General features: G+C 45.0%; 1 protein-coding gene across 1 annotated transcript; it reads right to left on the bottom strand.

Annotated features, from left to right (window-relative positions):
- Positions 1-27,156: 27,156 nt before the first annotated feature.
- LOC129382443 (uncharacterized) lies at positions 27,157-68,687 on the bottom strand. Its single transcript, XM_055066375.2, has 5 exons — positions 68,498-68,687; positions 34,488-34,639; positions 29,032-29,099; positions 28,630-28,713; positions 27,157-27,397 (listed from the first exon to the last, which is right to left on the bottom strand). The coding sequence occupies exons 1-5, from the start codon at positions 68,624-68,626 to the stop codon at positions 27,267-27,269; spliced, it is 564 nt and encodes a 187-aa protein (XP_054922350.1). The 5' UTR covers positions 68,627-68,687; the 3' UTR covers positions 27,157-27,266.
- Between the last annotated feature and the right edge of the window lie 3,402 nt (positions 68,688-72,089).

Raw genomic sequence — 72,089 nt, 5'->3', positions numbered from 1 at the left:
TTTTTATTCATATATTCAAATTGCTTTGCTATTCACACATGCATACCCCGGTGCCTGCTCATAACTTTCTCAAACACTAACAAAAGCAAAGGTGACTGATCAATTTGAAGTACCTTGATTTACACTAAACATGCGTGCACATGAAACTATATTACAGTGCATAAGTCACCACTACATGGAACCTGGAAAGATAGGCTAGTACCTACAGCACTCTTAAGAGTGTAAATACTTCTGAAAAAACTATACATTTGAATTCAATCAAAACACTCATTGTGGTCTTCACTTGTGACTTAAGTTTACGACTAGAAGGCAACGAGACTTGAAAGGGGCGGCTTAAGCATACGCTTGTAACCAATTTTGAACACATGAACACTTGAAGCTGCTTACATGTGTTAATACACAAACGACATCTGAATACGTTACATTAAAATGTTTCGCATACCAACACATTACAGGAAGAGTCGCGGCTGAGTGTGAGAAGGCAAAATAACAAATAGACTTGAAACAAATGACTTCACGCAAATATATAAAACCTTTAGCACGCGTTTTTCAGCCCGATTAAAACTTTATGAAGTACCAAAGTAGACTTCTGTGAGCTTTTTGTCTTCGAGAACTATATGTTTTCGTGTTGTCCAACTATCTGATAAAATAACATCCCTCAACTTAGCTATTAACTGGCGAGACATCACTTAGAAAGCTGTCGGGCATGTTGAACACTTGACTCACATGTTTCTGACGAGCCAGGTTTGCTTTGTTCATGAAAAAACTTGTAAAGCTTTTGTGTACTCAAGGCAGCTTATCTCCCTGGCACAAGTCAAGAACAAACAGTACACCATTTAATTACGTTAGTTTGGGGCACAGAAAGGTTTGTTGGTGGCATTTCCTCAATTTAGGGAGCTCATTTTCAAGTAATTTTTCTCGACTTGCTTAAAGCTAATGAAGGCACTTTTTGGGGCCTTTTTTGCTATACAAAGCTGCTAAGTGGTACCTCAGTCAATGAAGAGGTAAGGCAAGGCTAATACCTTGAACGATAAGAGAAAAAATAATTATTTAGCACTGAAAATTGGTAGTAACATACAGCTAACACAATTCCAAACAGCCAAATAAATGGTCACCTGCACTTGCAGTATCAAGTACCCCAGAAATAGTCATAAAGGATGAGGAAAGATTCCAATGGCTGGACAGCCAGATTGGTGAGACAGTGAAAAACGCAAATAAATGTGCATACGAAACACCAATTACATCAATTGCGCAAGTAAAATGTTATTAAAATGCTGCCAGAATTTTACTCCATAAGATACATAACAGGTTGCATAAAAATTGGGAGAAAGCTGTAACAAAGACGGAGGAAGATACAGCATCCGTGTTATAAAAAATACAAGGAAAGTGATATACATGCATATTTAAGCTCGAGACAATTTTTTCTCCAATATTTAAAAAAACACCACATGCACTTGTGGCATAAAAAAGGTTCCTGCGCCTGTATAATGCAGCACAGTACAAAGCAGCGTCATGAGAACCAAAAACTAGAGCTTAGTATGTTTAAAAACTGCGAATGCTTGCATAGTTACAAACAGGCATGTGACAGGTCATGGCTTGAATGGATTAAATTCATAAATATTACACACAAATGAACTTACCATCACTTTTATTGGCTTCTTTAGGATACCCCGTAAAGTTTAACGTCAATGTTAAATACAAAGAGAAGATAAGACCTTCATATATCAATTCTATGGATAGTTCGGCAATTCGGTGTACATATGTATTTGACAACCACCCAAAAAAAGACGAGAAGGATGAATTAAGGCAGGAACACACATGAACGCTGACTCAACTAGAAGTTTATTCGTGAAGACAAAGTTTTTAAATACACTGGCCAACTTCACAAAGAAAAAGCCATGGATGCGCAGCAGAAACAGCCCGGCACAACAAAAAAGGACCAAACGACAGGCCCTGTAGAACTAACATGTGCGTCAAAAACTAACAAAATACACATGAAAACTGAAAGGTTTGTCCTGTAAGTGATATTAACGAGAAATACTGCAGAAACTCTTTCGCACTTGGGTCCCAGAAATCTTGCTTATGAATTTTTATTCGTGATCAATAAATAATGCTTCCATAAGTCCTCTTGTGTTCTGGTCTTTCTGATGAAACAGTCGTTCTTTGTGCCCTATACCGTAACACCAGAACAGTTGCAGAAGCAATATTTATTGATCGCAAACAAAACAAATGCATAACCAAGTTATCTGTTGCTCTTAGTGGGAAAGAGTTGCAGTTCTCAAAAGAGAATTTCTTGTTGGGTAGTATCAGTTATCGCACCAATCTTTCGCTTTTTCGAAAGATTTGTCCGAAAGTTCTTGTTTTTCACGCACGTTTATTCTACATGAGATGGCTTTTTTATATCTTTTCTTGTCGCACGTGGCTGTTTCTTCCAGGCATTCACGGCTGTTTACCTTTGTAAAGTTCACCAGTGTCTTTAGTAACTCTGTCTTCAAAAATAAACTTTTAGTTGAGCTTGCACTCGTGTGTGCTCTTGCCTATTTCGTCGTCCGCCTCTGATCACGCTGCTGTTTCCAGTACGCACGTGTCACTTGGTTAAGCTGGTAAACATTCTCACAAGCAAAAGGAAATACCTCCCCTCAAAAGGTAGCCCATCCCTTACTACTAAAAGCCAGAGCAAATCGAAAGTAAGCCTTCACAGCGTCCATGCGGCAGCTAGTACACCACAGAGCAGCACAAAAAATACCTAAATATCCCAATTGATGGAGAGTGGCAACAGTGATGCGAGCTTCCTAGTGAATCAGCCCCATATCAACGGGTGTGTCTTGCACGACGCCAAGCTGATCTAGACGTAGAACACTTTAGTACCTGGGCATTTGCTGCATGCGTTACCTGTGAGAAGGGAATGCGGACAGAAAATGAGATTACGCGGATTAAGAATCTGCCACACAGTGCACATAACTACGCACAAAATAGAAGTACACGCTATACTGGCAAGTAAAAATGTGCGACTCTTTATGAATGCTGTCGAGAAAAGGAAGAAATGGGTTGTTACGGTAAATGTTAGCTAAGACACGCGCAGCGATGTTTTTTTTTTATTATTCTGGCGTTTTACATGCCAAAACCACTTTCTGATTATGAGGCACGCCGCAGTGGAGGACTCCGGAAATTTCGACCACCTGGGGTTCTTTAACGTGCACCTAAATCTACGTACACGGGTGTTTTCTGCATTTCGCCCCCATCGAAATGCGGTCGCCGTGGCCGGGACTCGATGCCGCGACCTCGTGCTCAGCAGCCTAACACCATAGCAGCAATGTTTCATGTTTCACAGCGGGGAAAATTATTTAAAAAAAATTAATTGTGGGGTTTTACGTGCCAAAACCACTATCTTATTATGAGGCACGCCGTAGTGGGGGACTCCGGAAATTTCGACCACCTGGGGCTCTTTAACGTGCACCTAAATCTAAGTACACGGGTGTTTTCGCACTTCGCCCCCATCGAAATGCGGCCGCCGTTGTCGGGATTCGATCCCGCGACCTCGTGCTCAGCAGCCCAACTCCATAGCCACTGAGCAACCATGGCGGGTGGAAAAGTATTCCCGGCTCTCTCGCAGAACCAAAGACCACGCGACAGTACATAGCCGATACCAAGCAGATATCCAATCTTTGGGTAGAAGTCCAGCAGCAGGAATGACCTAAAGATACGCGAAGAGCGATGCGAGCGTGAGCGTGCCTGTACGAGTGAGAACGTGTACCGCTTCTTTGAAGTTTAGTAGCCGCTCCGGCGTTGCTCTGATCATCCCACGCGATTTGTGTGCAGAACGTCGCGTACACGGCCTTGCGCGTTTTGCGCGGTAGCGTCTGCGCAGTGAGCGAGGTTCATGCATGCGTCATTTTTCGCTGCGCAAAAGGTGCTCGAGTGCGACGCTTAGCTCGAGGTGGCAACGCGCCGATTGGCGCTCCTTTTGGTTCTGCAAGCAACGCACATTCGGATCGGTCCAGCACAAAGAGGCAGCAGAGAACGGTGGCATGTTTCCATTATCGCCAATTAAAATTGTACAGTACGCCTTCAACGGCAACGCGCCGCGCTAGATATAGATGCTTACTGCGGTAGTTTTGGCGGTGATAGGCGATAAGGCGAGCCCGCCAGGGGCTGCGTTTTTTGCCGACGTCGTCACCGCACCTCTTTTCATTTGCGCTCTGTATCCGTGTACAGTCACCGCGCGGAAGCTGCGACTTATCGGTTGGCCGTTCTCCGCAAATCTCAAAGAGGCGAAATATATTTTGCGGTGCGCCGCATCATTAGGCGCAACCTAAATCGAGGCGCGCTTAACCGCTACGGCACAAAAGGTGATCACACTAACCGTATGGTATACGATGAGCCACTACGGATTAAAAAAAAATAATTATGATGTCCTACGTGCGAAACCAACGATCTGATTATTAGGCAGGTCGTAGTTGGGGACTCCGTATTAATTTTGACTTCCTGGAAATTTTCCCGTGCATGCAATGCACAATGCACGAACGTTTTTGCATTCCGCTCCTTTGGAATGCGGCCGCTGCAGGGATCGTATCCACGACCTCGAGCCCCAAAATGCCACGGCGGCCGCCATAGTTACGAAATGCGTAAGCGTGAGGGCGACACATCCTTCCGGTACGAGTGTGGTACAAGCGTAGCACAGGTGCACGCCTGCTGCACAATTATTTGTCGCGGTTCTCCTAAGCTCTTAATACCTGCTAAATACCTTGAAAGGCAGCGCGCCTCTCACGTATCGGAACGCGATAGCAAGCGCTTAGATGGCCCACGTGAGCCCCTATGAAAGGTGGCGTGGCCACCGTACAAAAATTTCAATGCGCAGAGAAGCTGATCCTTATGTTCCAAATGTGTTCTCTCATACAAATTAAGGAAACGTTATTAGACAGGAACAAATGAAGCAATGCACTTTTACGCACGTGGGGCGCCGCCGCCTCTTCACCTACCGTTGTTTCAAACGACGTGACGGTGACAGCGAGCGTTAGTATCGCGCCGTTTCGCTGCGGGGCATGCGATTTGCCTGTAGAAAGTGAATGGTGTGCTTAAGAGGAAGCTTTAGCTCGGGCCCAACTCCGACGCGGCCTATTCAAATACATGAAAAACGCAAACACGTTTTTATGAAATGACCCCTGGACCCATTTTAATGAACTGTGTTGCATTTGAAAGAGAAAGGTAAATTGTAGTGACTGCTGGAAGTGGAATATTGATTTAGGGCTTGAATTTTCTTCAAAACATTTTCAAATATTTGACCGTTTCGAAATAATAGAAGCACGAAGTTTACAAATACATAGCTCTGCATCAAAAACTGATATCGCGCTTGTGTGAACGGCACCCATTAGACCATTCAAAGCGGACAACTTCGATATGTTATTTTACATCATACGTGAATTTGTTACGTTGGTTACAAGGGTTCTGCAAAAGTAGTATTTTCCTATTACAATTTTTTTTAAATTCATGTGTAACATATCAGATTTGTCCGCTTTAGGTGTGCTACTAGATGCAGTTGACAGAACTGTATTATTATTTTTCGTTGTTGAGTTAAAGAGTTGTAAACTTGATAGTTTCGTTTTTGAAAGGTTTCGATATTTGCCAATTTTTAATAAAAATTGACGACCTAACTCAAAACCTCGAGACAACCAGTCACTAGATTTTAAGCTTTTCTTTTAAATGCAACAAACCTTGTCAAATTTGGTGCAGTGGTTGCCGAGAAAAACAAATTCTCCTTTTACATGTATTTAGATAGGAGCAGCCGAGCTAAAGCTTCCTCTTAAGATCCCACGTTTGTCAATGTCAAAATAGGAAAAAAAAGGCTACGTGCTCATAAAAACGAGATTACTTACTTATGTGCAGAAGTTCGGCTGCGAATGTTTTAGGGTGCTTTCTCTCCAACAGGCATCATGACCTCATGCGCGGAACTCAACAAAACACCCAGGCTCGCACATCAGTCGAATAAAAGTAGCTGGGTTAGCCAACGACTTCAACGGATAAACGTCCCACTTATCATCGTTAAAGCATTTCACTAAAATGTGCGTCATGATGTCCGAAAAAAAAATACTTTCATCAAAAAGCGCGAGGCCTGAGCCGCTGCACAACTGTAACCAAGTAACTGAGTCCGAAAGCCGTTCACAGCTTCACTGTCGTATTGAGTTATAAAAACCTTTCAAACACAATATAGCCCCACTCAAAAATCGCTAATTATCAGTAATAACTTTTCATTTACTAACCTGTATAAAGTTTTAAGAAAAACCTAATTCGTAGCGTAAATAATAAACACTACGACCAAAAAATGCGACTACGAAGTCAGCGGTAAGCATGTGTACTGTTGCAAAAGTGCGCGCAAAACGAAGCTACGACGGCTACAACGGTGCTGCGCACACACACACAACCGAACGCACCTTGACGTTTGTCACGCTACCTAGAAATAAAAATTATTAGAGATTTCTTTATTTTTACAAAAGTAAGACTACTAAAATAGTTTATCACGCCTTTGCAGATGAGGTGACAAGTAAGGTATGATAAGAGTCCGTTACGCGTATTTCTTTCATTTACCTTTGGTCTTCTTTTATTTAACTGAAGATACGAGAACTGCAGGCTTGGGAGACGAGAGGACGACAGTTCGGCGAGACTCAAATAAATCGCATACTTCTTGAAAGGCTGAGAATCGGGAGCAGCCGCAGATACAGCAATTAGCTGCGATACTGTTGCGGCTGTTGCCTAATCCGAAGCTCTTTGATGTCAATGGTTATATCGGCTGCGTGCTGCGATCTCAAAGTGCGTTCGTTGTTTGATCTCTAGTACGACAGCCATTATATAAAAAACTATATTTGCTTTCCAGACAGAGGGTGCATCGCAGCAAATTCGAAAACCTCTCACTTGTATGTTTGCAGCGCGTGTGCGCTTGCATCCTACGGTTTCCACAGCGCGTCCGATGCTCGAAGGTACCCATGGTAGAGGGTATAAGCGCGACTGGACGAGGACGTAGAAAGAAAGAGATACACAGACACAGCACAGGTACCGTCGTCGCGTGTCGGCGCCTGTCTTATCGCGGGCTGCGCTGCCGCTGTGTCAACTTTTGGGGAACTCTATGCGCGTAGTCACCGTGTTTGCGAGTGAATTTCGCATTCTTCTGCACCCCGCAACGTGCTCATTTTGGATCGTATCAATGGCTATCTCATCTAGTGTATGTTAAAACGACGAGTGCATTTGTATACCGGCGAAGAAATCTTAAATCGATATGAACTTGGGGGCGGTCATGAAGCTAGTATAACGTTGCAGTTTTTTTAGTAGCGAAAATGGCTACGAAAGTGAGGCGGTCCCGGAGATAGGCGTTTCAAACCGCCAGCTGTAGCGACAGCACTAGGAAGTGGCACGCGGCGCACGCGCCAAGCATTTCAGAGCTTACTGGCTTTCGCACTAGAGGATCCGGCGCGCACTCGTGGCGTAATGGTTAGAATACCGGGCTCGACGGCCGACGTTCGACGTTGGATGCCACACCATCGGTCACACGCTATTTTCTTTTAATGAAAGCGAGGTGAAAAAAGAAGCTACCTGACGCAAAGGGACAAGAATGAGGCTGGAACGCTTCGCACTGAATTTTTGGAATGTCTTCATATGCGAGTCCTAATTATTGTATACTGGACTCAACTGCTACACAACAATAAAATACAAAAATAAACAAAAATTACCCAATAAATTATTTATTGAGAACACTCAACGGTAATATTGTTGTGCAAGTGCTGAGCGAACTCAATTGCTTTCGAAAATTTATGAAGTTCGTTGTTGCAGCAATTGCCTAACAATATATAAATGGTTAATCAACTGTCATTTTTGTACGGGCCTTATCTCGTACGCCTGTCATGGTGAAAAGTCCCATAAGAAGGGCGGGAAAACCAGCTCATCGTCAATATCTCCATGTAACGAGGCCACGGTTATCGCAACTATATGAGGGATGCATCCTAACATAATCGCCTCTCGTCTTTCACATTTATTAACGATACTGCGCCTATGTATATTAAAAATCTCAGCTCTTTGCCACTTGTGCCAGGTCAGTTTTAATTGGAAGCATTTTGACGATACCGAATATTTATTTTCATGTTTCGGGCGCCGTCCCAGAAAAACAGTTTGTCTTCAACACGCAGCTTATTATCTTTCAAATTTGCTTTTCTCCGTGCTGTTTTTCTGATTTTGCACTTGCCCATCGAATCCCATCGAATCTTGCTCTTCCTAATGTCATATGTGGTTAAACATTATGCGCCGATATTGCAGTTTTTTTTAGTCTGTAGGCATTCTTTAAAATTAGATGTTCTTCCTTCAAGTCCTGAAAGCAAGAAATTCTTGTCTATGTTTATCTGGTTGACAGAGACGGTGAACTCCGCCAATGGATCTGCATGTAACGCCAAGCTTCCAGAACAACACGTCGTGTGTAGATTTTGATTTTAATACAGAATCAGTCTCATTTGCCACCTCCTTAATAACGAGGACAACCAGGTTTGAACTACTGCTTCTGTACTCAAAACGTGACATCATCGCTTCTAGGAGTTCAACTGTATGTTCCATAACGACAGTGCGTGCAACTCGTTTCTATAGCTCAGAAAATCGAGCGGCCCAATGAGCCATGATCTCTTGCATACTATTGTGCTCTGCGTCAGCGGCTAATTTATTGCGGCCCGACAACAATTCCTGTTGCAAGGCTTCAGTGGTTGTACCGGTGTTTGATTCTATGCTACCATGTATTAAAAGCACACACATAAAGAAAATATCATATACAATTATAACCAACCACTGCGGCCATGGCAAGATCAAAAGACTGGGAGGATCACTTTTATTTATGCTGTAGTAGCCTCTAACCGGCACATGATAGAAGACTGACCTATAAGGCCACATGCACGTCGACTGTTCATCGTGCCCTCTGAATGTGTAAAGTGAAGGTTGTACCTGCCAGTGTCGCGTCTACCGTCAACAATGTCGGCGTGGAAGAAGCTCATTGAAGAGTGGCACATATATACACAGAGCTACATACTTAGTTACCGAAGTTGTTGCAACGGTTGGTTTCGAACGCTGTTCCCTCAGCAGAGTAGCCCGAGGTGCTACCCATTCGACCATGCGCTACCCTGTTACCGAGGTAGAGGGAAAGGGGTGCAAAGATACAGGGCTAGGTGATAAATACGCAGCACCAGGGGCGTAGCCATAGGGAGGGGGGCTGCTTATGGGGTTTCAGCATCCCCTCCCGAAATGTTTTTTTTTTTTTTTTTGTGCTGTCATGCAGCGCCGACCAAACCAGTTCCGGGCGCCGGAAATCATTTTTGATTATGTATAGAATGTTTTTTTTTCACGCTCGAAAATACATAGACATTTGCGCGCGAAGATTGCGAACTGGGGCTGGGTTTCATTGCAGCTCCCATCAACCAGGGCTCACATAACGGAATATCCAAGCACAATGTTTCAAGGGGGTTTTGATGGCTAGCGCGCTCGTCGAGACATCTGGCGGATGCCGCGGAATGTACGTAGCGCCTGGATTTAAATTTCGAAATTTTACCAATATAAAGTTTCAATAATCTTTTCATGTGAAAGGTGCATTGAAATTTCCAAAGTCGTGCTTTAGATTTTCAATTCCGGAGCTTTGTGGGTTTAATGTTCGCGTAAACCCTCTACGCCAAAGGTACTTTGAGATTTCTAAAGTCATACATCGGACCATACACTGAAAGAAGCCAAAATCAACACACTACAAGACAAGTTGACAAAGCACGCAACGAGGTCCGATGATACGACGCCTTGTGGTGGTTAATTTGTGCCGCCATCTCACAGAAAAGAATATTAACATTTTTGCCAAGTATGCAAAGCATCTATATCAAGACACTAAAGCCAGCAAAGGTAACTAAGTTCTCATTTTTTTTTACTTTGACTTTTATTCGCGAGGCACAATTGAGCCTCTTCAATTTTCTTGTTCTCGCTACATGCGGGCTGCCAGAGCCAGCCAGAGCGCATGCGTTTTTTTCGTGTTGCCCGACCGCTGTGCGGCAACTTTGGTGCGCGTTCGCTTTTCTCTGGCAGATTGGATTTTCGCCTGGCAGGGTTTTAGACGCTTTCTGGCTAGCAGACGAGAAAAACAAACAATGGTCGCTCGCCACCATCACTGTGGAGACTCGACGGATTCCAGCGCGCTCCCTTGAGCGCGACCTCTCCGGAAAGTGTTGTCTCCCTGGTGTAGGATACCGAGCAGTATGCGTATTGTTCTGTGTGGAGCAGCCGTCTCACATTTTCTTCGATAATCCTTCGCTAGCCACAATAGGTGCCCAAAGTAGTCATTTGACTGTGGCCAACATGCTTTGCTTCGGGTTTTTTCTTCATTTCGGTGCCCCAACCCCACAAAAAGCAAAATACATTGCTGCGGCGCAGCGAATTGTCGCATAGTGACAGTTCCATTTTGTTGCTTCTTTACGGAAAGTCATGACCCCCGGCACGCTTCAATCGCCGGATAATCTTAATATATTATCGCAACACTGCACACTGAGGCGCATTCCTGCCGTCGCGCTCATGTTCTGTATGAAGTCCGCGGGCGATAACATCATGACTATCCACCGCATGCTGTATGTGCGAGTGGAAGCGTAAGGGGGGGGGGGGGGGGGGAGGTGGCATGGGTGGGCACCACAATTCATGAACATCTCGGTTATCGGCTCTTGTGTGCACAATGGATGCTCAAGATTTTGAACCACCGCCAAAAGACGGAGAGGTTCGGCGCTGCGTTGCCTCATCTTATGTGGCACCAGAATGAGGGTGACGACTAATTCTTGTCTGCAATTATGACCAGGGACGAATCATGATGCCACTACTACGAGCCTGAAACACGATGGCAAAGCTTACAGCGGAAACATTCGAGTTCACCACTCCAATGAAAGCAAAGGGCGTCGTTTCCACCGGAAAGGTGTTGTTGACTTGTTTTCGATCGCCAGGGGTCATTACTGACCGAATTCGCTAAACGTGGAGAAACTATCCATCGTTTCCGATACTGTGAAACGCCAGATCGGCTGCGTGTCGCAATCGAGAACAAATGTCGTGGAAATTGGACGAATCTGGTCATCTTGTTCTTCGACAATGCCCGTCCCCACGTCGTTGATGCGCTTCACACAAAACTGGCAAAGTTCAACTAGGAAACACTGCAACATCAGCCATACAGCCCGGACCTGTCGCCTTGCGACTTCCATATATTGTGGCAATTGAAAAACAGTTCAAGGGAGCCATATTCGTGTGGAACAATGACGTGAACCAGTCAATTAAAGACTTTTTGAAGCAGCAAACCAAGGAATTCTATGAGACCGGAATAGCGCGGCTCGTTAGTCAGTGGACAAATATCTAAATGGTCATGGAGTTTGTCATATATTCGCATTGGCTCACTTTCATTTGACTCGCCCTCGTATATTTTGCAGAACTCCTTCTTTTTATAGGTGCTCTCTGTTCCGACTATATTTTCGGTGCAACTTACTCACAATACACGACCGGTTAGAGCTCGTCCTGCACAAAACACTGTAACAACGAACAGCGTCATTAAGATTTTCTCCTGGCCGCTGCCTTTTTACAAAAATATGAACAAGGTTCTTGAATGACAAAGTTTCATTAAAATGTTTGGCCTCAACTTGTCTATTTTATTGCCTTTGTATTTTTAATATCAGTGGCATGCACTGCTTTGCAGGTTTCGAACTCATATAGTTCTAAAGTTCGTGTGATATTTTGTTTACCTATTAAATAGACAAAAAATAGAAGCATTGATATCAGTTATTTCGGGCAGATTTTTCGGGGCATTTCTTTCATGAAAAGTACATATTTTACTTGTCTTCACAGTGCGTAGCGTTTAAATTCGCTTGCTGCATCTTTGGGAATTGGCAATGCAGGTAATATTCATGTGTTTGATTCCCACGACAAGTTCTATAACGACGTAGCCAGGCTGCAATGTAAGCCCCCTCCACCCCCTCCCCCCCCCCCCCCCGAAGGAAAATTCTGGATACGCCACTAGCCAGCATCAAAAATGTAAGTGCAGTGACCTTAGAATGCTAATGCAAGAAATGCAGCAAATACCTGCCTCGGGTAACGCACCTTGTGGTATAGTGAAGCAGGCAGCAGATACACTAATACGTGGTGCGATACACTTCTAATGTCGTAAATAAGAAATATTGACGCCATCGAAATTGACTTGCATTGCACGAGCGACAAAACTTACAGCTGCTACAAACGTTCAGCCAGCAACGGCATTGCTAGTAAGTAGCACAGATTCTTTCACCATAAACTTACGCAGTATCATTTATTCACTATCGGCCAAATTAATTTGAACAGTGCAGTTGTAAGCACACATGCCTTTTAATGGCACACGCGCATGACTTCATTCATACGCCGAGCGAGGATATACGCCACGTCAATGCACTTCGGTTGTAACAAAGTGCACTAGTGCACTTGTCAAGAATCTCCCATCCAACGATTACACACAATAAAAAAAAGACGACAATTCTAACAGTGTACGTAATATGTATAACATACTTAATAAAATAGACGCAAAAGATTGGCTAAGCTTGTCTCGTTGAAGTTGGCGTGAAAGGTAAAAAATTAAAATTAGTCTGCAGTGGTGCATATACCATATACAAGATGATCATTTTTAAGTTTTTCGGAATTTTTGAAAATCACCTGTTGCCGATAACCCAGTTTTAATCCACGAGCAGGAGTATTCAGAGATGTGGACATGACTTGCATGAGAAATCGAAACACATCCACGAATAATTAAAAATCGTTAACTTCTTCATTATTTAATTTACGGCACATATATGAATTACAAACTGCAGCCTGTGAGCATACTAGGCTTATGAACTTGGAATTAATGGAAGAATCCCGCCAGTTTGGAATTATGCGCCCTCAAACTCGCCGCAAAAATGCGCTGTTCTACTATAAGTGCCAAATCAACTGGACCATCCATGTATTTTGGCCCTCAATTTCGCAAATAATATCTTGAAACTAGTGTGATCCTCTAAATTAATTTCAATGGGATACGCCTTACAAACTCAGTGGCTACAATTCGTAAATTGGAATATGTGCCACATGGTAATACTTTAGAAAGTTAATTAGGGTATTTTTCGTAATGAGTTGAATATCTACTTGTATTTTTCGTGCTAGCAATCTCCGCCTCTACGAATATCAAACTCAATGCTAAGAACTACAATATCTGCTACAGGCAATTTTGAAAAATTTCGGAAAACTTAGAACTAATTACCTCGAGCACTCTGGAAAGCCTAGCCCATGCTCCCTGAAAACCAATATTGAGGAGCTATTCAGGTTGGCTCGCCGATAATAACGTGCGTATTGGAAAAAATATTCAATGTCTATTGAATTGAAATGGTATTGTTAACTTTTCTGTAAAGAAGTACAGCCAAATACAGCACCCTAACCGCTAACCAGGCCCAGGATAGACAGTAGTGCCGGCCGGTGTAGCCATCGTCTACACTGGCCGACAAAGCAGTGCCAGTGCTGGATGCCTGATGCAGTGGTTTTGCCAACACTGGTATTGCGATGGCACCATTGGGCCTACGGAGCCCCAGCCAGTGCCGACTAAAATTAGTGGGTTATCTTGCATCTGCCTGAAGCATGACTTGCGGTATTTATTTATTTGCTTGCATACCTTTAAAGCCGAAGGGCGCTACAGAAAGAAGTGGTGAGTACATATCAAGTCCTTGGCAACTTTCATGAAATTACTGGTCTCACAGATGACATCGAAGGATGCGGGAACGTGGTTCAAGTAGTGGGCAGCCCTTAGTATGAATGAGCAAAAGTAACAGTTGGCGATGCGCTGTGGTATATCCCACCACTTTCGAACAGCACATACTCAGACCGTTAAGGTGGCGCAAGGTATTCACCGAACTAATTGAATTTCTCAAGCTAAAGTACGCGGAAAAATTTTAAGCTGCGAGTTACACGCAACCTACAGTTCCGATAGCTTTGGGATTGTAGGTTGAATATACGAGAAAACACAATTGTGTTACGCGATAACTCGAAGAGACCCCTTTTCCAGCGTTTCTACAAAGCACAGACCGGAGACGGGGTCTGCCAATTGCGCACGGCGGCGCGTAGATGTCGTAGTCCACGGAGCAGCGCGTCCACTTCCTTGAAAGACTGCCAGAAGGCGCTCGCCTGCGCCGCATTGTGGCCCTTGCAACAGGCCCCGTTTCACCAGAAAGCCCGCCTTCGTGCATAGCGTTGGTTGCGAACGGTTTCTAGTAAACATCACTGTAATATATGCGGCAATGCCAAGGAAGCGTGAGAAGCAGTCAGGGATTTATGTGCTACCGACGTTCGACTCGTAAAGGCGAAGCTTAAGCGTCCTCCAACTTTTTAGACTTGTATTAGGGTAGTAAACATTATGAAAGAGGCATAGGTGCATAAGCTTATGACGTAAGAGAAGGTCTGGCAAACCGAGCGCCAGTTCCTTTTATGCGAAGCATATTACTAGAGCTCAACCCAGCTTTTCAGGCGCGGCGGCGGTGTCGCCTTCAATACCACGTGACACCGTGACGTCACGACAGAGGAGAGAGAGAGAGAGATTCTTGCTGAAATCCGAGTGAGGGAGTGTGATTTTCGTGCCGGACCGTACCCACATCCGCAGCAGGTCTCCAAGGTGAACAGCCTCTAACGGGGCTCCAACTCGCGCCGTCGCTCGCGGCGTCGCGAGCGGTATACAAGCAGCTGCGCTTGTTTCTAGGTGGCTTTGGCTCAACTCTTGCAAGATGGGCTGGGTGGGAATCGAACCAGGGTCTCCGGAGTGTGAGACGGAGACGCTACCACTGAGCCACGAGTACGATGCTTCAAAGCGGTACAAATGCGCCTCTAGTGAATGCGGTGTTGCCTTAGAAACGAGCTATTTCTAAGGCTCAGGCGTGCGTCGCTTGCTCAGGCGCACATTTCGTTGCCGCGCCGAACGCTGCGTTGCTCGACGCTCACCGCGTCCAATGCGGGGCGCGTAGTCGCTGCGCCGTAGCCCATTGTCTTACACCCCTTGGCGGGTCGACGGGAACGTTGTCGCGTTCCACTCTTGAAGGCGAAGCAGAGTAACGCATGAGTTGTTTCTTCGTCTAGCCGAACCAAATATAGCCAAGCAGCAGCAGTTCACCAGGCTAAACAGTGGTTCAACAACTAAAATAAAGGCTAGTATGCTTCGCATCCTGGGCTTAACCTTAGCTAAGCCACAGCCATTTTTTTACGTGTGCTTGGAACACGCCCACAATTTCATAAAATGAAGCGGGTGGCCCGGTTCTGAAGTCACTCGGGAAGATACTAGATCCAATATTTAAATGGGTTTATTCAACGACTAATATCTCCGTACAGAAACGAAGCACGAGAGCTGATTTCTCGGGCTATATTGACTTCGGCAACTGGCGGATATGCCAGGCGCCATGGAATGATCGTGTCGCACCCTACTTGAACCCAACAGTTGCCCTTAGCGTTCCTTTAACGTGCTGTGACGGGGCTTCAGAATTAAACGCAGTTCCAAGTGCCACTCAGGTAGAGCAGTTACTGTCCACTTCTGCAAAACCAGGTCCGCTTGGATCTAGCAAAGCCCCTCCGCCTACTCTTCGTCTTCTGATCATGTTATATCGTTGTAATTTATCCGACATTATGCACTGAATATGTGCATAATCCCCGGGCAGTAAGCAGGAGAGACCCTGAGCTGGATCACGTGCGCCGATAACTCGGATATGATTATGTGTTAGTTTTTTTTTTTTTCTGCAAGCCATGTATCCGGGTATAGAAATATTCATTGCATAAAAACATCGTTTGCAGCAGGTTGGTTGCAAGGACACATTTGCACATACATAACTTTGTTAGGAACACGCATTTCCAGACACATAAACTTATTTTTATTTATTTTTTGGGCGTTGCGCGAAATGTTTTCAGGCGTTATCGTGTGGGAGGTGCCAGTGTGCAGGGCTCACTCATTTGCTTCTTTTGCAGATATGCATTTCACGTGTATCTTGCACGAGCAGCAGTGAAATTGGTCTTTAGTGCATGAATTTAAACAAGCACGTAAACTATAAAATCTTGCCTTTCGTGAGATTGACATTGTTCTGCTTTCGAATATGGCAAAAGTATTACTTCTTTGTCCGCAAGCCGGGGCGAAGAAGCACTAGAATAATACTGTAGGAAATTCGATATTGTGGTAGTATCAATATGATAGCTACTTGTCTCATGCTCGACTCTGTTTATGATTTTGAATCTCTATCGGTTGTGGGATAAGGGAACTGTGGCAATGCAGATACATTGTTGAAGGAATAAAAATGTAATGAATGCAGTTTACTATGAAGGATGAATGGAATGGAGTTTTTTTAATAAGCATGCACATAATGAAAGAAAATGTGTGGCCTATACGCGTTATTCTTGTTCACACATATTTCAAATTACCATGAATGTTTCCTCTATTTCCATACAGCGAATTTTATTGAAGAAGTTACGAATTGTTCACGAGTGCTATAAGCTTATGGAGTAGAGTTGGCAAGATCGATGAATGACCAATTGATTAGAAGTGTAACTTCCAAAACGATTATTCGTCATGGATGTGCACCTTTCAATTAGTGAACATGATCGATTAGACATGTTCAATTCATCGTTTTCTAAAGTTTGACAGGAGTGGCATGGAAATTTTGACATCGCACTACAATGGCGCAGCACGATCGATGATTGTGCAACTGTGGTAGAGCAATTGTCGACTGCTTTTGCGGGTCATGAGTGATGCCGAACCGAGTGTTTCCCCTCTCTTGCCCTACAAGGCACCACGCTGCCCGAAGCGGGAGTCTTGAAATGGCCTCCCAATTCATGGCATTCTTTAGAAACCTCGTCGTTATTTGTTGTGCCATCCCCAGTTCACCAAAGACGTGGCACCGCATTCGCACCGGTTTGGATTGTGTATTTGATATAGCGACTGAGTAAATATCGAGGCCAACAAATCTATAGATTCCAACCTCCTATTCTCGCATGTTGGTTGTGTGGTGTCGGTTCCACCCACGAAGGTGTCAGTTTCACCCAAACTTCCAAGCTAACTGACATTCCTCTTCTCCGTAGAAAAAAGCAGATGGCTTATAATAATAAAACCAATAATTTTCATTTCCTCTGTTTCTATTGCGATTTCATATATATTTTCTTTGCACTTCAACTCTTACTTTTCTATTTTTCTTATTTCTTGTTTACCTGCACAGTACAATGATTAACTAGTGCCATGTAACAGGTTTAATTCTGCTTTAATTCCCTTTTTATAACATACAATGTTTATCTTTTGAAAGGCCACTAGTGCCAACACTATTTAATTTTTAGCAAAGTAAAGATTATCCTTTACCCGACTTTATGTACGTCTATTTCTAACTTGCTTTCACATCTCTAACATTAACATAAGTTCCCACAAAAGTAGACAACTGTTTGGAACTTTTAAGGTTTCTTGCAAACACTTGGATTAATCAATTGATCTATGACAAACCCTGCATCGCGAGCGATTAATCGATTAATCGAATAAAGGCTGAAACGATGATGATTCATCGTTAATAGATTAAAAAAGTAATCGAACATCCGTATTATGGAGAGTGCAGAAGCATCTATTCTATTTCTGTCGTTTCCTTTCGTGTAACTTTCTTCAAGCCGCTCAGACATCTCTTTTGAGAATGCTTCCAGTTATCATTGTGAGTGCGCGAAATTGTAGCTTGCAGAATAGCGGAATGCTCTGAACTATTGATCATATTTTATTTTGAAGCCAATAAAATGGCAAGGCTCTTGTAAACTTTCTAATTCAGCACAGACGCGCACATACGTAAATACACACACACACACGAATGCGAAAATCTCACAAACACCAAGGATTTCAAAAAATTGGCAGATGCCATCCAGGATAATGTCAGTCACCAAGAGCTTCCTTTATAGCCTACTGCGTATGCCCATAATATTCCCGAATCACGAAACGTTGTGGAAACATCAGAAGACACAGGAAGCGGCATTCTAGCGGGCAACCACAATACCGAATGATACCACGAAACTGCTTATCTTGCTATCATTGCGACCCCAGTTGAAACTCTATAGTAAGCCCTACTATCCCTAGTAAATTGACTGCAACTTTGTAGGAGTTTGTATTTATTTAGCGGCCGCGTTCGGCACGAAGATGAGTGTTGCTGATTGATCTCTCGCAGCTAGCCCGCGTCCTGCTCACCATTTCCTTTCCGAGTGATGAAGTCATATTCGCACAAGGAATCCAGTCACGTGTTTTGCTCTCCTGCTCCTCCGAACCTACGCTTTCTCTTTCCTCTCTACACACTTCTCCCGGTTCTTATCGGGCCAGCTTGGCCGACATACATCCAAAATGTTTGAAGTAGCTAAAGAAAGTTAAGAACTGTTGCTCTAATATGATTAAGGCTACACAGCCCTTGTGCCCACTTGGCACGTTTATTCAGGGGCACTGCCAAGAATGGCAACATACCTGGCTCTGAACATGATGTACGGATAGATACCCCGTGGCAAACACTCATTGATCCATGACCAGACAGCCGCCAGAAGCAAGTTGTCTTCTTTAACACATAATCAATGACCAAACAAACACGCATTGCCCAAATATGGCTTTTCTTCCGTACCTTTTGTTGCGCGAGACAAGGAGACGTACACCTAAAGAGCACGCAATAACAAAAGAAGCTACAAGTTCAAAACTATAGTGATTTGTAGCGCGTATGCATAGCATAAGCTAAGAATAAAATTGAAACAGCGCTAGCGCTGCTTGAATTTTATTGTTACCATGGAACACCGATTCGCCCAATCCGCTGCCCACAAGCTGAGAAGTGAGGCCTATCAGTCAAAGTTTACCTTTTGGATTCTTGATACCAAGGCACGTCAACTCATCAATGTTTCCCTGTAATAAATTTGCAATTGGCGTCATTATAACTTTCCAAATGTTAATGCCGCACGTTTCGCAGAATGCCTGTAAAATAAATGACCAGACTAACCCAGCATTGGTGTTCATTTCGAATAGCGTACGGTACCAAACGTCAATTCAATACAAGCGCTATTCATGGTGCTGGCAGCAGTGTCTATCTAGACGTGCTTGGTGAGCCCTATGAATAGCAGAATTATTAAATGACCTGAGAAATTGCGTGCGCTAGACACTCGTGATTAAGGTACGTTGAATGAAGAAAAAGCTTAATTTAACATTTATGTTTGAGTAACTGAATTAACACTTGAGCGCGAGCGGCGACTGCCATGATGTTTGAGAATGCTTTTTAACGGATGGAAAAGTCACCCGCCTTAAGCTTGTCAAATACCCTACGTATGACACAGAAGTTGGAATAGCGTATGGACCATGTGCACTAAAGGCAACGCTATTGTTTTGCGCAAGTCAGCCTGTGCTTAGAACTCGATTCAAGTTTTATTTCGCGGGATGAAATCCCAACCACGGGGGGGGATCGAATTTCGATGGCGGCGAAATGCAAAAACGCCTGTGTCCTGTGCACTGGTAGTACATTTAAAGATCCCATGGTGCTCAAAATTATTTCAGGCAGTATGATAATAATAAGGCACTATGGCGTTCTTTATAAGCAAATCGTGGTTTTGGCACGTTAAGCTGGAGAATTTGATTCAAAGCTATGGGCTTCCTGTTAAATACGTAATGATTTCCATGCCTACCAAACGAGGAAACCCGTCCGTTGGTCCATCTGTCACGTAAGGTGAATCACTTAAAAAAAAATGTATAAAATAAAAGAAATTCGAAAGACGAAACGTTGGCCGTGGTTACTTCGGATCTACAACCCCACACTCAGAAGCCGAATGTCTCACTCATTGAGCTAAACATCCGCTTTTTTTTTGTCTTTACATGGTATTTACTAGAATGAATGAAGTGATGCATGTACAGGAAAATTTGAAAATATTTCGAGCACCATATGGCCAAAACCATGTGCTCAAGGAACAGTACATACGAAAAAGCCACACAAAGCAACACATTTTATCACAACAAGAACTTAAAAGCAAAATGTAAAAACCTTATCATTACTGTATATCATTCCGGTTGACATTAATTTTCACTATAAATGTCCATTAAGTGCGCAATTATTTGAAAGAAATGCGTTCGTGAGGAAATTGTACTTTCTGACTTTCTGTCTTGGCGGCGAATATCCTGTAGGGTATGCAGGTTTATTAGTTACAACATATCGAATGGCACGTCACCACAAAGAACAGCACATCCGATACTGTGAGAATTTAGACCAAGAAATTCCTGCATTTTTTTCTGTGGAAGACATCGAAGAATAAAATGTCATCTTAAATATCAACAAGACTGTTCGTTAGCAACAGGCGTGCTGCAACGGCGACAGTTATTTGACGAAAGGATATTTTTTTTCGAATCCATGTTCTAATTGAGAAGGCTTAATTGTGTAATTTACAAAAAAATCTTTGTAGTAAAGGGCTCTCATATTTTGCGCACAGTTGCAAGTACAGCTTGCAAGTGTGGTGATCTGATACATCTATGTAATGGCAGCAGGAACAACATCGGTGGTGGTGATGAAATAAATTTTATTTCAAAAATAGACCCGCTAATCTTCTGCGAGTCGCCCTGGGGTGAGTGGCTTCCCCAGTCCCGGATGCCATGGCCTTCGGCTGTGCGCCTTGCTGGGTCCACCAGTCTTTCCTGGCCCTCTGGGTCAGCACCGGCCTGCAGGTCCTCCCACTGCTCTTCAGTTGACGCTCTGTTTGCTGGGACCTCGGTTAGACCATTGCACTCCCAAAACACATGAGTGGGCGTATTCGAGTTTCCGCCAAACCGACAGTTGTATTCTTATAATGCGGGTTGTATAATACGGAATTAGCAGTAACAGGGATAATAGAAGAAGTCCGATCAAGCTACTGAAGAGGTGTTCGGCTTTAACTCAGGAAGAGAACCTTAGTGTTGAAACAATGAACGACAATCTTACGGGCATCATTAAGGAGTGTGCAATAGAAGTCGGCGGCAACTCCGTTAGACAGGATACCAGTAAGCTATCGCAGGAGACGAAAGATCTGATCAAGAAACGCCAATGTATACAAGCCTCTAACCTTACAGCTAGAATAGAACTAGCAGAACTTTCCAAGGTAATCAACAAGCGTAAGACAGCCGACATAAGGAAGTATAATATGGATAAAATTCAACATGCTCTTAAGAACGGAGGAAACCTAAAAACAGTGACGAAGAAACAAGGAATAGGCAAGAATGCGATATCATATCATATCATATATCAAAGCCAGCAATATCATTACTAATATGGATGAAATAGTTCAAGTGGCTGAGGAGTTCTATAGAGATTTATACAGCACCAGTGGCACCCTCGACGATAATGGAAGAGAGAATAGTGTACAGGAATTTGAAATCCCACAAGTAACGCCGGAAGTAAAGAAAGCCTTGGGAGATATGCAAAGGGAGAAGGCAGCTTGGGAGGATCAGGTAATAGCAGATTTGTTGAAGGATGCTGCGCAGATTGTTCTAGAAAAACTGGCCACCCTGTATACGCAATGCCTCATGACCTCGAACGTACCCGAATCTTGGACGAACGCTAACATAATCCTAGTACATAAGAAAGGAGACCCCAAAGACTTGAAAAATTATAGACCAATCAGCTTACTGTTTGTTGCCTACAAAGTATTTACAAAGGTATTCACAAATAGAATCAGGAACACCGTAGACTTCTGTCAACCAAAGGACCAGGCAGGATTCCGTAAAGGCTACTGAACAATAGACCATATTCACACTATCAATCAGGTGACAGAGTAATGTGCGGAATATAACCAGCCCTTATATATAGCTGTCATTCATTACGAGAAAGCGTTTGATTCAGTCGAAACCTCAGCAGTCATGGAGGCATTACGGAATCAGGGTGTAGACGAACCGTATGTAAAAATACTGAAAGATATCTATAGCGGCTCCACAGCCACCGTAGTCCTCCATAAAGAAAGCAACAAAATCCCAATAAAGAAAGGCGTCAGGCAGGGAAATACGATCTCTCCACAGCGCGTTTAGAAGAGGTATTCAGAGACCTGGATTGGGAAGAATTGGGGATAAGAGTTAATGGAGAATACCTTAGTAAATTGCGATTCGCTGATGATTTTGCCTTGCTTAGTAACTCCGAAGACTAAATGCAATGCATGCTCACTGACCTGGAGAGGCAAAACAGAAGCATGGGTCTAATAGGTAATGTGCACAAAACTAAAGTAATGTTTAACAGTCTCGGAAGAGAACAGCATTTTACGATAGGTAGCAAGGCACTGGAAGTGGTAACGAAATGCATCTACTTAGTGCAGATAGTGACCGTGGATACGGATCATGAGACTGAAATAATTAGAAGAATAAGAGTGGGCTGGGGTGCGTTTGGCAGGCATTCTCAGATCGTGATCAGCAGGTTGCCATTATCCCTCAAGAGTAAAGTGCATAACAGCTTTGTCTTGCCAGTACTCACGTACGGGGCAGAAACCTGGAGGCTTACGAAAAGGGTTCTACTTAAATTGAGGACGACGCAACGAGCTATGGAAAGAAGAATGATGGGTGTAACGTTAAGGGATAAGAAAAGAGCAGATTGGGGGAGAGAACAAACGCGAGTTAATGGCATCTTAGTTGAAATCAAGAAAAAGAAATGGGCCTGGGCAGGACATGTAATGAGAGGGAAGATAACCGATGGTCATTAAGGGTTACGGACTGGATTCCACGGGAAGGGAAGCGTAGCAGAGGGCGGCAGAAAGTTAGGTGTGCGGGTGAGATTAAGAAGTTTGCAGGGACGACATGGCCACAATTAGTACATGAGCGTAGTAGTTGGAGAAGAATAGGAGAGGCCTTTGCCCTGCAGTGGGCGTAACCAGGTTGATGATGAAGATGATTATGATGAATGTGTGTTGTATCTTGTTTAATAATGTGGCGTGTAGAAAGGAATATGGAGTCTTCTAGGGTGCACGGATTCCTCCCTGATAAACGTGGAATGAGGCGGTGGGTATTTTCTGTGTAATCTCTAATGGACTAAAATGCCTCGGTGTCGTATTTAGATGGGCGTCGGAGTATGATCGCCTCACAGGGATTGTCGGGTTGTATAACTTCGAGCTGCAGCATGAGCCGCTATGTTTCCCGCAAGAGAATGGTGTCTGGGTGCCCATATGTTATCGATGCCTAGTGAGTTGTGCAGCTTGAATAATATATTGAGTGTCATTGCAGAGATAAATCCTTTCTGATAATTTCTGCATACTGCTTGCGAGTCTGTAAAAAAATGTAACTTGCTTCCGACACGCGGTTATGGTGAGCGCAATCGCTGCCTCTTCTGTCGAGTCGGTGTCGCTCAGAATAAATGTTCGTACACTAATCTCTTTTCCTGTTCGGTCTGTGGCACTCACCGCATGCGTCGTCCTGCTAGGGTATCCAGCGGCGTCGACCTTTCTTTTTCCGGCCTCTTTCTTGTTCGCCTCCTTGAGCGCTCTGATTCTCGCCTCTTGTCTACCCTTGTGATACACCGGCTGCATGTTGCGAGGTATGTCATAAACTGTATTGCACTGTCTAAGTTGGAGAGGTATGCGTTTGCATTCATTGCATCGCTCGGGCCCTTCTCTGTTTCCTTGTTGGCGCAAGGTGGCTTTACCGCGGTTCGTTAGTTTAAGTAATTCAATTTGGTTGATTCTGTGAGCTTCAACTAATTCCTCCTAGGTGTTGAAAACACCCAGTTTGAGTAGCTTCTCAGTTGAGGTTTTTAGCCGGGAACAACAACGCGAGTTTATACGCCTGGTTGACGAGAATGTTCAACTTCTTTTCCTCGTTCTTCAGTCCCAAATACGGAGTGCCGTAAATGATGCGGCTGGTGGCTAGGGCTTGTGTTCGATTTAGTGCGTCTTCTTCCTTGAGCCCGTGTCGTTCGCTCGCCACTCGTTTCACCAGATGTGTGACTTGAGTAAGGGTACTATCAAGCATCTCTAGGGCGGCCGATCCCGCTGTGTTCTATTGAAGAACTAGCCCCAGCACGCGCAGAGTATCTCCCAATGGGATGATGGTGCCCTAATGTTCGACGCCCGGCTGGGGCGTTGAACGCGGTGGTCTACCTCTCTTTCTGCGTAGTAAAAGCAGTTCTGGTTCTTCAAGGGCACAGGAGAGGCTGCACGCTTTGAGAAATTTCTCCGTGCAGTCAGCGACTTCATGTAAGGCGTCTTGTGGTTCCCCCGTAGAGCCTCCTGCGGCCCAAAATATGATATCGTCGTAGTAAATGGGATGATTGAATCCCGCAATACCGCACAGACTCTCGGGCAGTTTTATTATTGCAAAGTTGAAAAATAATGGAGATGGCACTAATCCTCGAGGATTGCTTTTTTCGGAGACTGCGAAATTCTGTGTGACTGTGTCACTGCGTAATTTCCCAAGGCCTACGGTTGCTGTTCGGTTAGAGCGGACGTCTGGGGCGTAGTTGTAGACCCTTTGCCAGCAGTTAGTGTCTTCACAGTTTTTCAACACGGCCTCATAAGACACATTGTTGAAGGCGCCTTTAACGTGAAGGGCTAGAATAGTCCTCTGTGGCGTAGTGCTGAGCTCGACAATAACGCATTCTTTTATTTGCAGAAGGGTATCTTGTGTATAACATTGCGGTAGGAATCCATACATAGTTTTTAGGATGTTTTAGTTATCTTCCAAGCAGAGAGAGAGTCTATCGTGAACCATGAGCAGGGAAAGCTTTGCCGCGCATGATGTTAGCGAGATGGATTAAAGGCTTCATATTCTGATGGCTTAGTCTGGGGGGTTCAGCAATCATTGTAATGCCGGCATGTTTCCATAGCATCGAGATTACGCCATCGAGAATGAATATTTTAAAAGTGCTTCCATTACAAGACCTGAAATTTGGGCGAGCTTGTAAAAATTCATATTTGACTTCAAATGCAAAAACAGAAACTCAAGTACGCACGATATTTTTCCCGCGAAGTGCAACGCTATCAACGGCCACATGATAAAAGCCGAAGTAACCGCTGGTTTGTATGCCTAAAGCTCTAGCTGATTTTTGTCTTTTGTGTTTTTATGAACACGCCATTTCACAATTAAATGTTAGATGTATTCAACGTTTTTAGGTGGTTTGGAACGTGCGGGCGTAATGATGTACATTGCTTTTGGTCACTGTTTACCGATAAATAGACGTGTTTTTCAGCGAATAAGCCTGCGTTTGGAGTAGCGCTCATGCTGTCTGTTCCTCCTTTCCAGTGGCCTTGTTTCTTTTTTGCAATTTAGATCAAATATGAAATTTTTCTTGACGCAGTGAACATATATTCTTAGGAAAGTGAATAAACCTTACGCATGAACCTCCGTAAACCTTATGAAGAAAGTCAATTCGAAGACACCACTTTCGCGTAAGACATGAGGCCGTTTAACCTGAAAGAAGGCTCCTAATATATAATGAGAGCTATCCCCCCACTCCCCACCAAAAAAAAAGACATGAAGCGAGAAACCAATGTCACGCATGCAAATGCCCAGACCGTAATCTTCCACCATTCACTGGTAATAAGTTTAAAACTGGAAGGCCATAGAATTGTTCAAAAAAAATTATCTCATAAATTTTAAAGTGGAGCCTTGTGCAGTTAAGAACCTGGAAGATACAGAAAAGTGGGGTGGAATTGTCGAAGGCTTCTGTTGTTCCAAATACTGAAAGATGTTGCGGAACAAAGGCATTCGTATAGCGCTAGAGGAATGGATCGCGCTGTCTCTAGTAGTCTGTGCATAACTTACGGGATGCATCAAAACTCCTAGATATTTAGCTGGCGCCGAGGACCATACAATGCCAGCAGAATGTGCTGGTGTAATGACCCAAGATTCAGACCATAGCATGGAGCCCTTAAGGTTGTTCATTTTCACACCACAGACAGTACCAAACTCCTTAATGGTGAAAAGGGGTTTTATGGATACGGGGCTTGTCCTTGCAAAAGAATGATGAATGCTAATATTTTCACTTCATTAGCCCGAATATTATAATCACGAACATAGGTGCATTTCAGAATGCTCAACCAGAGCGGTTCTACGTAAAGGGCGAAGAGTAGCGCGGACTATGAACATCCATGTTTCACGAAAGAACGGATGTGTAAGGATTTGAGAGTATACCATTGGCAACAAAGCGAGTTGCACATTGGCCATAACTAAGTCTAACGCCATTAACCACACTGAAAAAAAGCATTGGCGTTTTCTAAAAGAGAAAATTAAAAGGAATGCATTATGCGATCAAATGCTATGCTTGGTACGGCTCGACTGCTTGGTATGTTCTATAGTACCCCACATCTCCAACAAAATGTGACGTCTACGAGAGGCGCTCTGTAAGACGCCACGTTGAGGCAGTCGTGATGGTTCAGATAAGCTGGCGATAATTCCGGTAAAAATGTTTCCTCGTCTACGTTAATATTGCGTGCTCCACTTCTTTAGGGATGATGCACGCAAAATGCACTGAAGGAGGCATCAGTATTATTTCCGAAAATCGGTGCCCTCGATGATCTTACTTACAGGACTTTCCAATAAATAGACAAGAAAAGAGGATGCCAGAAAAATACAGAGAACTTAGGGGCTTCCCTTTGTTTTGTTATTTACAACCATAGAACCAAGGAGACACTGGAAGAAGGAAAAGGGAGATTTATATTAGGCCTTTATTTTGATTGGAAAAGGTGTAATTGTTTTTTTTTGTTTTACTGGTCTTCTTTTTTTGTTTTACGCAGTCTTCGCTCAGTAAAGTTTATTGGTGTACATAATAACGTAAAGTGGCATCATAGTATTTGCTTCTCTATATCAATTACACTTTACATCGTCGGGAAACTGAAGTACGGAGAAATTGTGTCAACAAACAAGTTCGTGAGTGAATACAAGTCTATGCTCCCATCCGGCGCATGAACGAAGTGGTGTGATATTTTTTCTAATAAGCATTTGCTCCAAAGTAAAATATAACTATGAAAAGTGATTGTATGTATGTATGGTGATTGTTGTATGTATGGTATGTATGGTGAATGTATGGTGGACTGGACTTTGCTGTGGTGGCCTTTCGGGAATTGTTACATAGTGCCCACACCAGTGTACCAGTGTGAGCATAAAATGCCCGCTAAAAAGAGTGCATAGCGACAGGCATCTTATCGAATAGACAGGATATATTCTTCATAAATGGGACATGAGTGGGGTGTAGACATGTGCAACTATGAGGACTTACAGTGGTAAACGAAATGCGATAGATGTTTCAGTATTATTCTTCGTCGTCCGGACACAAGTCGCGGGCATACATGCTGAATCCAGCGCCACAAATGTCATTATACTGTTCTATGCAGTCTTGTGTGACGTTGTCAGCGGATTCTTTTGAAACAAAAAGCATGCACTCTGGAAAAGAAAATGCACATAAAATAGTTAAAGAGCCACAAGGCATACCCATAAATCGTAAGCATCGCGTCAATTAAACTTGACCAGGATCTCTTCGCTACATAAAACATGCACAGCTAAAACCAAACTACCTATTTGTAAGACGCAACAAGTAAAACAGTCAATCCAATGGACTAACTTATTTTCATGCTAGAAATTCACAAAACACTACTTCGTGCAGCATACATTCCGCTACTGAACCTTTCTGTAGGTTGACAGCACGCTACCTATGTTCGCATAATCACAGTACGACGTGACACTGTCAACACGATATTGGAATAAATGTTCGGCACGAATAGTTGCACTTTTCTTGCTAAGCACAGAACCGCTAATATAGCATGTGAGTTACAAGGTGACCGAACTTTTGACTGCTACCTTCAGCTCATGGCAGTTTAGTAGCGCAGTAGCAAGGGTTGAGTCACCATTGCTTTGATACAATCACTCAATTTGGGAATGCCCAAACTGTGGTTCACTTATTACTAATAAATATGTAAATGAGTTTCATTATCTCTGATCAGAGGTTGCGCGCTACATGGAGATATTTCTAGGCGACATCCTACTTCGGCGTACTACCGTCATGTATATATAGTCGAATCATGCAGCTAATAATAAAAGTTAAATTCATTCCTGAAGTCATGCCCAAAATAATTAGAAATTGAGGGTCATCTCTTGTAGAACAGGGCAGATAAAATATTAAAGGTTCCTAAAAATTGAATTTCAATTATTACATTTCCTTAACGTTACGAATACGTTAAAGACGTTATTAAAGTGTGTATTTCTTTTTAACACTACAAAACGGTGTTTCAAAGGGGGTTGCCGCTTTACACAAAATAGAAAATCTGCTGATTATAAGTGCTCCTGGATGGGGTTATTAAGTCTGCATGCTCCTAATGTGTTGGAGATAATCGCATGAAATTATATTCGTTGTGGGATGCAGTGCTTTAGCTGCTGACTGTCAGATACTGTGACTGTAGGGGTGTGAGCCCCATCAGGCACTTCGAGTTCTGCCATACTCCTGAAATGTGTCTCTCTCTTCCCCTTTGCATAAAAGTTAGTTCACTGGTCTACGCCCGCAATAATCTGAGTCATGGTGTTCCATCCAAGAATGACGTTTTCAAGCGTCTTTAGGCCTCAGCCTTTGGAGAAATTACCATGCGTGCCCATCCGTTAAAAATACCATAATTTAATCTTACGGTCTCCGTGATAAGGTCCTTGAATGACGTTGCAAGTGGTGTAGTCAGTGTAATGCAAGATTCCCTTGTCCTTGTGCTGTACATCTGTCAAATGTGCAAATAGATTAAGACATTACCTCATGTCCTTGGAACAAATTTTGATCGTGCATGGAGAATTATTGCCGTAGATAACGGAAATGAAGATCCGCTATACATTTGTAGTAAGTCAGTATGCTGAAGTTACTTGTGGAGTTGTAATTTGTAGATAACATTACGTATTCAAAAACTAGATATGTATACCAGTCGGCATTTTCGGAGGAGCAGATGACAGAAGCGCATCAAAGGCCCATATTTTATGCCACACATTGTTAATGCTGTTGAACTTCTCGCATACTATTACTGGATACTGGCTTTTATACTTACCATCGTCCAGGTAGTAGATGATTTCATTTATCGCTGGGCCTTGGCTAATATGGTAAGCGACATCTGTCCTGTGAAAGCATCGGGAAAACTGTTAGGCAGCTGTACCAATAAATATTTTAGCGATTACTCTGTATCGTGTAGAAAAGAGAACTCACCTAAGAGTTTAAAATTAGGCCTTTTTCGGCAATGTAACGACATGTTGCTCATTTTCAGGCTTTCCGTTAAATTGATCGAAAGAGGCAGAAAACGCGCCTGCGTTAGCAACATGGACCTCGACAATAATGACAATAATGTGGAATAAAGATTCATCAATGAGTCAGATGTGAAAAAGGAAGCAGCAGATACAAAAAACAACGTTCAAGTTTCGCAGTGCTAGCTGCAGCACTGCGATTGCAATTGGCTTGCTATGTAAGTGGTAAAATACGCATATGGACTCGTTTTCCCTTCCAGCAGTCTTGCCTGATATTTTCTTTGCCCAATTCGTCTACTGAAAATAATTTAACCGTCATTCTCCGATATAAGGTAACGTGGCGTTTTCAAATTTTGGAAATCTACTGATTGGATAAGTATAGGATGTATGCAGTGTATGTAGCCTGTACTTCTAAAGTATGAAAATATACAAATATTTCTATTTTCACTTCGCCGCTACCTTTTTATCTATTTTGTGTTGAAACTTTCTGTTTCAATGACCTGCTGTTCTTTGGTATTTTAATCTGGAATAGCATTCAGGCACTTATATTGATGTCGGCTATTCTTTCTTGCCGGGCAAGCACAGAAAAGGTGCAAAAAAGTCATATGCACTGGCGACAGTCAACTACTACTGTAATTTGCATAGTTGTTCCTACCTATGAAAGCCAGAGGACGTTAAGATATGTGCACATTTCCATAAACTAGAGATAAAGTACACAAATAAATCAGAAACCTGCCTGCAGGTCAATACGAATCTACATGACATACATAAAACATATAAGAACGACACACGTGAGCTACATATTGTACAACCTGATATTCTAGTATTCAAAGAAAATGCAATAGTGGAGTCAACCACGACACGTGTACTGAGAACCTGAGGTTTTGGTTTTTCCAGGCACTCCTTAAAAGCCGCAACTGCTTTTTTGCAGTGCTGTTGTTGGCCTTCAGCCAAGTATTCTTTTTTTGCACAATGAAAGGTCTGCCGTCCAACAACACTCAATCGCCTTGTAGTCTTCGTTTCGCGGTATCGTGACGAACGCAGTAGACATGAAGGCGCTGTTCGTTTTCGGCAACGTGGCCACAATTTCCGCGTGAACATTCTCCTCGATTCCGCGTACACCGGGCTGCACGTAGTGTGGGCAATGCTGTAGCGGTTCGTTCCATATTTGATGGTCCTCCCACTGCAAGAACATGACAGCGACCACCAACGCATTTGGGGACGGGTGGAGCACAGATCATGCATGCTCAGCCGCAGCCACTCTGTGTGTGCGCGCAACCCCAGAATACGATATGACGGAGGAAGCTACGCCAGTTCTCGGCTCAGGATCAGCCGGCGTGTGCACGTGTGTAGGCGCTCATAAAATGCGCGACCAGTCCCCTTCCCCGCTGTTGGAGTCCCTTGCGCATCCTTGGAAGCACTGCTGCGCTGCAAGCTACGTAGTGATATACTGTGCGAATTTCCCGTCCCGCAGCATCACCTTACATCTAATCAAGCGCAGTCTTTAGATAGTGTGATGCGAGATAACAGCATGAGGCCTGGTAGAAGAGTGTTTTCACTGATATAGTTCGGGGCAGAAACGGAATAGATTTAAGTACCGCGCGTTGCTGGAATGTGTTAACTTCATGTTCGCCCTTACAAAAACCTACACCCTTTGGGGCTTATCTTATCCCATAACGATAATCGTCATCTATCTTGCCCGCATTTTGTTTCTTTAACATTGCGAACCCGTTGTTTTCATGTCACGAATAGTTTGCGCGTTAACAGCTTGACGCAGCATTCTCGACGGAAAGGCAGTGAGCGCTGAAGTGCTGTCACAATGACGACAGAGAGATGACGTTATTGAAGTAATAACGATCGTAAAACGACCGCGTAACGACGACAACTTTATGACGACGAAGGCATCAAGAGTGTCGGATAACAAAGCTGGAATGACAGCGATGCAATGAACGTGACAGCATCATGACCCGAGCACATATCTAGTGACCCAAGCTATTAGACTACTTGAATCACAGTGTCGTAGAAGGCATGAGGACGACAACGTGACGAGCATCAGCTCACGAAGCAGGAACAATGACAATTGAAGGCCCACAATGGCATCACTATGGCGGTGTGACAAGAAATGTATGACGACTGTATGACGAAGATGGCGTGATGAGGGCTGGATCATGAAGCTCAAATGACGGCGATGCAGCAACCACGATATGACGTAGTGATCACAAAGCTGAATCGATGACAATGAAACGAAGACGGTGACATCGCGACCAAGATTACTGCCTAGTGGTCCAAACAGGTAAACAACTTCGGCCAGTACCTTGGCGGAAGAGGCTATATGACGACGATAGCATGACAGGAGTCAGGTAAGGAAGCTGGAATGATGAAGACTTAGCGACCGCAAAGACTCCACTATGGCGGTGTGACAACGAATTCATGACGGATGTGTGACGAATATGAAGTGGCGTCGACTGCATAACGAGTGTAGCATTACAAAGCTGGAATAGCGGCAATGCAACAACGACGGCATCCCGACCACGAGCTCATATCTTACAGCCCAATTTATTCGACAATTTGGGTCACTAAGTCGTGGTAGAAGGTGTGACGACGACGGCATGAAAATACTAATCTATCGCGAAGCTCGAATGAAGATAATGGAACGAGCACGACGGCATCACCATCGCAAGCACGTACCTAGTGACCAAAGCAGGCAGGCAAGTTGGGCCTATGGGCCGGCGTAAGAGGCTACAGACAGACAAACGAACGGAGAGACGGACAGACAGAAAGATACATACATACATACATACATACATACATACATACATACATACATACATACATACATACATACATACATACATACATACATACATACATACATACATACATACATACATACATACATACATACATACATACATAGACAGTCAGACAGAGAGACTCGAAACGGCTGAAGTAGGCAGAGAATGCTATTCGTATTAAGCATTTGGCAAATCTAGCTCCATTTGACATCTGCATAATGCAAAACATTCACCACCTGTAGAGAATGATTGTGGAAATGCTAAAAAGGCTGCGTAGCGAACGGTTATGTAAAGATTATGTGCTGGAGCGTTATATTTCTAATAAAAAGACAAAAATTTTGTAAGGTCAAGGTTTAAGATCGAAGGCAAGCTCAAACACAACCCAACATACACAGTGGTACGTAAACATTGATAACCCTTTCAGCCGAGCACAGATGCTTAATGGTACCTGCGGCAAAAGTCGCTCCTGTGGCACATAATTTTAAACTCACCAGACTACATATACCATGACATTGCTAGGCTGCACATCCACGAGGATCGACCCACATAAACAGCGCGATACTCCCTGTGCCCAACAAAAGGTGATTGCACATGGAGTAGTGAAGCACATATAGTGCCCTAGGCACGGAGCAAGTCGAGATGCACCAGCAAGTCGAGATGCATCTACATTACAAATTCATTATCCATACGCATACATTACAGATATACCTACCTTCACACATGCAATACACCTGCCTTAAGCTGGAATATACATCTTCTCATTAATATCCTGCCGAAATTGTTTTATTTGACTGATAGTGATTCTACGAATTTGCAACTTCTATGTCAGCTGCTTTTATCTGAGTGAGCAGTTTCAATCTGTCTTCTTTTTATTAAGTTTAAATTTAGCAGATGCGTTTTACCTGCCTAATTGGCGTAATGCACCGGTATTTACAATTCTTTGAGAACTGGAAAGATAGTAGTTTTTCCAAGGTGTTGAATTTGCTCGTAGCCGTTCACTTTGTCTGTCTGTCTTACAAAGACAAATTAACAGTATGCGTTTATTATGAAATTCCTTCTTCACCAATATTGCTTTCTTAGGAATGAAAATGTCATAGTTACGTCAACTATACCATACTTCAGTCATGGGTATTCTGCTCTCCTGTCGCTATGATTCTACCTACGGTCCCTATGTACCTACCCTAACCCAAATGAGTATATACGCACATTTTATATTCAAGCTATGTTTCTTTAGACGGGAGAGATGGTTTTGAATATTAGCCCTAATTCCTAATGCTTGAGTACGCAGCAAATAAAAGGAAACCTAAAAGTAAAATGCTTCATTGGCACCCGCACTGCGTCCAGCTGATTGCCCCCAGCAGCAATAACTCAGGACCCACCGTGGTTGCTCAGTGGCTATGGTGTTGGGCTGCTGAGCACGAGGTCGCGGGATCGAATCCCGGCCATGGGGGCCGCATTTCGATAGAGGCGAAAACACCCGTGTACTTAGATTTAGGTGCACGTTAAAGATCCCCAGGCGGTCGAAATTTCCGGAGTCCTCCACTACGGCGTGCCTCATAATCAGAATTGGTTTTGGCACGTAAAACCCCATAATTTAATTTTTTTAGCAATAACTCAGGGAGCACTGTTTGCTTCTTTTACAGCGAAATTGCTAGCCTCTAGTCGGTCATGTTTTTCGGCTTGTGCTGAACCAAATAACACTACCGCAACATGGCGGCCGCGGCCGCGACCACTGAGACAGACGTCCAACGGCCACTGGAACAAGGGTTTCTGTTTCAGTTTCCACGTAGCAGTTATGTTTTACCGTGTATTCGAATTACAACCCGATGATGTCATGTATACAGGTTGTGTGCAAATCGTGTGTCGCGATTTGTCTGATGCATTTGCTTCGAGAAAGTCAATTAATTTTTTGACGCACTTGCGCTAGGTGGAGGACCGACACAAATTACGATGTATGCAGCACTTCCACCCACGTGCTTCCACTCGCGAGGAACGTGTGTACACAATGTATGTGCCCTTGATGCGTGGGCGCTCGGCCAGTTACATCTTTCGCACAGCGTGTGCGGCGATCGTAACCGACATTCTGGAAAATACTGTCCAATAACAGTACAGTCACCTGGCGGTCGATGCCACACAGACAAACCATAGATGGCAGCTCAAAATGAATTTGTCTTTAAGTTTCCGTGTAACAGAGTTATGTTCTCTCGTGGATTCGAATACCGATTCGAAGTTAGGGTGTCTGCAGCTGACGTGTAAGTCGCACTTTCCGAATTTTTGTGACGTAAACTGCGCATGTCGCTGGGCCCGAAGAATGACGATGTATTACGCACTACTGCACACTTGCGCGCGTGTTACGTACGTTGCTTGTTGTGGTGGTACTTGTCTAACGTCGGTAACAGTTTCGCTGTACGTCCACTTTCACAGGGTGAAAGGCGGGCAGATTTTTCGTTCTGTAATGATTAAACACGTACTTATCTGCTCCGTTGTGGCCTTTATAAGTGAATATATATGTGGTTTTCTTGGCTTGAGGATCGAAGAAAACTTGTTTGCCCTTCAAGCACTCAAAAAAATCATCGTCGTTCCAGTTGGAAATCTCCACAACGTCGGGAAACCGGGAGAATATCTGCAATGAAAGAAAACTCTGTATTAGGCCAGACGAAAGTACAAATCATTCAAATATATTGCTACAGGATTTAGTGTGGTTAAAGCTGCTGGCACCATACTTCGTCACAGTGCTTCATTTTATACACCGAGGAAATGTAATATCTTTCAATAGGTGTATTGATAATTATAGTAACAAGTATACGATTAGTTTTTAAGCTAATACGCGCGAGCAACCTATCCTTCTGGAGTAAAGTAGCTACTGGTGCATTTGAAACAATAGGTCAATATGCATGAACTCATTATAGCATAGTTCACAGGCTGCAGAAATCTCAAGCGAAGGCAATATATTTTCATGACTTAGAACAGATAGTACTGCGAACGACAAGCATAGAAATGACTACAGAGACAAATTATTTATTTTGCATATTGCGGACAGAGAACAAGACAGTCTGAACATAGACAGAGATACACATAACTATGCACTACAACAAGCATATACCCGAATTTTCATATCGCAATACATTTCGTGAAGCAGTGGAGCATCTAATAAATATAATTATAAATCAGAATATTTTCGTTAACTGGTACAAATGATCGGCATACAGTTTAATTTTCGGGCTGCCTCGAAGAAAAGAATGCAGTCCACCTTCAACGAATTCTCGGGAGCGTAACCTCGAAAATATCGGTACACACAGAGGGGCCGATATATATATTCTAGGTGCGCCCAACAAAATACTGCTTTTAGTTTTCTTGTGTCGTACAAAGAAGTCTAGTGCTCTTTTGGGCTTCTCATGAACTCTGCAATCATTCTGGAGGACGATACCTGAGCGGTCGACAACAGTGTGGCATTGTTTAAAAGAAACATGATGACAGCGGTTCGGCAACAGCATTCCGCAGAATCTTTGACAGAAATAGTTGAACGTAGTATTTCAGTTATATAATAAAAAACAGAAGTTAGGTTTTTCAATTCGCATTTATTTAAACGAATACGTTTAAAATCTATGTCTGTGTTCAACTCTACCTATTTTCATGCTATGCTATGTTTGATCGCATGAACGATTTCAGTACTTGCACCCCACAAGACAGAACTTTGATCTAAAGAAATGTTTTCATGTATGCACAACAACTTTCAGAAGCCACGCCGAAATGTAGACAACTATTCAGGCGGTTGCACACCGTAAAACTCCAACGTCCAATTATCACGAGGACGCAGGCGATGTATGATGCTTGCTTATGATGCATATTTATCCTAATTTTCTTTATTTCCACATTTCTTGCTTTCCAATAGACAGATAGGGTGCTATAATGTAAATCTATTCCAAGCTTTTATATTCCAATGCTGCAAGCAGCCATCGGCGATTGGTCAAACATTTTTTGGACCACCCCCACTTCGCCTGTCTGTCACGCGACGTCATGAAAGCACGATAGCTCCCCATCTGATATGACTTGAAGACACTGATTATGCATGATTGGAAAAAAGGAAAAAAAAATAGTTACTTCTAATTCGGCGCCTTTTCGCCATTAGACCCCGGCTATTGGTGAAAAGTTTTCGGGCTGCACCCGCTTCCCCTGCCTGTCGCGCAACATCACAAAGCAGTGAAAACTCATCGCGTCAAAGTGATGTGTACGCGTTAGAGATACATTAATATGCCGAACAAAACTGAATTTTCTTCTGAATAGCCACATGCTGCCCCCTCCCGTGAGGAATAGAATATGGCTGCCGCCGATCACTCAGGCAGTGTCTACATTTAAAACATTTTGCGCGGCCATGTAATGTTTTCGCGTACATTCGGCACGTTAACGACCTCGTTCCGCCAACTCTGCTTAGGATCCGTTTTAGTGGCCTTCTTAATCTTCCATTGAATGTCGCCGCGATTTTCGACCAGCCAGCGCAAGAAAAGTAAGGGGAAGCGGACTAATCGCAGACGCCGGCACAACCCTCTTCATCCGCTTATCGATTTTCAGTGCACTGGCTCGGGCCCATCGAATCTCTCTCCACTTGAGCGTGCTGCTCGGCTCTTGTCAGCTAATTAGATAAGAGAGCCGCTCAGTGTAGACAATGTTATTTGTTTTCAAAGCAAACAAAAGTGACCCCCTATGAACGAGGAGAACGTTTGATTGGTCTGTGCAGACAACCCTGCGGGTCCCCGCTCGATGCTTGCGTCGGCAGTTACGCGAATTCGACATCAAAAGATTGGAATCGAAACATGTGGGAATAGTTTTACGTTATAGTGTCCATAGTTACGAAAAAGGTGCATGCACGATAATGTACTACACATACGTAGGACATATACCCCTTGTGGAACAGCGGACCATACACAGCAACCCAAGAATGGTTTAACTTGACGTGGTGGCTCAGCGGCCATGGTGTTGTGCTGCTAAGCACGCAGTCGCCGAATAAAATTTCGGCCGTGGCGGCCTGTCCCGTGCATTGGGGGCACTTTAAAGTTCACCTGGTCGTCAAAATTATACCGCAGTATCCCACTACGGCATGCCTCATAATCAAATCGTGGTTTCGGCACGTAAAACCCCAGAATTCGCTCATTAATTCAAGAAAGGTTCAGCCGAAATGTAAGCAAAAATACGAGTTGCGAGATATAGCGCCAACTTGTGCGCGCGCCTATTACGAAGTTTGTCCTTTATTGAAATTTCGTGGACCAACACTCTACAGAGTCATATGCCATAATTTATCGCCTATTTTAAACAGCAGTGTGCTCAACGCCACTAGGCCTCACGCTGCGTTTGCAGAAGTACGAAGTTCAAGGCCAGTCCACTCAGCAAGCCGCCCCGACAACACACAAAGGGATTTAGGGGAGGCAACAAAGCTCCGCTTTATATTTAGAGTATAGAGACATCATATGTCGTCAGTAATAAGTACTACTACTGACAACATATATTACAGAGCGTAACCCATTCTAGAAGCAGTCGCAGGCTCTCGGGATAATCACACATGATAGGCGTATGACGAATTTGGCGCGATGATGGCGGTAGTAAGTCAACAAGGTGGTGAAGCCAGATTGATGAGCCCGACCGCGATGGCATGAAGACGCTCGCATGAAAACGCATTCATGACACTTGCCTCTGACGAAACGCATTGAAATGATGGCATCACAACGACGGCACAGTCAAGATTGGATGATGATGGCATGATAGTGATAGAATTACGAACAAAGAATCACGCCGATGGTTTGGCGGAGACGGTCTGGTGACTATGGCTTGACGTCTCTAAAGTGATGTCGATTGGGAAACGACAGCATGACGACGAAAGCACGAAGACAATGAAATGAAAACACCTGCGTAACGACAATTACAGACGACGGCGGCGTGAAAGAGTCAATTGTCAAAGTTATAAAGATGACGACGGAACAATCGTGATGTCATCGCTAGCCGGTAGCACAACGAAAGCATGACGGCGACTGTACACGACGATAGTATGACAAAGGAAATGGAATCACGACGATGGCGTCGCGATGACCCTATGACGGGATTTGGATGACGAAGCTGGAGTATTGACGAAGGCAGGAGTATGGAGGTATGAAGACGACGGCCAGACAACGGATGCGCGATAGCGACTGCCTGGCGACAAGGCAAATGTCGATGATGGCATGGGATGGTCGGATTATAAAAATGTATTGGCGACCACATAACTGCATAAAATGACCAATGATTTAAGTCGATTCAAAGTCAAAGGCCGTATGATGATGTAGTAATGACATTGGCATGACCATAACGGTGTGACTACGATGGCGTGGGGACGACGGCATGACGAGAGTTGGATGACGAAGTTTGAACTACAACTGAGTGACCATGATCGCTTGGCGACAGTGGTGTGAGGTAGATTACATGACGACTGTATGAAGACGATGTCATAGTGATGGCGTCATTAAGAGAGTCCGATGACAAAGCTAGTAAGACGACGAATAAATGACCGCGGCAGTATCACGACCACAATTACGTACCTAGTGACCCATGTTATTAGACAACTTTGACCAGTGGGTGTTAGTAGAAGGCGTGGCGAGGACGGCGTGGCGTTATTTGATAGTAAAGCTGGAGTAACTACACAGGAGCTACCATGACGGCACCACGACAGTGGTGTGGCAATGAATACATTGCGACTCTATGCCGATGATGGCCTGACGACGGTCGGATGACAAACCTGCAATGACGACTATGCGACGATTGCTGTGGCATCACGTTCCGGAGCACATGCCTCGTGGCTTAAGTTATTAGACAACTTAAGCCACTAGGTCGGTGTAGAAACTCGGGGAAAGTTTCTCACGGAAGGAATATTTTAAATACGAAGCAAGCATATGTCAGTCCGCTTTTACTACGCATATTGAGATTTGTGCTTTATAGTCGTGGCGCCTGAAGTTTTCACAGTGAGGTAGAGGTTGTCCAAGGCGCACGAATTTTCACGCTTCGTTTGCGTGGCACTGTCACTTAGGTGATTAAACTAATCTTTCAGCTCGTCATCACTCTTATTTCACACAGCAAACGTACGCCTGGAAGATAGAAATGAATGATAGGCTAATATATGACACATTCACTTACATCACCTGTCAAACCACATCAGCTAGAGACTGAAACAAAGAAAAATACAGCGACATTTCATATTTTGGTAGGCGCGTGCAACAACACAAAAACAAATTGAAAGGTGTTGCCCTACCTTGACAGAAATGCTAGTAACAAACAAGTATAGAAATACTTCTGCGTAGAGCCCTTGGAGGTGTTTCGCTTAGGGCATCAAAGAGAAAATTATCCTTCATACATTATACTGAAATCGGTTTCGAACTAAAATAGGCACAATAAGAAAGCTGCTTCACTTTTCCGGTCTTCATCAACTGCCTCGTTCTTTTTATAAGGATTCAACCATCGAAGCTGACAAGGAATAATTTCCAAGAAGGAGGGCGAACTTAGAGGCAGAATAAAAATGGCACCGATGAAAGTGTGTATCCTTTTTTTAGGAAAAAAGCATTACCTTTGACACCCGCCGCGGTTGCTTAGTGGCGTTGTTGCGATCAAATCCCGGCCATGGCGGCCGCATTTTGACGGGGACCAAATGAAAGAAACAACAACGTGTACTAATATTTAGGTGCATGTTAAGAACCACAGATGTCAACATTAACCCGGAATCTCCCACTGCGGCGTGCCGCATACTCAGAAAGTGCCTTTGATGCCTAAAACGCCATAATTTGAATAATTTCATTACATTTGGTGCAGTCGAAGAAGAAGAAACATGGGGGCGCAGCTGACGTTTTCTGAGATTGACATAAGTTCCTGCGTGAAAAGCTATCAGCATGAAAAGGAGTATAGCGTATAGGGTGGCAAAGATAGTATGATGACGCTTCAACGAAGGCGGGGGGGGGGGGGGGGGGGCACGAACACACCATGCTTAGTGGCCCGTGTTATCAGACAACTTCGATCAGTGGGTGTGAGTAGCAGGCATGGCGACAACGGTATGCTGAGAGTTGGATTATGGAGCTAGAATACAACTGAATGACAATGGCGGCCCCACGCTGGTGGCGTAACAATGATTCCATGACGACTCCATGACGATGATGGTATGACGAGGGTCATATGGCTAACAAGCAATAAGGGCAGGGCAACGACCGTGACCGCATGAAGTTTAGGAGCACATACCTAAGGGCTCAAGCTATTAGGCAACTCAAGTCACTGGGTAGGAGTAGAAACTCGGGGTGAGTCGGCACAGTGCTTGTATTTGTTTCTTGCCTTATTTTAATTTGCGCATTAGGTTTATGAAAAGGAAGAAGCGGACAACCTCTATGGAGATTCAGGTGCTTCCGACGAGTTAACTCGGGTATAAAGGAAACTCCAGACAGTACCTACCTACACCTCTGGCGGTGGTATGGCATCTGGAAATACAGATATGCCAACCAATATCATTGGTGTCAGGGGAAGCCATTTTTAGCCTACGCGATATGGAAGTGCAAATCACGAGTCCCAAGCTTAAATTTGTACCATTGCGCTCATCATCATCATGAGCAGCAGCAGCAGAAACAGCTGGATGAGCTCATGTGATGCCCACTGCTGGAAGAAGGCGTCTCCCAACGATCTCCAAACACCACCGTCTTCCGCTTGCCGATTCCAACTTTACCTTGGTAATTTCCTTCCCTTGGCCCCCATTCTACCACTATAAAGGTGCTCGGGTTACATACCGCACGCATTACATGACCAGCCAAACTCCATTTTTTTCTGCTAATGTTAACTAAAAAATTAGCAATTCCCGGATGTTCAGTGATCCACACCATTACCTTCCAGTCTCTTAACGTTACGCCTTACATTTTTCGTAACCTCGTTGTTTGCGCGCTCCTTGTTCTCAAGCTTCTTGGTTAACCTTCAAATTTCTGTCTCATACGTAAGCACCGATAGAATGCAATGATTCTACACTTTTCATTGCAACAACAGTGTTAAGCTCCCAGTCAGGATTTGGCCTGCACTATGCAAAGAAATCTACGTTTGTTCTTCTATATATGTCTTTCTAATGGTCAGGGTACCTGTGATAAGCTTACCTAGATAAAGGCCCACCTTTACACATTCCAAACGATGTCTGGCGATCATTAATTTTGCTTTCCTTGCTCGGCTATTGAACATTACCTTTGTCAACTGCATGACAATGTTCGCATCGATGAAGTTAAATGCACAACAATTAACGCGGAACGCTTTTGTGAACCTTCACCACTTACTCTAGCCCGGACTGACCTGTATACTAAACTTAGCCTCTTCGACCAACCTGATGCGTAGTGGTGGCCACTGGAGTCCTAGATTCAGGACCCACCATCCGGCCTCGATAACCCCCTTTTTCCTCAACGAATTAATTGATCTCTTTCTCTCCCTTTCGCACCTGCCCTGACAAAGCCGATTTCCGCGAAGCTCGTCACGAAACAAATGCTGAGCGTGGGTGTGCAAGTGAAAAATTTTTACACGCTAATACAGCGGCCCATCGCTCACGAAGCATTACGTGCTGAAACGTCAGCCGAAGTAACAAGGCGAACCATAGTGAAATAGGTCTATGATTACGTGCTCACAGTTGTGACACCCCGAGCACATCATAGAACTGTAGAGTGCTGCGGTGCAGGACACATAGAAAAAGTGTATGATGCCCGTGGAAACGGAGTTTGGATGGTGAGTCGACCTCAGCCCCATATTGAATAATGTTTATGAATGTCCTTGTGAAATCAATGAATAGAACCATGACAAACACCCCTCGAAAAACTTGCGATATAAATATATTCTGCTTCGATATAAATGCATGGAAGTGGTACGAGTTACGGATGCAAGCGATCCTTGAAGAGCAGGGCGCCTAACGAAGGCATTTGAGAAGAACCAATTAAAGCGATGGGACAAAGCATTCTTCTATAAACACCCATTCGGGAAGGTACTTCATCGAAAGGAAATACTTTTGCAAATTGCAGATCCCGATATTTCAGAACCATCACTCGTGGCCTACATTTTGCATGGCATGACGCATGAGAAGCGAAAGCAACTTCAAGAGTAAAGCCGAGTGTAAAGTCGTGTTGTGTCCAATGAAGTGTTTGTGTTGGACCAACGCTTAAAGAGCCATACCTTGAAGCAAGAACAAGCCAACCTTCCTTCAAAAGTGAGCCTACAACAGCCGTCGGCAAGATGTGAGCTGGCACGATTCATGGCTTGCTTCCTCGCAATGAACAGCGCCTAGAGCGAACCCAGCCTTGATATCCACTGGACATTGCAATACCAATTGTGACTGCGTTTGATAGCGTCCAATATACCGCGCCCAACACTGATGATCAACGGACAGAGCGGACAAGGGACAGAGCTTCTGTTACCATAGGAAACAAGCGTTTCGTTACAAGCAAAGATATTCGTATCGGTATTATAGTGTAAATTCATAGTTATGATGAAATTCTCGAAATCATACACGAATGGCTCGCATGAATTTGACGTTTGAGGCCAGAAGCATTGAGATTAACGCGTGGGTGATGGAAGGAACGCAATTGATATTCATATCATCGCGACCAGACATGAAGCGTTCATGCATGAACATTTCGGGGAATGGCGAAGTGGAAATTGAGCTTGAAGGCACTGTTCCTAAGCTGCCCTGGACAGTTATGGAACCGAGTGATATAACATATTTGTATTCAGAACTTCTTTGCATCAAAATACACCCATTGGCAACTACTGTCATGGAAGTGCCACTTTTTCTTCTACTCCAGTCACCGGTCAGTAGAAAGCAACACAGCATGACACGTGAGAAGAAGACATGGCAAAGAAAATAACTACGTAAAACATTACACGTGGAGACAAACAAGCCATGAACATAAGCTTTCGCGTCATCCATAACAATAGTTGCCTTGGGTATTATATTACATTCATTTCGTTGTTCCACTGAATATGGGTTGTTAAATCCTCAAACGGAAGTTACTCCATTTCTCATGCACCGTGTTGACAAGGTCGTTCATGAAGCCGGTGAATGTACATGGCTTACAAGAATTGACCTATGCAAGAGGTATTTGCCGGTGCCCCTCACTACATACAACAACCATTTCCATGCTCTGCGGACGAGTTTAAGAGTCTACCAAAGTAATAGGCTCCGTTTCTGTTCAAACAACTCCGTAGGTTGGTTCTATAAAATGATGAAGTATCAAGGAAATTCTTGGGCCGATTTTGTAGTGTGTATATAGAATACATAGGAATCTATTTTCGAACAAAAGAAGATCATAGCAAGCACCTGACTGAAGTGCTCCCGCCTCTGAGCCAGGTAAACTTAAAGATCAACACAAGGAAACATGCTTTTTCCAAAATTTTGTATTCATAGAGACAATGCTTGACTGCCGAACCAAGAGTACAAAAGAAGAGTCGTTTCAACACATTCGCCAGCTGGTTAAACCCCACGACGTGTGCTCACTTATTTTAGCTTTCGGTTCAAAGTCTGCGTGGATGCTTCCCATTTTGAAACCGGTGCTGTACTCTACTAGAAATACCTGACTGGTCCGTCGCATCCTCAGCAGAAAGGTATTGTTACCACCAATTGATACGGAGATGTCGGGAGTACAGAAAGTCTCTACTTACAATATATATACAAGATGAGCCAGAGAAGTTAGGACGGCTGACCATCAACAACACGCAGCAGCCAGCGTCTCGCAATCTTCTTCTTTTTCTCCCTTCTTTCATCCTTCTGTAACACTATTATTTTGGACGAGCGCCATTTCAAGTTATTCGCCGATTCTCAAACACTGAACAAGCTCTTCAGTTTAGCTAAACCAAAATGAGGACTTCTGAGATGGCAAGCCGAAATACAGCAACTCACTTTCGATGTCGCTCGCAGGCCAGGGGAAAAACTCCCAGAGGCAGATGCCCTGACAAGACACCACGTACAGTTAATATGCAAACATGTGAACACAAAATATATGACCCATTCAGAATACATTAAAGAGATGGAACTGCAGAACCAGAAGCGTCGTGTTTCAACATCAGATGTCTCCAATATCCTGAGACATAAATAATACAGACGGGTAGCCATGACGAGGTCTGGAAAGCCTACCGGAATATATAGAGAAAATAACGTGAGACACTCCCAAAGAATACGTTAACAATAATGTTCGGACTTGCCATGAGTATCAAGTAAACAAGGCACAATAGATGCCACGTGGGGACAACATGGTAATTTCCGAAGGTTCTGCAGCTCTATTCCAGGTGGTTCACCTTAGTTGTGCGGAGTTATCAGTGGTGCCCTCGAATAGGGGCGCCTACCCTGCAAGACGGGAGTCACCATCGAAAAGAAGATGGAAGTACTCGGTCTGACCGCTGAATGACTGTAATTTAGAGCAATAAAGTGTATCCTATCCTATCCTACGTAATACGAAGGAGCGAGTGAAAAGGCCGTAATCTTACTTAATTTCCCTTGATAGGTGAACGAGAATGGTGGCGGAAAAAGTTGGAAATGAAGATTCAAAAACTGATATTTGCGTTCTTGAACGCAACATGTTTGAAAACACAAAAATGGTTGTCACCGACAATGGAGGTGCCTTTTACAGCCAACCACTTGGGGAATGGGCACGGAAAGCGCGTTGCACGGATTCTAATCACCGATTTTTTACCATGCAGAATTTGCTAATGCTCCTCATAGCCTGGTCAACGATTGTACACAGTTCTTCAGCACGTATTCCGATGACGTTGCCGCTAATGCGAATCTTCGACAACGGGCGTGAACGAGAACAGTTCTACACCGTGGCTGCGACAGCGAGGCTTATCTTCGGGCTTCTATCCGCATCGACATCCCCAATAGTCGGTCTCCATTTAAGCAACTGGCGCATCGACTTGCCCTTTAGTGGGCACGGAACAGCACGCATGCACGGATGCTAATCAGCGACTTTTTACCATGAAGGTGTGTATTAAGCCTTTTCTTGACACTAGATGGTCTGACGACCCACACTTAATGTTGTTTCCGTGCCGACAAGTGTTGTGCGAAATTGTAGGTGAGTGTTGTTCTATAATTTTATTATATTTACGAAGCGGTGATATTGAAACTAACTCCGGCCCTAACACACATTCAGATAACCTAATTGAAATAGAAACTTTAACGGAAAATACTGCAAGAAAGATGAGAGTCCTGTTCCAATTATAAAAGTTCTAAATGCTCGTTACCTCAAACGTTCCAAAGCACAAAATGAGCTAGGTGCTGACGTGAAGCCTATTAGAAATGAGAAAACGAACATAGAAACAAAGGTGGCCGGTATACAAAATATAATATTCGGGCTTGAAGAAAAATCACAGAACTTGGATCATCTTGGCGAAAAATTAACAGAAATAGAGAACGCCCATGGCAGTTTAAAACACCTCAGTAATTACTTCCAAGGACGCCTTGATGAATTCGAAGATAGATCGAGGCGTGACAACTCAATATTTTGCGTCTTGCCGGCGCTAAAGAAATCTGGAGAGACACAGAATCTAAATTGTCAACCGCGATAAAGAATGTTCCAATCCTTCAGCACCGACTTCACAGATCGCGCGCACCGCTTTGGCTCGTTTTCGCCGACCAGTCTCGCTATAGACAAATTCACAAGCTTTAGGTCCAAGCAAAACATTTGTTCACTTCGCAGTCAGCTGAAACAACAAAACACTTCAATGAGCGAGGACTTCTTCCCCAGCGACCGTATTTCTCGAAAAAAAAAAGGCAATTCAATTTTGCTGTGATCCACCCAGATTTCCTTCAGTTGAGATTGTGCTACAAAAGATTGCTCATGCGTAACAAACGCTTTAACTACAGCCCTGACCTCGACCGCATTCAAGAGGTGAACACACGTGGCCTTTAGGCAAGCCACCGCGACACTGCTGTACCAGGTGTTACTCTTTAGGAAAGGCAGAGGGGCAGTGGCAAGTCATCGCAATCACAATCATCCCTTAGTATTGGTACACTTTACTAACACAAGAAGTGTTATTTATAAGCCTAACGCTCTCTTGTCCGCGATAGAGACATGGGGCGTGAATATAATTGCGCTAAGTGAAACCTGGCTGCCAACGCATGTGCTTTACTCGGAAATATTTTATGATGCGCTCCAGTATACTGTTTACCTCTGCGGCCGCAACGAGTGTAGAGGAGGAGATGTGCTTCTTGCGGGTCAAAATTTATACCATCATCAGCTATCCAAGTAAACAGCGCTCTAGAAATTACTAGAGTTATATTAACTCTTAGTAACGCTAAATTGATTCTTGGCATGTGTTATCGACCACCTTCTGCAACATAGACATTTAATAATGAACTGCATGACGTTATCAGGATAGTATATTTTTGTTTTCCTTCTGACCTTTGTTTTTGCAAGGGGAGTTTAGCTTTTCAAACACAATATGGAACACCCTGCCATAAGTCTTTCACGGTTCTGGCAACAGGCTGATTGCTTTCTTAATTGATGCTCCATTTTTTCTCTCACGTAATTAGTTGCTCATGACACCAGGATTTCAAATCCTGTAGCTAACACCCTCGACTTGGAAATTACGGCACATGCGTACCTCGCATCTCATATCACATTCTTACCAGGAATTAGTGATCTTCTCTCGCTGAATTTTATAGTTAACGCTCCTTTTTCTAAAAAGTCCAAACAAAAAAAAACCATACGCGACTATTGGAAAGGTCACTTCGTAGCAATAAACAATGAAGTGTGTCATTTCTTTGTTGATTTTGTTAAAACTTTTGATGATTCTTCCGTGCAGTCTTATTGCGATTTCAATGCGCATATCATTCACAGATTAACAGAAACATACATATCTAATCGAACAATCACTTCAAATGTGCAAGCGCCGTGGTACTGCGGTCATCAAAAATGTTTGTTCAACCAAAAAAAGCGCTTCTATTATTAAGCCAGATCATCTCCTGCTCACGCGTGCTGGGAAACATGTATATCCGCTTCAGATATCTATATGGCTGCGCTCAAAACAGCTAAATACAACTAATTATCTATTGCACAACCTGAAATACTAAAAACAAATCTTATAATAAATTACTGAAATATTCATCTGGAAATGTAGCCTACGACAACATATGCGGGACCATTCTTAATGATCCATTTAAAGATCAATTTTCGAAAACTGGCAATGTTGGCTTTCTTACGGCTTACCAATACGAATACTCACCATTGCATCCTCTGAGTGTTGAGTTACATGGAATTAACACGTCCATAGACAGATTACCTTATCATTCATTACCTAGCTACGAATGCATTTACAGTGAATTCCTTAAGTTCCCTGTCCACTTTAGTTTCCAACATTTTCCAACAATCCGTTAGCCCCAGTGAGCTCCCGAAGGAATAAAAAATTGGGAAGGTGGCTCCTATCTATAAACATGGCCCTAGGAACTCGCCTCCTCAATTACTTAGCCATGCTTCTTATAAGTAGTTGCTGTAAATTATTAGAGCTTGTTTTTTTTTCAGTAATCTAGCTTGCTTTCTAGAATCTACCTCACATTTTACTAACGCACAGCATGTTTATCGAAAATCATATTCCCCGCGAAGCACAGCTAGTATCTTTTATTCATCAACTGCATGGCATCTTCGATCGCTCATTCTGCGCTTACTGTGTCTTCTTGGATTTTAGTGAATCATTCGATAACTATACCATAAACCAGTGCTTTTTAGACTAAGGTTTCTAAATATTCACTCTACCCTTCTAAAGTAGATGGAGCATTTCTCGGAGTGTTACGTTCGTAACTCTCCAATCACTGAAGTTCAATCGGGCGCACAGCAAAGGCCTGTGTGGAACCACTATTATTTCGTACTTATATTAATGATCTGACCCCGAAAATATATTATAGCGTACAGATGATAATGTTAACTTGCGTGAAATTAAAAACACTCATGATACTGTAACACATCAAGGTGACTTGGATAATATAGACGACTGGTACGTGAAGTGGCTACTGGAATTAAATATTTACAAATGCAAATTAATGTTTGTATCCAGATCTAATTCAACTCCTAGCACTTACCGTCTGAACAACGTTCAGGTAGATTTGGTCGTGTCGTATAAATATGTAGGTACACTCATTACAAATGACTTAACTTGAATCATATATATATATACGCTAGGTTATTAACAATGGTAATCGCATCCACGGGTACTTACGGCGCAATTATTGCAAAATACCGACTACTTTAAGGTTTCACCTGTACAGGACTCTAATACACTCGAAACTTGAATATCCATCTGCAATATGGGATCACAGTGCCGTTAATCTCATTACTTCACTTGAACAAGTACACAAAAACTCTACCCCTTCATTCTCTATAATTATAACCATGCCGCCAGCACAACCTTAATGAAACCTAATTGAGCACTTATTCCACTAGGTAACCGCCGCAATATCGCTCGTATTTCGCGATTTCATAAAATTTTTAATCACACCACAATTCACGGTGACTTCATTCTGCGGCCTCAGTACATTTCAAACTGCGTCGATCATCGCAGCAAGGTAGGAATTGATTTGTGTCACACAAAGTATTTCTTTCACTATTTCAAACCCCGTATATTTCAGGACTAGAACCACGTTCCGTCAAGTATCGTAGCCATCACCGATAACAAAGCTTTCCGCAAAACATTAGCTGCATTACATAATCAGGTAAATATTTGTATTACTAGAACTCACTGCACTTGTTTGTTTGCTTCACCCTGCTATTCTGTAGCCACCCCCCGCCTTAATTTTGCATGGCCCGGAGCTTATTTTGAATAAATAACCATATAAAAAAGGAATAAAACTCCATTTTCCTGCTACATACCTTCAGGTGCTGAATGCATTCGTAAAAAGGGTCATTCGAGATACAAAACAATTCATGTCGATATGCGCCAATTAAAAGTGTGGGTACAGGTGCGCTTGAGAAGCCGCCATAAACCTCGGTAACATTTCTCATACCGCGGCTCTTAGCTGTAGTCCAGACTTTTCAGACTTTGGAAAAAGCCAGTGGCTTCCAGCCGATGTTGTACTGAGGTTACCTGAATGTCTACTGCTAATTGTGCTCATTAAAATTAAAATGCTTATGGAGTCTATAGAGCAGTACATTTATCTAGCCCAATTACTCACAGGGTTCCCTGAGCATGAGAAGGAAACTTACAGAAGATTAAAAATGCATGGGAGTGCATACGGCATGCATAACGAGATCCTCATTGCGTGCTCACTACTGCTGTTGAAAATAAAGAAGTACAATCATTGTATTCTACCGGTGCTAACAAATGGGGCTGAAGCTTGTAGGTTAAAAAGGAAGGTCGAGTACGAGTTAACGACCGCGCAAAGACCGACGGAATGAAAAATCTTACGCGTAACTTTAACAGAGACAAAGATAGCGGTGTGGATCAAAGAGCATATGTGGATAGTCGATAATCCAGTTAATGTTAAGAGAACAAAATAGTAGTTCGGCAGACCATGTACGTCGGAGGGTAGACAACCGATGAACCACCAGAGTTTTGGAATATGTGCCAAAGGAAGCCAAGCGCAGTCGAGGACGGCGGGAAACTAGGTGGGGTGAGGAAATTAGGAAATTTTCAGGCGCAAGCTATAATCAGATAGCGCGAGACAGGGGTAATTGGAGATCGCATGCAAAACCCTTCGTTCTGCAATGACATAAATGTAGGCTGTTGATGACGATGATAATGTTAAAAGAAAAAGCAAGATGACCGAACCAGCAGCATGAACGCCGCAACGCACTAAAAAAAGGCTTCGATACACGTCGCACAAGCGTTATGCCACATCTTCAACCAGGGGCCCTGTTCCTAGGGCAAAGAGAGATTCATTGATTAAAGGCACCTTTTTAAGCCCTAACATTCAGGCACGCAATCAATACGAATTACCATCTAATGTGAAGGACGGAATTGAGGAACAGAAATGACTACGGGCAGGATATGGTGAGCCTACAATCACAAGACGAGAAAACAAAGTCGAAGGCGGACGAGAAAGTTAAAGGCAGAATAAGCATAGTTTCCAAAAAAGCGTTTCCGCTTTAGCAATAACATTACACTTAAGACCCACGTATAAAGAAAACGTACAGAGAGAAAAATCGTACACAGATGGTAGTCTTCAGATAAGGAACGAAAAACAGGTAACAATCGTACAGCAAGAGCAAGCAACAAAAGGAGTGAATGCGAAGTGCAGCAATTAGAAACTTCCGTTTGCCTAACTGAACATCGTATATAGACACACCTAAGCAATAATAATAGCTGTATATTCAATTCTTTGACAAAAATATGGAATTCACATTTCCAATACATTCAGATTTTCAATGCAACGTCAGTGCACTGTAGAAGACACGAGAAATGGCGAATAAAAATAAACACTGTAAACTGAACTGTTTGTTACATATTTGCTGTTGACGATGGTTTATGTAGATAGATCGTTTGATAATCTGACTGTTTACCGTGAACTAGTTGAACTATGCTGAAAGTATAAAAGGTACAATTCGTTTCCGTAACTACTATGGCATTTGTTGACTTTCCATTACACTGATATGCGTGAGTGATACACAGTGCAATATTTCCTAATGAACCAGTTTTTTTTTACTTAAATACATTATTACGGAAGGATGAAAGAAGAGAGAGGATGAAGAAGGTGAGATACGCTGGCTGCTGCGTGTTGTTGCTCAGCCATCTGAACTACTCTGACTCATCCTGTATATATATTGTAAATATAGTCTTCCTATACTCGCAACATCACCGTCACATATTGGTGGGAGGTGTGGGGTACCACGGGTGGAAACTGAGTTCCGCAGTGGACGTCGCATCACCGTCCGCAGCATTAATGACGATGAGCACGCGGGATCAACGTCGTTGCGCCTCCAAAGTCACCGTCTCCAGCTACGTCGCTGTCACCTTCGGTTGTGGTTGTGCAACCCAAAGATCCCGGAGCTTTCTGCGGGACCGATGGAACCGACGTCGAAGAATGGGTGGCTATGTACGAACGCACTATTGGAATAAACAGATGGGACCCTACGCTAATGCTAGCTAATCTGTTGTTCTACCTAAGAGACACAGCAAAGGTGTGGTATGAAAACCACGAAGAGAAGCTAACCAGCTGGGACCAATGCAAAGAGAAGTTGACAGAGTGTTTTTGGCAAACCAGCGGGTCGTAAGATTGCAGCAAAGCAGAAACTGGCCTCCCGCGCCCAATCCTCCGCGGAGTCCTATGTCTCGTACATGCAGGATGTGCTGGCACTTTGTCGTAAAGCCGATCGCGACATGACAGAAGCCAAGAAGTTCGGTTACGTACTTAAGAGCATCGCTGACGACGCCTTTATTCCGCTCATGTGCTAAAGCTGCTCTACAGTTGATGCTATCAATAAAGAGTGCCGACAATTCGAGCAGGCCAAAATCCGACGAGTCTTGCACCCGTTCGAACGACTTCCCAGTACTGCCGCAACGTCTACGTGTGAAGATCAACCGGCACAACAGCATGCATCGCCATCAAAGGACGCGGGGCGAATCGTTCGAAGAAAACTAGATCCGATGGTACCCGCAGAGTTCTGTTCGCGTAGCCCTGATGCTACCCCTTTTTTCGTTGCTCTCGTACAAGCCATCGTTCGCCAGGAACCTGAAAACATTGGTTTACATTCTGTGTGTGCTGTCAATCCCAGAGCTTACGAACGCACTTCTATTATTTTCGCTCCACCCCGACGTTTATCTCCGCGTTAAAACAACCCGACTGAGTTGAGAACTGTGGACGATGAGCCAATGTGTTTCCCCTGTCGCCGCATGGGTCATGTCGCCCGATACTATCGCAGCTCGTGGCCCTCAAACCTCGCACGCCGACCCATCTGAGCCATTTTGGTGCAAATGCCCGCCATGTTTCGCCCACCGCCGAGTCTAACAGCGCCGACAACTCTGCTAGGAACACGTGGTACAGTGGCTCACCATCGCTCCGCGGACGCCAGTCTCGTTCACTGAAAACACGTCGCCTATCTTTCCGTTCGCCACAGCCACGTCGCCTTTCGTGCCCTCTGGTTATTGGCCGCACCGTTTAGGAGAACTAAGAAATGCAGCCCTTGGAGGTGGTACTGCATTGCCTACTACCGTAGCAACTCCTCTGTCTGCGCCCGCAAGGAAAAGTGTAAAAGACGTTAAAATAAAGGGGCGTACCTGTCCAGGCACTCGTCGACACTGAAGCTTACGTATCTGTGATGAGTGCTAGCCCACGTAGACGTTTAAAGAAGGTCCTCACCGCAGCAGTCGCCCTAGCGCTTAGTGTGCCCGACGGAGGCGTGCTGGTTGTTCTTGGAATGTGTACTGCGCGTTTAATTATAGCTGGCCGCCCTACTTCTGTTCTCTTCGCTGTGTTCGTAAACTGCCCTCACGACGTTATACTTGGATTTGACTTTTTATCCACTCATTCTGCTCTCATCGACTGCACGACCGACGTACTTCAGTCAGAACTGCCTCAACTCTCCCATACTTCGAGCACCGCCGCACCGCACTAGGGCTCGCTTCACTATGTGCGCCTGTCACCTGAGACAGTAACTTACGTCACTTTGACCGCGCAGTCATAGGTTCCTGATGGTGAATATGTGCTTCGCCCCCTCATCGACGTGCTTTTGAACCGGAACGTCGCTGTTACGCATACGTTGGTCACGGTTACTAATAACGACGTCGTTCTACCACTTCTGAATTTCAGCCTATGCCCCCAAGTGATTCCGGTCGGCATGTTCTTGGCCAGCATTTCTGGAGGTTCCGAATTTGGCATTGAGGTCCTGAATGCCAAGAGTGGCATAAGAGCGCCAATTGCAGCTCACAGCTCCGGTTTCGTATCGGATGACATCGCGAAAATGACTGCACGTGACATCACCTCTGCACAGGCCACGGACATACGTATCCTGCTTCAATCATACAGTGACATCTTTGATTTCGGCGGCAGGCCTTTAAGCCAAACACCTGTCGATCACCACCGTATAAGCACTGAAGACACAAATCCTGTTCGTCGGCGTCCCTATTGTGCATCGTAAGCTGAACGTCGAGTTATACAATCAGAATTGGACTAAATGCTCCGCAAAGGAGTCGTCGAGCCATCAGCCAATAGTAGGGTTTCGCCTGTCGTCCTTGTGAAAAGGAAAGATGGTACCCGACGTTTTTGCGTCGATTATCGCTACTTAAAGAAGATCACGCCAAAAGACGTCTGCCCATTACCACGCATTTACGATGCCTTGGACTGCTTGCATGGAGCTCAATACTTTTCGTCCATAGATCGTCGATCCGGCTAATATAGATTTCAGTTGATGAAATGGACCGCGAGAAGACAGCCTTCATTAAGACAGATGGCTTAAATCAGTTCAAAATCATGCACTTTGGCCTATGCAATGTTCCTGCGACATTTGAACGTATGATGGACTCTCTTCTGCGAAACTACTGTAGCGGCAACAGCATCGGCGTCGCATGAGAAGTACGTAGATGCTCGCGTCTACACGAGGCATGAGCGGCTGGCACGCTCCGGCATGGGCTAGCGTTGCGAAAAGAGAGAGAGAGAGAAACGTTTATTAAACGAAACAGTGTCCCGAGCGAGGCCGGGTATCACCCTAAGCTGGTAGGGCTCCTTAGTCAAGGAACCCTATGGCTTCAACTGCCCTCTTGGCCCTAGCGACGAGTTGTCATTGGTCTTCCCGGTCCCCGAGGGTTAGCTTGGCCTCCCACGTTTCGAATAGGTCGTTTGTTTCTATTGCTCCTTTTGCGTACGTTTCTGGTTGCATTTCGCTGCCTTCCTGCCACGGGCATTCCAGGAGCAAGTGTGCCAGAGTGTCGGGTACGTTGTAAAGTGGGCAGAGGTAGCCGTGGAGCGTCGGGTAGAGGCGATGTATTATCGTTCCGTGCGTGTATGTATTACATTGCAGGCGTCTAAGGATTAGGCTTTCTTCTCTGTCGAGTTTAGGGTGCGGTGGAGGGTACACTCGATGCTCGAGCCTGTAATGTTGCAATATTGTCGAATAGTTGGTGGGTACGGCCTCCGCTTCTTCTGTCACGGGTCCGAGAGCGCGTGGGGAGAGGGGAGCCCGGCTGACGTGCTCGCGGGCAGCGGCGTGGGCCGCTTCGTTCCCCTCTAGTCCCTCGTGTCCGGGTACCCACGTTACGCAGACGTACGGGAGCGGAGTGCTTCGTCTTTTTAGTGTCTTGGGTGCATCGGCCGAGATGCGGCCCCTCATGAAGTTGCTGCAGCCGGCCTGAGAGTCGGTGAATATAACCGCTGCGTCTTTGCATGTGGTGACGGCGAGAGCGATTGCGGCTTCTTCAGCGGTTTCCGGGTTGCGTGCCTTGATGGTTGCCGATGCTAGCTCGGAGCCTTGGAAGTCTACGACGCTCAGAGCATACGCGTTTCGATGTGGATACTTGGCCGCGTCGGTGTAGCGGGCATTCGGGTCATGCTTGAAACTTCGTTTGATGGCGTTGGCTCTAGCCTGTCTTCTACTCTTGTGATATATGGGATGCATGTTGCGCGGGACACGTGCGATGCAAATGCACTCACGAACGTCCGGTGGTATTCGCTCTTTCTTGTCCGTGTCTGCGACATACGTCTCGCAGTAGTTTAGGTGTCGGAGTACTGATCGCCCTGTGGGCGTGAGCTTGAGTCATTCCAGCTGGCTGTTCTTGTGCGCTTCGGTGAGCTCTTGCCACGCGTTGTGGACGCCCATCTTAAGGAGACGTGATGTAGAGGTCATGGCGGGGAGTCCCACGGCGACTTTGATTGCCTTCCTTATCATGATGTTCAGCTTTTCTATTTCAGCGTTCTTTAAAGCCAGGTACGGCGTGCCGTATGTGATGCGGGTGGTGAGCAGAGCTTGTATTATCGTTAGAGTGTCTTGCTCCTTGAGCCCGCTTCTTTGGCTTGAGATCCTTTTTACGAGGTGCGTTAGTTGCGAAAGGGTGCGTTCTAGTCTCGGTAGGCTGGCAGCTCCCGATCCGTCTTTGTGGATGTGGAGTTCCAAGTATTAGCGTGGTGTCGACTTTCAGGATTGTTGTCCCGTTGAGTGTGATGCTGGGGTCGGGCTCTTCGTAGTTGGGTGGTCGGCCTCTCGTTCTTGCTTTCAGGACGAGGTGCTCAGACTTCTCTGGGGCGCAGCGGAGGCCGTAGTTTCGGAGATAGCTTTCGATGGTGTCGGCGACTTCTTGTAAGCTACTTTCTTGCCTTCCAACGTTCGTAGCTCTGGTCCAGAGCGTGATGTCATCAGCATACATCGCGTGACGCAAGTCTGGTATGGTCTCGAGGAGTGGGGGTAGCTTCATCATAGCTACGTTAGAGAGTAGCGGTGAAATGACTGACCCTTGCGGGGTGCCTCTGTTTGGAAGTAGGAAGCTTTCACTGCGGATGTTGCAGATTCCGACTGTTGCCATGCGGTCCTTCAGAAAGTTTCTGACGTATGCGTAGGTCCTAGTGCCGCAGCCGGTGCCTTCGAGAGCGTTGAGGATCTCGTCGTGGCTAACGTTATCAAAGGCTCCCTTGACGTCTATTGCCACTATGGAGCATTTGCTTTGATTGTTTAGGTGATTTAGAAGGCCTTCTTTTAGTTGTAAGAGTACGTCCTGCGTTGAGAGGTGCTGCCTGAAGCCGAACATGGTGTCTGGTAGGTGGTCGTTGTCTTCCAGGTACTGGGTAATGCGGTCGTGCACCATATGTTCGAAAAGCTTTCCCGCGCACGAGGTGAGGGAGATCGAGCGTTGGTTCTCCAAGCTGAGAGGTTTGTTGGCCTTGGGGATCATGGTGATGTCCGAGAGTTTCCACACAGTAGGCAGTTCTCCTTTCTCCCATCACTCATTGTAGTAACGGAGGAGAGCCTCGGTGGCCTGCTGCGGTAGGTTGCGTAGGTGTTTGTTAACGATCCTGTCTTTACCAGGGCTAGTATTGCTAGTCAGCTTGGATAGGGCTACGTGGATTTTGGCCTGCGTGAAGGGTCGGTCGAGTTCTGGGTTCGGTTTTCCAGAGTATTCTTTGCTGCGAGTTGACGCGGTAGAGGGTGCGCCTCCGCATAGTTTCTTCTGTAGTTCTCGCAGGAGGTGTTCTTCTAATCCAGCGTGGTTGTGGATAAGACTGTGAAGATGTTGCTTCTGTTTCGTTTTGGTGGGTTCAGTGGCCAGGAGTGCGCGTAGGAGGTGCCAGGTCCTCTTCGTGCTCAGAGTTCCCTGTAGGTTGTCACAGAAAGCGTGCCAGTTCTGCCTGACGAGGTGGTCCGCATAGTCTTGAGCCTGCCTGGTAAGGAGAGCGATACGTGGTATTAGCTTTCTGTTAAGCTTTTGTCGCTTCCATCTTTTCAGGAGGCCACTTCTTGCCTCCCAGAGATGTAGGAGGTGCGCGTCGACCGCGGGTGTATCGGCATTGAGTTGTATGATCTTGGTGTGACGTTCTGCTGTGTCTAATACATTTTTGAGCCACTCGTCAATGTCAGTTATGTTTGCTCCGGAATCTAGCTTGTCCCTCAAGGATTTCCAATCGGCTAGCCATGCAATTCCGGTCTTCGTCTGTTTACGGGTGTATGCTACATCTAATTGGAGAATATGGTGATCGCTACCTAAGGTTTCCTGGAGTCGACTCCACTCTGCCCAGGGGACGTCCGCAGTAAAGGTAAGATCGGGGTTTGTGTCCCTGGAGACGCTGTTTCCAATTCTCGTGGTCTGGAGGGGATCATTCCAGAGGGTGAGTCTGTGTTGCTGTGCGGCATCGTGCACTCTAGCACCCTTCTTTGTGGTGGTATGATAGCCCCATGCCGTGTGTGAGGCGTTGAAGTCTCCCACTATGACGATTTCGTGTCCATTCGTGGATTTCCTGGTCTCTCTTACAAAGCGATCGAAGTCCGGTAGCTGGTCGCGAGGCGGGCTGTACACGTTGGCCACGAATAGGCTTTTCTGCGTCTAGTTCCGGTAAAACCTCTATGTCAGGTATTTAGGCTGTCAGAGTTTTCTTCACCATTATGACAGTTCGTCGGGTTTGTGCATATGTGGCGTATCCTTGCAGTCGGACGTTCTGCGTGTTGGTTTCCTGTAGTGCTAAGACGTCGGGTTGATTCAGCTTGACGAATTCTTGTAGATTGGCGTGTCGAGGGCGGTATGATCGACAGTTCCATTGCCATATGCGTAAAGTTGAATGCTGGTTCTTTGCCTTGTGATTAGGAATCGCCATCGTCGATGGATTCGAATTCGCGTCGGCGATCGCGAGTGGGCGAGACCGAGCAAGAGTCGCTGTGGCTGTTCGCCCGTGCCTTCTTCCGAGTCGTGGGGCGCGAATTGTCGAGCTGTGCCTTGGTAATGTAGTTGTTCTTTGCATGCGCGATAAAATTGTTAAGCTGTGGTGCGATTCCATCTATTTTGGCGTTTAATGTGGCGATCTTGTTTTCGAAGGTAGCGGCTGTTTTTTCGACTGCTGACTGTACAACTTTTTACATTGCGGCGTGGATGTTCTACATAAAGGCTTCTTGAAATATCAGGCACCTTGCATCTACTATGGCTTCAATGTCGGCCTTGGTCAACGTCGTTCCCGACGCTCTGTTTACGTTTTCGAGCTCCTGGGATTTTCGATGCAGCTTGTCTGTGAGTTCTTGTTGTACTTTGCATTTTTGAAGCAGTTTATCGCTGAGCTCTTGCTGTTTCTGTTGACTGCGGAGTAGCTTGTCTATGAGGTTTAGCACGGTTTGCAATTGGCTGTGCTGATTCTGCAGTTTGCTCTGCTGGTTCTGCTGTTTGTTTTCTAGGACCCGTACGACTGCGGCTTGGCCGATGCATCCAAGCTTCTCGTACCACCCGAGTCGCTTGAGCCGCTTACAGCGTCGGCGTAGCTCCCGCGCTTGACTGAGCGAAAGACAGAGCGGGAAAGTGAGCACGAATCACTTCGCAGTATTGGCTTGGAGCTGCTGCGTCTGGGGGACCTGCTCGCACTGACACTGCTCGAGCTGGTGGCCGAGGTGCCCAGCTCCGGGAACTCTTCACTGCTGGAGCTCCAGCGGTTGTCTCTTTCTTGTAGTCTGTTAAGGCGCTGTTGCCGTATATTGTAGGGTAGAGGACTTGGCTTCAGTCTCTTCTTGCACTCTGTACTTGCAGTTTCGTGCGCTTCTCCGCAGAGCTTGCAGGTCGGTTTGCAGTCACGGTCTTGTGGTTGTCCAGTCTTGCCGCATTTGTAGCAAAAATCTGGGATCGGTTTCGGATAGACGTCTTGGCGGTGTCCCGTGTTGCCACAGGTACGGCAGTACTGCACTGACTTGGTGCAGCACTGACTGACTATGGCCTGCAGTGGAAGTCTACGCTCTGGAAGATGATGTAGTAGGGGACGTGCGGTCCTTCGAAGAATATGACTGCCGCGGTCGACTGACCCATCATTCGGGCGTGAAGAACGGTGTATCGTGCCGGTGCTCGGATTCCTGCCATAAGGTCTGCTGTGCTTGTTCCTGGTATGAGGCCATTGATGACGCCTCGGGAGACGTCGTGAGGGGTTCGTATGTTGTCTTTGACGTTGTGGTAAGTGCCTCCAAGCTGTATTCTGTTGATGCTGACCAGCATCATTGCGTCTTCCTTGTCGGCCGTGCTTGCGATGGTTAAATTTTCGATTCTCTGTACTTGTTCGCGTAATTTGTCATTGAAGTCCTGCTGTGATAGTCCACTCGCTCTACCGATGGCGTGCACGACTGCGACGGTATTCCATTTGGCGAGGTCGAGACCTGCTTGCGGGCGGTAGACGATCTTAAAGTCGTCAAGTGGCACGGGCGGCATCCTGGGTCTGCGTTGTTGGTGTGAAGGTGCTGCATTGGGCGTTTGCTCATCGGTCGGTTTTTTTGCCGGCGTCTTCGAATTCGAGGTGTTCTTCTTGGCTTTCTTGTTTCTTGTGATCCAGGCGCTTTCCGCTTCGATTGTTCGGCAGCATTCTGCGTCATAGTTCCAGGTACCTTCCCCGGTGTTTTCTTCCGTCCGGTCTATTTGCATTGCATTTGCTTCATCATCTTTCTGGTTTGACATTTCGCTTGCAGTAGCTGCCTCTCGGCTCATCGTAGGGGCTCTTCACCGCAGCTAGGGCGAGCGCTCGTGTGCTCGTGCTCACGCGGAGCGCGGCACGCGGATCTGGTTCTGTCGTTAGGCTTAACCGGGCAGGCGGTCATCGGGAATAACGCTTGATATCTTGTGATAAGGTGCACTCACCCGAAAGTGGCTAGTGTCCGCCGGTTTCTCTCGTCTTGCCGGTGACACCGGTGCAAAACTTGGGTTTGTCACTGGCCTTGTTCCGGGGTGAGAAGCACGAGAAGCGGGAGCCCATGTGAGACACGTCTGTACTCCACGGCCCCCTGAACTAAATGCTCCGCAAAGGGGTCGTCGAGCCATCAGCCAATCCTAGGGCTTCGCCTGTCGTCCTTGTGAAAAGGAAAGATGGTACCCGGCGTTTTAGCGTCGATTATCACTAAACAAGATCACGCGAGAAGACGTCTGCCCATTACCACGCATTGACGATGCCTTGGACTGCTTGCATGGAGCTCAATACTTCTCGTCCATAGATCTTCGATCTGGCTACTGGTAGATTTCAGTTGGTGAAATGGACCGAGAGAAGACGGCCTTCATTACGACAGATGGCTTAAATCAGTTCAAAATCATGCACTTTGGCCTATGCAATGTTCCTGCGACATTTGAACGTATGATGGACTCTCTTCTGCGAAACTACTGTAGCGGCAGCAGCATCGGCGTCGCATGAGAAGTACGTAGATGCTCGCGTCTACATGAGGCACGAGCGGCTGGCACGCTCCAGCACGGGCTAGCGTTGCGAAAAGGATTATTAAAAAGAAGGCTACGCAAAGAGATCGAGTGTCGGTTTTTCCTCTCTTGCGAGAGCCCGTGACCTTACCGGTCTCCGTGGTCAGTCGCCGCTACAGTTTGGTGACCACTGACGTGATACTGCCATACGCTCCTGTGGTAGAGACGACCATGGACCAGACCAACGCCACGAAAGCTCCAGGCCAGAACCCATCGGAGGAACGCGGTGAGCTCTCCTGTTCGGCCATCGCTGCCCGCCTCCCACAGTACTGGGACCAGCATCCCTCAGCGTGGTTTCCTAAGGCCGAATCGCAATTTCAAGTCACTGGTATCCACTCTCAAACCTCAAAGTTTCATTACGCCATTGCAGCGCTCTCACCAGCCGCCATTGACGACGTAGCATATTTGTTGAATTCCCCATTGTCTACCGACACCTATGACGATCTCAAGGCAGCCCTGCTACAGTGCACAGCAGCTTCAAAGCGTTCTCCCCTCCAGCAACTTCTGTCCGCTGAAGAACCCGGCGACAGACGCCCTATTCAACACCTTCGACGAATGAGGCAGCTGCTCGGAAAAAAACGCGAGATCCATCGACGACGCGCTGTTGCGCGAATTGTTGCGCTACGAGAGCCCGACACCTTACCGGTCTACGTGGTCGGTCATCGTCACACTACAAATGAACCACCTGTCTTTGTTAACTTGACGACGTTATTGTTTTTTTCTCCCACTTTCAGCAGCCACCTTACCCGGCTCGCTGCAATTCTTGTGGTATTCCGAGAAGCCGGCCTTAAACTGAACTCCACGAAGTCTCAGTTCCGGCGCCGTCAGATTACCGGGTTGAGACACTTCGTTGGCGCATCCAGTGTCCAAGAAAATCCAGAAAGTCCGTGGCGTACGCAGTTTCTCTGCGCCACGTTCTGCTTCTGACTTGCGCTGCTTCGTCAGCCTGTCTTTTTATTTTCGCTGTCTCGTGAAAAATTTAACTGACGTTGCTCGGCCTTTGACAGCTCTTCTAAAGAAAAAGACACCATTCTCTTGGGGCCCGGAGCAAGCTCGCGCGTTCGCAGCTCTCATCGGGTTTCTGACTGCCCCTCCCATACTTGCCCACTTTGATCCATCTGCACTGACCGAAGTCCACACTGGCCATGGCATCGCTGCTGTTCTCGCCCAACAACAGAATGGTACCGAGTGCGTCATAGCTTACGCGAGCCGCCTGCTGTCACCTGCGGAGAGAAATTACTCCAACACTCAGGGGGATTGCTTGGCTTTAGTTTCGGCTGTCGCCAAGTTCCGGCCATATTTGTACGGCCGCACGTTTTCGGTGGTCACAGACCAAGACGCACTCTGCTGGCTGTCTTCTCTTCGGGACACGACTGGACAGCTTGGTCGCTGGGCTCCGTGGCTCCAGAAATTTTCATTTTGTGTTCATTACAAGAATTCACACAATTACACGAATGCCTGCACAAGGACGCTGACTGCCTCTCACGTCATCCCGTGGATCCTCCCGATCCTGTTGTGCATGATCCGGTGACCTGCGTGATGGCTTTGACTAACATGACCGACATGCGCGCTGAAGAACAACGTGACGCATCTTTACAGTCCATCATAGCCGGAATGCAATCTTAAGAGACCGACTGCACGTGCGGCATGTTTGTGCTGCATGACGGCATCGTCTACCGCCGCAATATCAGCGCGGACGGCCCTGAGTTGCTCCTTGTCCTTCGTCTTTATCTGCGATCCGTCGTTCTCGAGCTTCACGAATCACCGACAGCATACGACGCCGGTTCTACTGGCCGTGTCTCTACCGCTCTGTGCGTCGTCATGTCGCAATTTTCGAATTGTGTCAGCTCCGGAAGAAACCTTCCCAGGCACCTTTCAGACGTCTCCATCCAATTGAAGTTCCCTCTGAACCATCCTTTCGCGTAGGTCCTGACCTGCTTGACCCTTTTCCAACCACGACTATGGGTGGATCACCATCGCTACTGATTACCTGACATGCTACGCGATAACAAAGGCGTTGCCGACTAGTTGCGCAACAGACGTCGCCGAGTTTCAACTCCATGACGTCATTCTCCACCATGGCGCACCTCGACAGTTACTTACAGACCACGGCCGCTCGTTTTTATCACGATTTGTCAACGACCTCCTCCGCTCTTGTGCCACTAAGCGCAAGCTGTCCACCACCGCCCTCCCGCAAACGAACGGTCTTACGGAACGTCTGAACCGAACAATCCCAGAGATGCTGTCGATTTACGTCTCCAACGATCACCGCAACTCGGACGCCACGCTGGCTTACGTGACATTCGCGTATAACTCGTCCCGACATGACACCGCAGGATATTCACCCTTTTATCTCTTGTAGGGTCGCAACCCCACATTTGACACCACCGTTTGACACCATCCTCCATTTTGTGTCACGTGTTGCAAATGAGTACGCTCGTGTAGTCATCGATCGTGCTCACATGGCGCGTCAGGTTGCGCGGTCTCGTTTATTAGCCTCGCAGCACATACAAAAAAGCGTCACAGCCACTGCCATCGCGATGTTCATCTCAGCCCACGTGCTTTGGTGCTGCGTCGGTCACCATGTCGTCGTGTTGGCCTCTCCCAGGAGGTGTTCTCTGCCGCTACACTGGGCCTTATGAGGTCCTACACCAAGTTAACAACGTAAATTACGAGATTTCACCACTACACTTTGATGCATCCTCGTAAACAAATATGGAGCTTTATAACAGAGAGGTGAATATGACATAAAGATAATGAATGAAAGCGTAACCAGGCAGGTTTGCTAAGAAATTGAAGTGGGAGGCAATCCACCAAGGTAGCCAGTAGGTAAGCTCTTACAAGCAACAGTGAACCTAATAAAAACATAACAACGCATGAAAGTGTCCCACTCAACAGATCAGATAGAGTTCGCAGATCTGTCAAAAAGGGGTCGAAAAGGAGAAAGTAAGGAATATTCGAAACTATAACGTGAGAAAGGCTGAGCAAACAGTAAAACATGGCCGCAGCTTGAAATCAGTGTAAACAAAACTTGGCATAAGACAAGCCAAGATGTATGCACTGAAAGGTAAGCAGCGTAACATCATCAGTAATTTTGAAGATATAGTAAAAGCCAAGAAAAAATTCTACACTGCCCTGTACAGTACGCAAAGGAGCAAGGCAACCTTCATTCGAACAAGTAAGGAACGGTATACATGCTCCTATAACTAATGATGACACTAGAAGGGCCGTAAGAAGGGCCGGTGATGATGGAATAACAGTCTATTTAATAAAACATAAAGGAGATATCATGCTTGAAAAGCTTGCGGCTCTTGATATGCAATGCCTCACGACTTCAACTGTACCAGAGAACTGGAAGAATGCCGAAAATAACTAATCCACAAGAAGGGAGAGATTGAACAATTGAAAAATTATAGGCCCTTTAGCTTGGTTTCAGTATTGTATAATATTTTCACCAAGGTAATTGCCAATAACATAAGACCATCACTTCAGTCAACAAAGAGCACAGGCTTGTTCGAGGAGGGGATATTCCACAATGGATCACATTCATGTCATCAATGAGGTAATTTGATCAAGCATTTGACTCACTATAAACACCAGCAATCAAGGAGGCATTACATAATAAAAAAGTAAAGGAAGCATACGTGAAAAGTTTGGTAATTATCTACACAGGTTCCACAGATACCTTGGTTCTCCACAAGTAGAAAGTTACCTGTAAAGAAAGGAGACACAATCTTTTCGCTGCTCTTGACTGTGTGCTTAGAAGAAGTATTCAACCTTTTAAACGGGGAACGCTCACGAGAGAGGATCAACGACGAATATCCCAGCAGCGTTCGGATTGCAGATGAAATTGTCCTGTTCAGCAAGACTGGGGATGAATTACAAAAAATTATTGAGGACCTCAAGTGAGAAAGTGTAAAGGTGGGGTTAAAGATTAATATGCAGAAGACAATTTTATATTTCCATAGCATGGTAGGGGAACAAGAGTTCAGTATTGCTCTTTAGTCCTATAGGATCTCTTGTGGAGTATTTTATCTAGGTCAATTACTCACAGGGCATCCGGATCATGGGAAGGAAATTTAGAAAATAAGGATAGGTCGGAGTGCATGTGACATGCATTGCCATATCCTGCCTGTGAGCTTACGACTATCATTAAAGAGAAAATTGCACAATCACTGCATTATGCCGGTGCTAACATATGGGGCAGACACTAGGAGGTTCACGAAATGATCAAGAACAAGTTAAGGACCGTGCAAAGTGGGATGGGACAAAAAATATTAGGCATAATGTTAAGCGGCAGAGAGAGAGCGGTATGGATCAGAGAGCACACGGGGATAGCCGATATTCTCATCATCATCATCATCAGCCTAGTTACGCCCACTGCAAGGCAAAGGCCTCTCCCATACTTCTCCAACTACCCCGGTCATGTACTAATTGTGGCCATGTTGTCCCTGCAAACGTCTTAATGTCATCAGCCCACCTAACTTTCTGCCGCCCCCTACTACGCTCCCCTTCTCTTGGAATCCAGTCCGTAACCCTTAATGACCATCGGTTATCTTCCCTCCTCATTACATGTCCGGTCCATGCCCATTTCTTTTTCTTGATTTCAACTAAGATGTCATTTACCCGCGTTTGTTCCCTCACCCAATCTGCTCTTTTCTTATCCCTTAACGTTACACCTATCATTCTTTCCATAGCTCGTTGCGTCGTCCTCAATTTCAGCAGAACCCTTTTCGTAAGCCTCCAGGTTTCTGTCCCGTACGTGAGTACTGGTAAGACACAGCTGTTATACACTTTCCTCTTGAGGGATAGCGGCAACCTGCTGTTCACGATTTGAGAATGCCTGCCAAACGCACCCCAGCCCATTCTTATTCTTCTGGTTATTTCAGTCTCATGATGTATTAGATGTATTCATGATGTATGTATTCAGTCTCATGATGTATGTAGATGTATTCCCTTACCACTTCCAGTGCCTCGCTACCTATCGTAAACTGCTGTTCTCTTCCGAGACTGTTAAACATTACTTTAGTTTTCTGTAGATTAATTTTCAGACCCACCCTTCTGCTTTGCCTCTCCAGGTCAGTGAGCATGCATTGCAGTTGGTCCCTTGAGTTACTAAGCAAGCCAATATCATCAGCGAATCGCAAGTTACTAAGGTATTCTCCATCAACTTTTATCCCCAATTCTTCCCACTCCAGGTCTCTGAATACCTCCTGTAAACATGCTGTGAATAGCATTGGGGATATCGTATCTCCCTGTCTGACGCCTTTCTTTATTGGGATTTTGTTGCTTTCTTTGTGGATGATTACGGTGGCTGTGGAACTGCTATATATAGCTTCCAGTATCTTTACATATGGCTCATCTACACCCTGATTCCGTAGTGCCTTCATGACTGCTGAGGTTTCGACTGAATCAAATGCTTTTTCGTAATCAATGAAGGCTATATATAAGGGTTGGCTATATTCCGCACATTTCTCTATCACCTGATTGATAGTGTGAATATGGTCTATTGTTGAGTAGCCTTTACGGAATCCTGCCTGGTCCTTTGGTTGACAGAAGTCTAACGTGTTCCTGATTCTATTTGCGATTACCTTAGTAAATACTTTGTAGGCAACGGACAGTAAGCTGATCGGTCTATAATTTTTCAAGTCTTTGGCGTCCTTTTCTTATGGATTAGGATTATGTTAGCGTTCTCCCAAGATTCCGGTACGTTCGAGGTCATGAGGCATTGTGTATATAGGGCGGCTAATCTTTCTAGGACAGTGTTCCCACCATCCTTCAACAAATCTGCTGTTACCTGATCCTCTCCAGCTGCCTTCCCCCTTTGCATAGCTCCCAAGGCGTTCTTTACCTCCTCCGGCGTTACTTGTGGGATTTCAAGTTCCTCTAGACTATTCTCTCTCACCTTATCGTCGTGGGTGTTACTGGTACTGTATAAATCTCTATAAAACTCTTCAGCCACTTGAACTATCTCATCCATATTAGTAACGATATTGCCGGCTTTGTCTCTTAACGCACACATCTGATTCTTGCCTATTCCTAGTTTCTTCTTTACTGCTTTTAGGCTTCCTCCGTTCCTGAGAGCCTGTTCAATTCTATCCATATTATAGTTCCTTATGTCCGCTGTCTTACGCTTGTTGATTAACATCGAAAGTTCTGCGAGTTCTATTCTAGCTGTAGGGTTAGAGGCTTTCATACATTGGCGTTTCTTGATCAGATCTTTCGTCTCCTGCGATAGCTTACTGGTTTCCTGTTTAACGGCGTTACCACCGACTTCTATTGCGCACTCCTTAATGATGCCCATAAGATTGCCGTTCATTGCTTCAACACTATGATCCTCTTCCTGGGTTAAAGCCGAATACCTGTTCTGTAGCTTGATGCGGAATTCCTCTAGTTTCCCTCTTACCGCTAACTCATTAATTGTTTTCTTATGTACCAGTTTCTTCCGTTCCCTCCTCAAGTCAAGGCTAATTCGAGTTCTTACCATCCTATGGTCACTGCAGCGCACCTTGCCGAGCACGTCTACATCTTGTATGATGCCAGGGTTCGCGCAGAGTATGAAGTCGATTTCATTTCTAGTCTCACCATTCGGGCTCCTCCACGTCCACTTTCGGCTAACCCGCTTGCGGAAAAAGGTATTCATTATCCGCATATTATTCTGTTCCGCAAACTCTACTAATAACTCTCCCCTGCTATTCCTAGTGCCTATGCCATATTCCCCCACTGCCTTGTCTCCAGCCTGCTTCTTGCCTACCTTGGCATTGAAGTCGCCCATCAGTATACATCAGTAGCCGATATTCTAATTGACATTAATAGTAAAGAATAGAGCTAAGCATACCATGTAACGCGTAGGATAGATCGCCGATGGACCATTAGAGTTACACCATTGGTGCCAAGAGAAGGGCAGCAGAAAACAACGTGTGGTGACGAAATTAAAAAAAATCGCATCGGTTGGCTCGGGCAAGGGTAACATGAGATCGCAGAGAGGCCGCCGTTCTGCAGTTGATATAGATAGGCTGCTGCTCCTCCTGATAATAATGAAGATAGCCTATACGCAAAATGGCAACTCATTGGTAAGTTTAAAACGTGGAGACTTGTTTGTGCAACCGCGCGTGGTGTTCAACAGATTGTTTTCTTAGATTGTTTGTACTACGCCGCAAGGCCAAATATACTTTGACTCTCTATCATGCGCACTGAACTTCTAACATCTCCTGATATCTAAGTGGCAAATGGTTTACCCTAAGTGATATCCTGAAACCTAAGTGGCAAATGGTATTTAGTTTTTGAACTATCATCATGGAGGCAGGTCGAACGTTTCAGCCTGTATCGACGAAGCATTTCTTAATTTGAATCGGTGTGAATAAAGTTGTAATTTTACTATTCGACAAAGCTTCATTGTAGGTCTTTATCGGTAAATGGCGGTGACTTAGGCTCCCAGGCCTAATCTCGTAAATGTAAGTAAAGAGAACAGAAATTTCACGGCAGGAGGAACACAGCTCTAGTTTTAATAGCAAAGCGTCAGACGAGTAATGCGGAAGGTATTACTTGGGCTCCCACATGCACAAACTTGCGTTTTCGCTCGCTTTCATTTCCCCTTACCTGATTTCGTGTGCCTGTTATATAAACCTAAAACACTCGATTTCCAGTATGCCTTTCCTTCCTCCAGCACCTGTTCGAATTATATCGTTATTACAATTTCCTCTGAAGGATATTAAGATGTCACATGCTACACCAATGCTGGCAGGCGACAGAACGCACCAAATGCTGCAGTATGGGCCGAAAGTTCCAGATAGATTTTTGCAGCGTTGGTTAAACATCGTGTCCTGGATCATTCTTCCAGGCCTGAGATTTTCCTAAATACAAGTCATCTGAAACAATGTACAGGCATTCGGCTCACCATCATGGTTTTGGGATTTCTCAAATTACACCAAGGTGGTCGAACGCGTATGTGTAAGGCGAGCAATCGTCTGTGCAGCTCGAGTGCGTGTGTGACTGTAGCAGCAAGACGACGTTGTAGACGACGATAATGTGACAGCGTCGGCATGACGATTGAAGTTTTATTCTTTTGCGAGTACTCCGACGAAGCAACATTACAGTCTGTTCCGTTATGACCTGAAACGGGCCCGGTTCTACAACGCAAATCTTCTATGAAGCGTTAGATACTACGAGGAATAGGCTCGCGAGTGTGGGCTGACTGCGAAAGCAGTGCAGCAAGCCACTGAGACTCAATGCAATGGGCATGACGACAGCAAAATAACAAACACTGATCAGATACAGCTTTTCATAGCAGCTTGCAGTGGCATGACGCCTGTGATCGTTTGCCTCAAACAGCTAGTAAGCGTTGAGACGAGAAAAGTGTGAGTATTATCGTAGCCTAACACTGTTCTTTTTTAGAAAGTCCAATTTATAGACCATTAGGCCTATTTTATAGAATATTAGATCATTGGGCTGCTATGCGATGAAATCGCTGTTCGATCCCACCATCGGAAATTTGAATTTCGTCATTGCAATGGCGCGTAACCGTGGAAATAAGGAATCTACCTACCTACTGCCACGTGCCTGACATGATCCTCAGAATGCTCCGCAGTAGAACATCTGGAGAGAAATCAGTTATATGGTAGAATAACGACGTCCTTGTTGAGCATTTTACCTCGAAAGCATCTGGGATCCCTCGCTGGAGTTTTCTCGGTCCTCCTCTTGCCAAAGAAGTCAAAGGGAACAGAGTGCCCATAAATAGCGGTATCAAGAGATGTGTCATGCTTTTCTCTGAGAATTGCATTGAAATGATAGAAACGAGTCGCTTTGCTACTTTGACAAGAGATGCAGCTATTGTTCTTCTCCTCAAAGTAGATCACAGAATGACTGCAAAATGTTTCGTTATTCCCTATATAAGCAAAATAAACCAACTCTTCACAGCTGTGTGCCCTTGAGTAATATCATAAAGTTGAACGTCAAAAACAAAGTTCATTAATCTGGCTGTCATTGGAAAAGAATTTGTCGTGGAAAAAGGTGATTCTTCCGGTGCCACAGCACATTTTTCGAGGTCAGGTGCTCCGTTTTTTATCCTTTGAGCAAAGTAACTGTTGTTTATTCGCGAAGAAACATATGCTGCCACACACATACCGACATTCATTTCTACTCATGACAATATTTGTTTTCCTTTCTTTCGAGGTTACTGCTTGGAGTTTTGTTTGCGAGCTGACGTATCTCGAACGGAAACCATGTTGCAGCCAGGCTGCGTACTAGACTCACTGAATCATTGCACTAGCTTTTCCTGTAGAGAAGAGCACTAAAATCATATTCTCATAAAATGGAAGTGACCCAGCATTGTGTTCAACCGGAAACCGGCCATATGTGTCTTTGTAGTGCTGGTCTCGCCCCCCCCCCCCCCCCCCGCACTCAATCTGTATTTTGTCGTTTCATAAGCGCTGTTGTGACCTGCACGTTTCTTTCTGTTTTTATGAGGAGCAAAATGTTTCATGCCCTTCCCTTTACAAAAAGTCATGTGGAATGCTGCGCATCTTTGGTAAATTTTTTCGCGGCGGTTTTGATAAAAGCTATCCTCAATGAGAATGTGCATGTAGCGTAGAGTAAATTTTATGGCTAACTCGTCCTTTAACATAGTATAAGATACGAATGTGACGCGTACTTATGCCTAGGAATTAGACGAGGGACACCTACTGACAAATTCTACGAAGACACTTGAAAGCTTCAGCTCGACAAATGAATCGCTCCCATGAATGGCCATCATATCAATTCGAATTTATTGTTTTAAAGCTTTCGCTCGACAAGATTGTTTTAAAGCTCCAGAATTTCACGTGCCACGAAGGGCAGTGAGGAACGCTGGATTTTTTCGCCCTCTGGTGTTCGCTAGCGCGCACCCTGCGCACGGTACACTGACGCTTTTGCATTTTCCCGCCGTCGTAATGCGGCCACCGCTGCTGCGGATAACCCGCCGCCTCGTTCTCAGCAGCGCAATGCCACAGCCGCCGAGCCATCGCGGCGGGTATTTCTGTTATCATAAATTTTCATTTGAAGCTGGCCTATAATAAAGGGTCTCAATGGCGGCGAGCTTGAAATTTCACACCGGCTTCTGAAGTTTGTCAAATATAGCACGAAATTCATTTGCGTTGCTACCCACAAATAAGAAACAACTCAATACACTGGCTTCTTTATTGGTATATGGTTTTACAGTAGTAGTGTTACACGTTACAATATGTCGCAAAAATATTTAGATAAATCGGATGAACATTATTATTAGCGTTACATTATTTGGTTCATCACAGGCGCTTGGTAGTAGGAAGGTAAGTAGCTTCCTGTCTCGCCTCTTTTCAGGACTTTTCAATGAATCGAAAACTCAAGTGTCCGATGGCAGTATCGAACCTGTGACTGCTAGTACAGCAGTCTAATGCTGTAATCGTTATATCACAATGAGATTTGACATTCTTTCACTTTATTACGATAATAACAAAACATACTTGTACAAAGGTAACACGAACACACCACCCACCAGCATGTGTTAGGCTGGTTGCATTTATGAATGCCAAATGGAGGAAGTCTCGGAAGCCATCCTCGGATAGTGTCTCTACAGGCAGGAATGTTCGCATCGTGTAAGGGCCTTCTTCTACGAAGCACTTCCCAGATATTGAGCTCTTGCTGTGTGAGTATTCAGGCTTCGATAGAACCAGGGGTCAATGCATGTGCAAGAGAGCACGCATACCTTAACGAGTTACTCTATCCTACAGACGGCCTACGCGGTGCTCTAATTGCACTGTGTAACTTTGTGCAAGAGGCTGACCTGAGGGGGGGGGGGGGGGATTTTAGTACTAATGCACCCTGTCTTTCTTTCCATTCACTCAGCTAATAAGTCGGGTCATCTTGTATGGATAACTTCGCATGGATGCGTGGTGATGTGATAAGAGTGACAAGCCTTTGCGAAAAGCTGTCATTGCTGATTTTGCCAGAAGTTTCTAGCGTTTCGGGCCCTGCGATCGCTTCACGCTTCATGTGTGCACACCGTATGGCGTGAAGGATGGTTCATTTCATACTTGTATGAACCCAACTGAACTACAGTGAACTTGAGAGACTAAAGTCAGAGTTCGGTTGGCATTATGCGACTGGGCCTACAGTTTCACCTCGCCTGAAGCTGGAGCATGAAATCGTGCGCTGTAGGTGCAGTCTCTACTGAACGAAATCAGCGCCTGCCCACGGCAATACCGAGGTCTGGGACAAGCTGACGATAACGTATTTTAACTTCTGTAGCATTTTGCTGTTGACCTTTAGCGCAATTTAGTATAGTATAAAAATACACCTGCTGCAGCAATAGCGTTGTAGGTGCTATGTTCTCGCTCTCTGCTGATCTCGCGAAGATTTGCCAACTAGACTTGCAGAATAGTTTGTTTTTTTTGGCACAGGCGGCACGAAAGCCTGTTGCACAGTGCCAACTCTTTGTCGTCGTGCACGTCGGCGGCGTTGTCGGCCAAGTGTTACGTGAGCTTCTTCCAACAAAGTACGCCGACTATTCAAACGATCATCAGTGTCTTGCTAGCGTCTTGTCAGTATTGGTACTATTCCCCCTAATTTGACCTGGACAATTGACATTTCACCTTTGTGATGCCGATTGAAAGTCTGAGGATTGATGAAGAAGTGAGGTGTTTCTTGTATAAACTGCGCAGAATAACTGTCCTGAAAGAAAGTGAGCACGAGTTAGCGACCACCGCTGTGACAATATGGCGACACGTGGTGGTATCCCGAGTACGCCGATGCACGAGAGTGCCAGGCATGATCCGTGTGCGAAGCGGGGAGGGGGGGGGGGGCGAAAAGTGAAGCGTAGAATAAGCTCATAATGTGCGCTTTATCATTGACTGGTTTCTGTCAGCCATCCTTGCACCTTGCTTGGAAACATCGATGGCGCCTTGCAGTCTCGTTATCGGCGTGCACGCGGAGATTAGCGCCCCAGCTCGAAATTTCGTTGCTGCGGTCATCCGTCTGTTGTGCCAAACATTCACCGTCGCAGCTGCACGTTTATTGACTTTGCATAATAGCGACAATTCTGTGCGCACAATGGCTTCGGACCATCATCATGAAGGACAGCCATGTGGATGAGCATAGGCCCCTCAAAGAACATTATTGGGCTGCGCGCACTCAACTAGACGTCTCATTGGGTTTAATGTGGTGTACAAACATGCACATAGTGTGTTCTCTGCATAACATGGGCTTAGTTCGGCTTACCGCAAGGAAAT

This window comes from Dermacentor andersoni, chromosome 6 (genome assembly GCF_023375885.2).
Source record: "Dermacentor andersoni chromosome 6, qqDerAnde1_hic_scaffold, whole genome shotgun sequence".
NCBI lineage: Eukaryota > Metazoa > Arthropoda > Arachnida > Ixodida > Ixodidae > Dermacentor > Dermacentor andersoni.
The sequence above is the reverse complement of the archived record's forward strand: the minus strand, read 5'-3'. Positions and strand labels throughout refer to the sequence as shown.

Excerpts from the sequence above, each read along its gene's own strand:
- LOC129382443 (XM_055066375.2), bottom strand. The coding sequence starts at position 68,626 with ATGCAATTCTCAGAGAAAAGCATGACACATCTCTTGATACCGCTATTT. Across the intron at positions 29,100-34,487 it reads GGCCACAACGGAGCAGATAA|GACAGATGTCGCTTACCATA; the intron begins GTACGTGTTTAA and ends ATGCTTTCACAG. Across the intron at positions 27,398-28,629 it reads AGGACCTTATCACGGAGACC|AGTGCATGCTTTTTGTTTCA; the intron begins GTAAGATTAAAT and ends TTTCTTTTCCAG.